We start from the raw sequence: 72,089 nt of genomic DNA, 5'->3' as shown, positions 1-72,089 counted from the left end.
CAAGGAGATTCCCTCTGTGTGAGGGAACTCACAAGCGTCAAGATTAAATATCACATGGTGCCAACTAATAGGGTCTCAGGTAAAGGGCCAAGCTGTGCTTGCTGTATGTATTTTGGTGTTTGTATAGTTCCCCTACCCCTGTTGTTTTACTAAGTTGTTTCCTCCCAGGACTCAGGAGGGAGAACACCAGCTTTATTTTTGGAACACAAACCTATCAGTCATGGAGCAGATACAAACAGGTGCTATAAATCATAGTTTCTGGTACATGCATAACCAAAAATATCACTCGTTACTAGTCCCTGTATGAAATGGCAAAAAAGTACAAACATCTATGCCTCTCCTGTTACCCTCAATTTACAAGACCAAATATGTACTTTATGAATGAGCCAAAGTTGTTAATTCTTGAAAGGTTAAGAATGTGAACACTTATTTTTATACAAAATATATTATCCAAATCTTTTTTTCCATATTGAATTCTCTGGGGAGTTCACAGAGCCTAGAGAAAACTCTATGTCTGTCATATCCCTATATAAATATAATTTCTTACTGAATGCTAAATGTGCATTCTTGTATTTACAGACAAGTATACTGGTCACCACTAATCAAAGAAGCTTCTTCATGTAACAGTGGAGACTATTATAGTATTATACAATTGGTCTCACATAGAGATAAATATCTATGAGATGCTCAGCCTGAAGTAAGATGTCTACAATAGAACCTCTACACCTAAGGCTCAGGAAACTGTAGAACAGGGTGTAGAGAGAACACAAATGCATCTCTCAACTTTCACAGACAAAAGTTCCTCATGCAACAGAGGGTGATGAACAAAAAAGACCACAACTTGTCAAAGTGTAGAAAATAAGAGCCTGTGGTATGCATGGCCCTAGATGGGACTCATATTAAACCTCACCCAACCAGGGATCAGGGACCATTGCAGAAGAGGGGCAGAAAGATTGTAACAGCCAGGAGTGGTGTATGATCATAAAGAAACAGAGGCTTAGAGGTCTCTGTGAATTTGTTCATATGAACTTACAGCAATGACATCAGCATGCACAAGACCCATGCAAACTCAATCAGACTTGTTAGCATAGAACTGGGGAAATGAGCAGGGGCCCCCGACCTTAGCCAAGGAGCTATTGGCAATGAATCAATGCTAAGTGAGGGAGAGTCGATATTTAAGGGAATTATACTGGGTAGTCTGAAGAGACTCCAGTAGATGAACTCATATCCTGGTGTATCTGGGTATATAAACTTGACTCAATACATCTTAATGTATATGTTAGGATGCATGAAATCCTGTGGGTGAGCTTTCATGAGTGCAACTAGAGGTGGGGATCTAAATATGATTAAGATATATTGTATAAAATGCACAAAAAGTCAATAAAAATTATACATTGAAAAAATACATTCACAATTAATTGAATGTGGGATGTATAGAAGACTCAGAATGAAATAACAAACAGGAACTGTGTGAAGAAAATCCTGCCTGTTATAAAGTTTACAGTGACCTAAGAATTCAAGGCAGAAGGGCCTTACTGAGTCCTGGAGATGGTGTAGGAGAGTGCACCAGTGTCTACATGGTTGTGGCAAAGGGGTGCAGTGACCAAGGAGGAATTTTAGCAGGTGTTTGAGGTGTGTCAACAGAAATGAAAACTTGTGTTGAGAATCTGGGACCCTAGCACTCTTCCCAAAGAATCCAGGTGCATCCAGGGAAAAGGAAGTTTTCTTTTCAAGGAAGTTTCCAGGAGAAAGATTCTAGAGCCTTGCTCCCCCTTTAGGGAGCTTTTAAGGTTATGTGGGTGTTTCTCACATAGAACATACATCAGTGGAAGATTGCAAAACAGAGTTTGAGGGTTCTTCTAGCCTATACTTACACAGAGGCAGACTTCAGTTTTACATCTGTTATTAACAGTTCTCTGACAGCTCTTGTTCTTGACAAGAACAAGATCTGACACTGTAGGCTGCATCATTAGATGAAGATATTCAGCACAAGCTGTGCTTATTCGAGGCCCGTTTCCTATGCTGCTTTCACATATAGGATCCAGTTCTGTTACTGTATAGTATTTGTGAGTCTGACGCAATTGTGAGCAAAGGACCAACCTTCCCCTTGACTATTTTCTGACCTCAAGCAATTCACTTGGCCTTTTCCTGTATCAGCTTCACCTGTCATAATTTCATCATCATGATCCCTGAAGTTCCCTAATTTTAAAATCCTATCACATTCTGATAAGCTAGTATGATAGTTTGGGTCTTCAATGCCCCCTAAAAGGCCCTTATAAAGGCTTTCTTCCGAGCCCATATTGCTAATGGGTGACAGTGTAACCTTAGGTGACAGACTAATGGAAGGAAGACAGCTCATTGTGGTGTGACTATGATGAGGATTTTTGGATGCTGGTCTCTACCTTCTCTCTCTCTGCTTTCCTGATAATGTGATATGAAGAGTTCTCTACCACATGCACCCACCATGATTTTCTGCAACACCATGGGTCCATATTGCCAAGGCCAAGTGACCCTAGCCTGATACTACCAAACTAATGTTCCTTCACGTAAGTAAACATATCTCAGATATAATATTCATGGCAAACAACACAGTTAGTGATGCATTTTCTGAATTTTGTTTCTGGTCCTCTATTATTTATAGGTTCTATTTTATTTTCCTTTCCATATCTCAGTGCTAGTGCATAATATAATGAAATTACTAACAACAGTACATGAAGCTAATCTCATAATCATGGAGCACATTGGAGACATGCGACACAAACAGTTTTACAATGGATGGGGAAAGACATCCTTGAAAATTGGCTACATGTGTTAATGCAAAAATATTATCTACATGATTGAAATGTATAATATGTATTTACTATTTGATGTTTCATTTTCTTTAGACTTGCAACTTTTATATCAATTAGTTTATTTAGAGTCAGTTAAAAGCATTAAACATCTAACAACTGTCATTGAGTAAACAGATGGCCTGTAAATGTCTCTTACTTGATATATTTGAAGATGAAATGAGAGAATACATCCGTAGAAGGAATTAATTAGAGAGGAAGTAAAAATAGACACAGCACAAAGAAAAGGGAAATTCAAAGACAGGGAATGGAATACATTTCAAGACTAAAATATTATTTTCTAAATGTTTGTGTCCTCCTATAATTTATAGATTGAAACCCAGTCCTCAATGAAATAGTATTAAGAGCTGTGACCTTGGGGGAGTTGCTTAGGTCATAAGTGTGGTGCCTTCATGAGTAGGATCAATACATTAACAAAAGAGACCTAACAGGGACTCAAGGCTTCATCTACCACTTGAAAACAAATATGCTTTGTATATGGAATCACCCCTTACCAGACACTGAATCTTCCTGAAATTTTATCTAGAATTTATAGACTCCAGAATGATGAGGAAAAAAAAATTACCCAGCTTATGGTATTTTGTGGTAGCAACCCAAAGGTTTAAATATGAAGGAACATTGTTTAATATGGAAGTTTGGGAGGCTAATTATCACCTCAGATGCTTGTTTTATTGAACCATAGAGAAGAAGAGATTGTTAGCTCTGACAAAAGCTTGCATGGTTCAGTATCTCTATTCGTTGTAGGCATTACCCAAATGAACAGTTGTACCGTAAAGCCATGGTTGGATCAACCCTCACGGAGAAACAACTTTTGCTTTGGTGTCAACGACTTAGGAACACATGGCTTATTTTAGCTGAGGTATTGATTTACCAGTACAACTGAAAATAATGGTGTTATTGATGGTCCTATTAATTGACTAAATGTTAGCGCACAATAGTTCTAGAACATCTGACTAGTCAGATACATCTGCTGACTTTGCTTTCTCTTGTAACTATAATGATTTCAGAATTTATTCGAAGGATAACTTGTTTTGTGAGGAAAAAAATCTTTGGCTTAAAAGTTCTCTTGAGATTTGTTTCACATAAACATAAACTATTAATATACATGTAAGATCAATGAAAAAGCTTACTTACCCAACTTATCCTTGTATTAGCAACACAAACATTATTTGAGTGAAAATAAATTTGAGTTAACATTGCAGTTTTCCGTATTCCATATTTGATGTTTAGCATGTTAAAGTTTGCAATAATTTCTTGAACATTATTATGGAAGTCATGAAATTTTTTCCACAGCATTTTTTATTGAATTTTTTGTGTATTTCATACAGAACAGCTCAAAAAATCTTAATCATTTTTATAGCCCCATCCCCACTGGCACCGTCCCATACCCCCCCCACACACACTGGAGCCCATAAGCTCATATACTCAGTCATGCCTGTTAAGGCTCACTGTATTGTCAATGTCCTCAACTGCTCCCCAGTGCAAGTCTGTCCACTGATTCTAGTCAGCCTATCTAGAGTCCCTTGTTTTGGGAAAATCAGCTCTTCGTCATCTAACAGCAATCAGTTGCCAACATTCCTTTAGATAAGATTGAGGTCTGCTAGTCATTTTCCAAGTTCTATGCTGGGTTATTGTCTGACTGAGTTTGCATGGGACTTGTGTATGCTGACCCCATTGCCACAGAATCATATGAGCAGGTTCTCAGGAGCTTTAGGACTCTGTTTCCATATGCTCACACACCTCCTCCCTGGCTCCTATAATCTTTCTGTCCCTCTTCCGTGATGGTCTCTGTTTCTGTCACTATTAATGATTTTTCAGAAATATGAAATTCTGCCTAAATGCAGAATTTCCAGATGATTGAAAATTATCATTAAGGAAGGGCTGGAACGTTTAGTATAGTGTATCAGACACACGTGACCATTTACCTCTTAATTTAATTGCAAAGCAAATGAAGGAGCAAAACAGACTCTCACCCATACTAACCGCAGGCCTTAGGCCGATGAACTTCATGTGGCTTTGTTATGTTTGACCACAAAGATATTAAAGAGGCTTCTAAGAATAACAGGACATCTTACTGGACAACTCTTAATGTATGCTTTAGAATTTTATGATGACAACTCCTTGAATCAATTTCAAATACTTGACTTTCTGATTTATATTCGTTCATCGTTTTCCATATAATTTACTAAATGGATACAGGAATGAACATATACATAGCAATTTTCATTAGCAACTTTCATGCTGTTTCTGGGATTTGTTTTTCATGAAAAATTATTTGGTATCAGTTAGAAGCTTTTGACTCCTATAATGATGAAAAATGGATCACATTGCATACTTTCAAAGAAAGTGAAATAGAGCATTTGAGAATGTCTTCTGACCTGTTTACTACTATTCCATAGTAAGCACATATTTATACACACACACACACACACACACACACAGAGAGAGAGAGAGAGAGAGAGAGAGAGAGAGAGATTGGATTCAATAGAATTGCTTAAAGATTGTTTCTAATGCCTACAATAGCAGTGATAACATATAAAAATGTAGGAGAAACAAATGTAACTCTTGCTATGAGTAGGTATAGATATGCACTACTTTCAGTCAACTTACTAGCTTTAATTAAGCATTAAGCATTTGATAAATGCAGGCACAGTGTTTGTTTTTCTCTCATCATCTCGTCCTTTCAGTGACCTATCTCAGAAATGTTATGTGATTTATTCAAATCACAGAATGAGTAAATTACTGAATCAAACCCAACTCTACTGCTCTCTTACTGAATGTGGGACCCCAACGAAGGTACCATGGAGGCCTGTTAAAAAAGGGAAAGAAAGGATATTTTGATGAACGTTATGGTAGGGCCAACTTTGGATATTTGCTATAGTAGTCTCTCTTATCCACAAAGGATATATTCCAAGACTTCCAACTGATGCCTAAGATCATAGGTGACATCAAAGCCTTACGTATATTATGTTTTATCTGTTACAACTATGATAAACTTATTGAAGATAGACATAGAGAGAGATTGATAATAACTAATTAGAAAATAAAATAATTACAAAAATTTACTTGGTTATTATAGTTTAAATAGTTCTGTGACTATTGCCCTCTCCTCCTCCACTTCCCCCTTCACATCTTACTGTTCTGTGTTCAGCTACCCTTTCTGTGATTACATGAGAATATGCAGTGCCTATTCTGAGTTGAGGTCCTGGTTTAGTTAGCTAGCTTACCAAATAAAGGTTATTTGAAGACAAGCTCTGTAATACTTCTAGAGTTGATCTCACACCCAAAATTGTCACTGTCTAGTGAGGTTTTACATATAGCATATGGTTATGTTGGACAAAGAAATGATTCATGTCACAGGCAGGACAGAACAGGTCCACTTGAGGTTTAATTCCACTACTCAGAAAAATATTACTTGTTAAACTTGTAAATAACTTACTTCTGAAATTTTTCATAAATGTTTGCATATTACAATTTATCTCAAGGGTCTGAAGCTATAGAAAGCAAAGTAATAAATAAGGAGGAACAACAGTATTTGCAACAAAAGTCAATAGTCAACACATGTGAGTGGGTATTACATGGCTTATGCTATGCTAGGTGGCTTGGAGCTTGCCTTGGGTTTCCATGGCGACTTTGTCATGGAAACAATACTATCCCCACTTGCAAATGATGACAATGATGTTTATGGTGACTAGGTGATAGGTCTAAGTTGAAATCACAAAATATTTGAACTCAGGCTTTCTCTTTCAGAATTTGAAATCTGACTGCTATATTTCAATTCTTGTTTAACCACAGTCAAAATAGTCATTTTCGTGCTTTCTATTTTTCCACTTGACAATAGGTAAAAACTGCACATGCAATTAAACATTTCTTCAGTTTGCTAATTGTGCGCCCAATCGCAGGCTCTGGCTGAAAGCACCTACAATTAGGCAGCACTGATTAGATGCTTATGCAATTTCCAAAAGAATAATGGGTAGTTTGCACAAAAGAGGCCAGCTCTGAAGAAGCTGGCCTTTACTGGTTTAAGTTTTGAAGGGTTTTAAGTAGAGGCAAAAAATAAAATAAAATAAAATGTCAGTTCAAATACAACATGAAGCATTTTCTATCTTGAATGTTTCCGATGATGACAGGGCTCTATGTAGATGTTTATCATATGAACGTGAAGAGTCTGACAGAAAAGTATTTCTACAAGACAACAGGGAATGTAGAAAACTAGATAAGCCTGCACACATGACAGGGGCTAGAGATGAACAACATAAATGTGCCCATTAGCTCAAGGAATTGAATATGGCACTCTTTATCCAATACTGCCATCTCCGACTAGTTTTAAGCATTTTAAAATCAGCCATTCTATAAGGATTCTCCACACATCATTAGATGCTTCAGCAGATTAGTAATGGGTTTTAGCACCTTAAACTTCTAGGTCACTGGTTTGAATCTAACCCATGTCATTGCCATTTAAAGGACACATATTCACTGTTCAAAGTCATTACCACAAAACTAATCTCCTCAAGAGATGCAGCTCTGAATGTTGAGTTTACACATTAGAGTCCTTCAGACATATCCAGTTGTCCATTGTATAACACATAGATCTGAGACGAAAGTGATAGAGAGGGTAAGGGTAGAATTCAGGCAACTAACTCTAACATATTAGCATTAAGGAAAGAAATACTGGCTATAACACAGCATCTTCCTCTACCTTCTACTCAAAATATACCAGAGTATAAGTCAGGCGTGGTGGCACACGCCTTCAATCCCAGCACTCGGGAGACAGAGGCAGGTGGATAATAAACTTGTGCCAGATATCAAAAAATATACACACACACACACACACACACACACATATATATATATATATATATATATATATGGAGTATACCCATTGAGTATATTGCTTAGAAAAAGAAACAAAAACCCTTTTAAAAACTTAAATTCACCCTCACTCAGCATTTTCTTAAAGGAGCTGGTTACTTAATAGAAATAGTAAGTGGAAAAATATGTCTTCTTAAAATGTTATGATTTGTATAAAATTGAGACCTAAATGTAGACACACACACATATATATCTATATATCTATCTACATATATATATATATATGTCATGAAGATATTAATTCATAAAGATCCCAAGGCATTAGAGTAAGGAGTGGATGCAGTTTCCAAATCAAAGCATCATTACAGGTTGTTGGATTTTGAGTCATTATTTTGGGAATGTTCCTGTGATAGTTTTTATGATTCCTAGAAACCCTCGTCTGTTTTCAGCCAGTAGAACTCTCAGCTTCAATTATTTTCTCCAAAAAAACAAGCTATTTTCTACTCTAAATGCAAAATACATTTTAAAAAGAAGCAAAATATTTTAAAATAATTCTTCTATCATGTCACTTCCAAATGTGTATACCTTAGCATATATTCATTAATAACCTGCCTGCACAGAATGAATTACTACAATTTCATAATTTTTAGCACATGCTGCCTCCTTTTTTCCTAGTAAAGATCAGTTTCCAACAACATTTATTCAAATGGCAGTAATAAAGAGCCCAGAAAATTTTTACTTATGCAAAACATTTATTTTGATGTTTAGTGAAATAGATTTCAAAACTCTGGAGAGGCCAAAACCTATCTATGAAGCATTGCGCTTTTCAAAGACTTATGGGCACTTAAGCAAATTTGGCTGAGACAAGTGGCATTCTACGTACTTCTACTAGCCGGAAAGTACCAAAGGGTTGGTGACATTCCACCAAAAGGTAAATTACCCCTGCACGTGAGCAATTGCTGAGGAGTGCGATATAATTACATTTTTGTTCCGTATACTGATGAAAATTTACTATTTACATAGCGTTTGTGGATTAAAGGACTGGCAACAATGTTTTTGCCTTGTGTAATGACAGCGGATTTTCCGTGGACTGAAATTTAAGTCAGGTGTTGAAAAACTGGTGTTGCTTAAACAGACGATGATCAAGGAAACATTTGACATTAAGGATCAAGTAAGAGAGGAGGATAATCTGTGTGTATGAGAAATGAACACAGAAAATTAACATCATATCCACTGTGACTATTTACAAAGGCTCAAATGCATGCACACAAACTATACATAGAATAAAATTTTGATTAAAACACTGTGTATGTTCCTATACTGGATCTTGTCATATTTGAAAAATCCAACACTTTGATAGTAGTAGACTGAGTGATTGTATGCTTCAAAAAAACCACAGTATTTCTGCATAATAAACTATACTGTATTTGCATAAAAGTCTCTAGAAAGATAATTTGTTATTTGAAATGATTTTGATTTTCTAAAGCCAAATATACTCTTCAGTTTCCTCCACAACTGCAGCTTTTATCAGATTTTTAAAATAATTCAATTTTTAAATTGAACTATGTTTCAACTTTTTATGTTTCAGCCAGGCCTTCATGGCAGTCAATACAAAGGACAAGATAGTCTTTAAAATGAACTGCTGAAATCTTCAGATAATAGAAAGAGAGTGACAGACATAATTTTAATGTAGCAACAGATAAATGAAAGACTCCCCAGGACACTGGCGGCTACCCTCTGGGACTGTGCAACAAATGCCTGAGTGTTTTCTGTCCTTCCTCACCTTTCTTTCTCTTGCTGTCTTTCTTTCTGGATGTGCAGAGGTCCCCTAACCTCAAGTGATCTGAGGTAGAAGGGATGGCCTATGTAATAATATGTACCTACACCAACACACCAAGTATAACAAAAATATACACAAGAATTGTTTCAAAATTCACTGCTGTATAACCCTATCCCATTTGGTTTAAGAAGACAGGGTGGGTGTTCAGACCACTATCCATAGAGAAAAAGCATTGGTCAGTTGAATGAAGTGATTTGCTCAATGTTATCTGCTCATATCAGGACAAATACAAACGCAGATGCTTATATTTATTCTTTAAATATTTAATTGAATTTATGTTGTGTGTGTTCAAACACGTGCTGAGGCACATGTGTGGAGCTCAGAGGCCCAGAGTCAGGTCCCTCCTTCTACTGTGTGGATCCTGGGGCTTGAACTCATGCTGTTTGACCTCGTGCTGTCAGACTTGGTGTCAAAGAATCAGGGGACCTCCTCAGTCTTCTTGTCAGTCCTGCATTTACCTTTTAAAACATTTTATTATTTTTACTCTACGTGTATGACTATTTTGCCTGCATGTATGTAAGTGCACCCGTGTCATGCAATGTCCATGGAGGGCAGAAGAGGGTGCCAGATTTCCCTGGAAATAGACTTACGACGGTTGTTAGCTGCCATGTGGGTGCTGGGAATTGATCCCAGGTCCTCTACAAGAGGACTTAACTGCTGAGCCATGTCTCCAGTCCCTGCACTTACAGTTTAAACTACAAAACTATTTCCAGCACACAATTGCACTTCTTAAATTTCAAAAGTATTTTTCAGTAAATTCATTCAAAAACATTTTCAAAATACCATTTACATTTGCTTTGATTTTAGAAAAAAACTCATATAAGCTACATACAAATATACAAGTGAGGGATATGGAAAGTTTAGTGGCTAAATGTCTTCTGCTGCATATTGTAATTTGCTTACCACACACTTTTATACATACTTGCACTAATCAGCTAATAAGAACGATTGGAACTGATGAAGAGCTTTGATTCCCTTCCTTGTGTAATTAGGATACTCATTAGTAGTGTCGTCCTTCTTCATCTCGATGTCATCTTATGGCAATATTTTCCGATTGGTTTGCAATAACTTGATGACACAGTAATTGTTATAGAATTCTAAGCAGAACTTGTAGAGGAACAGTTCTTATGACTATTGCTACATTATCATGTAAGTTCACTCTGATTAATGTCATTAAAGAAAATGGCATCAAAATTAACAATGATTAGAGTATTTTTTCAAATTAGTGCCAAACTGTAAATGAATCACTTCACTGCAAAGGTTGTGTCTCACACAACCTATTTAACACTGTAGGATTCCTCTCCATTAGTGGTCTGAACAAGCGCAGGGTACTGACAGTGTCTGTCGGGTAAATTCTTCAATTTAAGACATTTTAACCCACGTTTCTATTTCGTAATATCTGAAAAAGAAACTAACTGATGACTTGATCCTAAAACAAAATTCGTAACAGGGCCAGTAAGATGGCTTTGTGGGTTAAAGGCGCTTGCCGTCAAGTTAAGCAAGCTATAGTAAGTTTGATCCTATGGACCCATGCTTACAAGTTGTCCTCTGTGGTTCACAGGCACGCATGCGCGCACACACACACACCAAAAATAAATAAATAAATAAATAAATAAATAAAACTTAATTAAAAAGAAAATCCAAACCTTATGCAAAGCACAAAAGCCTGAATATGTCACAAGTTCACGTCCATGTGTCATGTGTATGAGACCTACCATAATAAGTTCAGATGTATAGCAGTGCTATGGTGACTCAAAGCAAAGATAAATAGTCCTTATGAGATGATGGTGACAACTCGAGCTCACCTATGTGTACACAACAAGATTTTGCTTGGATATCTTCTCAGCGAAGCTTTGCACTAACCAGGTGAAGCTGGTATATTTTTGTTATGTTTTACATATTAGAAAGTTGAAGCACACATTATTACCTTTCCCAGGATCACATATGCAGTAGTACATAGATGGTCCGAAATGCTACCCCAGGCAGTTAATAGTGCCTGTGTTTTGACTGCCAGTCAGGTACTTACACATCTTAAGGACTAGTCTTCCTTTGCAGTAGTCAAATGAACTCAGAGTATGACACAACCTGACAAGTACCTGACTGCTGAGCTCCATCTTAGCCCTGGTTTTTCAAAAAGTCTGTGGTTTTGGAAAACTAAGCATGACAAATACTGAGCTCTACAGATATTAACTCTTGAGAAAAGAGAAATTTCTCAGTGAAAAGTCTGTGATTAAATGACAATATTGATCTCTCAGTAAAACCAAGTGTCTCAGAGAAAGAGCATTAGTTTTTAAAACACCTAGAATTTTCTAGTCAGTTATATTAGCGACATAAAATAACCTAAGCTTAGAATGCAAGTTACATTATTGGTGTAAGATGTTTCATTTTATAGACAGAAAATTTGTTGAAAAATACTGTGTAATCTTTCATTTAACATATAATTTGTGCAATCTTTCACCTTTTCAGTGCAGTATTAGAATCATTAGCACACAACATTGCCAATAAAGAAATTTTGACATTTGTCCCATGTTGTGAAAAATATGCTGAGCAACTCTAACACACATTTCAGTTGGCTATGTCTTCAGGAAGTGTCTAGGAACATTGGTGTCATTATTAAACTCAGAATCAAAGTAGTCAAATAGTAATTCTCATTCCATAATCTTCCTGAGCATTGGTAAAAGATACCAGTGTTTTAACAGAATATATGCCAAAAGAAGCAGTCCTCTTAGAAGTCAGGGAATGAGGAATCTTTTTTCTTTCCTTCTGTTTTTTTTTTTTTTTTTTTTTTTTTGAGACAGGGTTTCCATGTAGTCCCAGCTGGCCTGGAACTCTATGTAGAGCAGGCTAGCCTTGATCTTACAGAGATGTGCCTCCTGATGGCTGGGATCAAAGTGCTCCAGTGAAATGAGAACTTATTAAAACTCACTCTCTGTTAAGTTTCTCTTAAATGTTGCCACCTGAATATTTAAGTCTTAAAAAACATTATATATTCTAACTACTTATCCTAGTTTGCTTCTTGTTACTGTGATAAAACTGATTAAAAGCAACCTGGACAGGAGAGGGTTTATTTTAGCTTACAACTTCCAGGTCATAATATAACACAAAGGGAAGTCAGGGCAGGAACTCAAGGTAGGAACATGGAGTCAGAAACAAGGAGAGACCCTTCAGGGGTCTTGATTTTCTGGCTGGTCCAGCTGCCTTTATTATAAAGCCCAGGCCCACTTTACCAGGGACAGAACCTTGGCAGTAGCCTAGGCTCTTGTACATCAGTTAGCCTCAAGGAGCTCAGCCTGGAGAAAACTGATTCTCCCTCACTCAGCCTGCATTGATTGCCTGTTTTCTTCATCAAATGATAGAACCCTCAGAAATTTTCCCCAACCACAAAGGCATGTCAACTGGTGTTGGTCAGGTCTTGGGGGACAGGGATATGGGAGGAGTTGGAGGAGTGGGAGGGGTGAAAATGCTGCAAATAAAATATCATGTATGAAATTCTCAAATAAAAAATTCTGTAAAAACAAACTACACCTCACAGGCATGTGACAGGACCATCGGATTCATACAGTTATTTGGTGCATGTATATATACCTGAATTAACAGCTAGATTTTTTTTTTTTAACAGCTAGGGTTTTATGGAAGCAAAGCTGTCAGGGAAGTGGGCCTCTGGACATGGAACCAGAACTCTTACATGAAAGACTCCAGAGGACTTTCTGTTTCTCTCCATCAGGTGAGGAAATGGTTAGAAGTTAGCCTTCACAGCCCAGAAACTACTGCTCAGCACGTCCAAAACATGCTGGCTTTCTGATCTCAGACTTCAGCCTCCAGAGCAGAGATGAATAAATTTCCATTATTTATAACCCAGTCCATTTATGGTCCTTTGTTATAGAAGCCCGCATGGACAGTCAGGTAACCGGTTAAGTGAGAAGTCACACTATGGGGCCAAAGGAGTGGAAAGAGATTTCCAAATGGATTAAATTATCTTGGAAAAAATCTTTAAATTTCATGGTCAGTATTTTTACGTTCTTGGCAAGTGATAAAAGATATTTCGTTTATGTGAAAATAATCTTTTCCACATCATTTTCAGACTCTCTGACTTTACAGTAAAGGGGAACTATTTTCTAACAGCAAAATGTTCATAATATGATTTCTTATTAGACTAAATATCAGGATTCCCCATATATTATGGGAATCATTAGATCCATGGATAAACATTAAATTGCAGAAGGTTGTCTATTCAAAGAAATCACAACAATGTTGGAATTCAAACACTCAGGGCTGAGGATAATTTGTGCCTTTGTTTTACAAGATGTAACTCCACAACTGAATGTAGACCCTTTGAGATCACAAGATACAAGCCTTGTACTCAACTTTCAGAACTACCCATGGAAATACGTTATTCTCTCCACATATAACACATAAGAAAATCCATATAAGTGCTTCTACTCCATTCTGACTTCACAGATGATTTGGAATTTTTTAAAACATACAATCAATATAATTTTGCTGTGAAATATTGCTTTACTTAAACTGAGAAGAGACAAGGGCACTTTAATCGCTAACATTACCTTTGACCAAGCATTAGATAGAATGGTATTCTTTCCATAAACACATTTTCAACTATGTGAATTACAAATGATTCTTTTCATTTGAAAGATAATTATTTCAAAGTTAGTATAAAGTGTATCAGTAGTGAAATAGATATATACATCTTTTAGATCTCAAAAACATTTTTCATATTTCGGGAAGGTTTTTAGAATTTTTTTTTACTTCATGACAGTATAATTACCTCTTCCCAGACATTTAGCTAAAACCTATATTTGGTTTTGATTCAAATGATCTTCACCTGATTTTTATTACAGGTAAAATGTTATTCTGTGGTAATAGATATCATAGTTTGCTTTTTATTGCAGTGATAAAACACTGACTAAAAATAACTTGGGGAGGAAAGGGTTGATTTTATCACATATTTCCAAGTGACAAACCTCAGAGAAGGGTCGGCAGGAACTCAGGGCAGGGACCTGGAGGCAAGAACTGAAGCAGAGACCATGGAGGGACACTGCTCATCTGCTTGCTTCCCCTGGCTTGCTCAAACTACATTTCTGATACAGCCCAGGCCTACCTGCCCAGGGATAGCACTGCCCACAGTGAGTTGGGACCTCCTACAACAACCAGAAATCAAGAAAATGCCCAAATGACTTAGCCAAGCCCAGTATGATGGAGGAAAGTCTTCAGATGAGAATTTTTCTCCCCAGGTTTGTCAAATTGACAATCAGTTTATCTATGACAGTTGACACGACATGAAGAAACACACCAGACATGGGTTTATTCTTCTGGATTTCAACAGAAGCTGCACTCAAAGGAGCAAGTAATTTTAGACTTCCTACCACGTTACCACAATTTGTCAACCAGACATCACCAGCAAGGTTTGAAAGCTCAGCTTCACATACAAAGATGCATAATGCTCATGTATGCTTACAGAATATAGAGTCTATTCAGCAATTCGAGATATATCTTTTTCACAGAAGCATTTATAACAATCATAAAACCATCTCTATGTGGACATGTTTCGTGTTTTTGTATCATTGGTAAAATACTATTAGATTGTTTTAAATTGTCATCACAAGGGTGGCAAATTGTGCTGAAAATTTCCTGCCTTTGAAAGTCAGCCCATTTGAGATTTTCAGAACTTGTTCTTCCTTTATCATCCTATGTGATCATGAATCACTGCTTCATCTTTACAAAAATAGGTGGAGTAACTATCCATTCTTATTGTATCTTTTTGAGGATAAAGCAGATAAGTTTAAATATTACTATATATAACAATTTAAAATCTACTCAATCCTTAGCTTATATTTCCTAATATCCATCCATCCAATTTCTAAAAAGCAGTTACTATTTACATATACAAGACTCCTCATTAACATGAATGTGGGTACCATTCATAGGCACCTCAAATTGCATGGCACCTCCTGAGTTGGGTAGTGAGATCCTTTGAAAATAGACCAAAGAGGTATTTATAACAATTTAAAATCTACTCAATCCTTAGCTTATATTTCCTAATATCCATCCATCCAATTTCTAAAAAGCAGTTACTATTTACATATACAAGACTCCTCATTAACATGAATGTGGGTACCATTCATAGGCACCTCAAATTGCATGGCACCTCCTGAGTTGGGTAGTGAGATCCTTTGAAAATAGACCAAAGAGGTATTGGGACATGAGCAGCCTTACATGGATGTCAATGACCATTTGCAACTATCAAATCAGTGAAACTTTTGTTTGTTGTTTGTTCATGTTCAGTGCTGGAGGCCAAACCCCAGTCCTTATGACAAGCATTCTTCAGTGAGCTTTACCTTCAGCCAACATGGGTAACTTTTTGGAATACTGTCACATGGTCAGTATCTAGAATTGCTGGGGAAATCCTTCAGATGTGGTGACTCCATTAATCAAACTCCTTTGGTGGCATTCCATCCTGTCGTGGTGATTTTGCCACAGTGTAAGCATCAAAAGTCATCATTTTTTCACTTCCTAATGGTACACAAAAGTTCACAGAGTATTGATCAGTTCTGATTTGCAGTGATTTAAATGGATGAAATGATTTTTAAATATTTTAATTTTATGTGTATGAGTGTAAAGTGTATTGCCCACATTTATGTAAGTGCACCCAGTCATATAGTACCCACAGAGTTCAAAAGAGGGTCTTAGATCCTTTGGAACTAGAGTTACAGATGGTTGTTAGCCACCAAATAGGTGTCAGGAACTGAATCCAGGTCCTATGCAAGAGTAAACAGTGCTCTAATCTGCTGAGATTCCAGTCCTTGGAAAATTTTTGTTATTTTTATTGTATAAATTTATTGAACATTGTATGATTTATTATACATAGTGTAAAGAGAAAGCCAGGGTATTTAAATTTTCCATCCCTTTACACTATAAAAATTAACAAAATAATTGAATGTATGTATGGAGATAAGTGTATTTAATATTTGTATATAACATATACCAATCAAATTAGAATTAACACATCAGTCCCTTGACTTCTTTATGTATGAAGCCCTCAAGTTCCTCTTTTCTAGTTTACCATATAATACATGATAGTTTATGGTCATCTACTGTCTCTGCTCAGCTGAACACTGGGAGAATACTGCCTTTAAACTGAAAGACATCCAGTTTTAGAGGATACAGATTTTGACCATTTTCTTTTATTGAAATACATTTGTAAAATTTGCTTACTGCATATCTGTTTATACATGTGCAGACACATTCTTGTGTATGTGGGAGAGGTATACTCTTCCTTTGCTGTCGATTAGTTTATTTAGAGCAATTATTAAGGTTGCTTTTGCTTTCAGATTTCCCATATAAGTTCTGCAATTGGATGTCAAAATATGTTCCCTATTTGTATTTAGAATGGTAGTTAACATGTTCACCCCTGTAAAGAAAAGTTTCAGGTCAAGTGAACCTGTGTGAGAATTCATTTGCATCATGAGGATTGTCTTACATCATGTGTCTGTCACTGTGACCATGATGTAAGCCTTACTGCATGTTGCTCTGTTCTCATAAGAGAAAGCAGACGCTCTAATGAGCAATCAGCTCGGAAACCCACCTTAAGAAAGCCTTACCTACATCCTAAATGCATGCAAGTTCTGTGACATGACAGAAGGCTTCATTAAGGCATTTTTTTCCTATAAAATGGGAAAAAGTTAAATACAAGAAAAAAAGATGCTGAGAACAGGGCTTAAGGGGAGGAGTCAGAGAAAATACACCTTCCTCTCTGTCCCAAGCTCTTTGGAATTGTTGCAAAGATTGCTCTCCGCCTAGGTGGCTAGTTAGATATTATCCAGCCTAAAGAACATTAGGGCTGCATCCTACTCGATAGCCTGGAACAGCAAGGACTGGAACTGCAAGACAGTCATTACTGGTCAGAAGAATGGGACCACAGTCATGTCTCTGAAGACTGAACAGTCTTGAAAGTTATTAGTTGATAATAACCTAAACCTGATTCCAGAAGCTCTCAACCTTTTAAGATAACTATAGAAAGGGAGTCTTTCTGACCGAGAACAAAGATTTACCATTGCTCCCTTCTATGAGAATCAAATAGGATGGTTAATTATATGGGCAGAAGAATGTCTTTCAGAACAGCTACCTATTCAAAGACTAGAGAAAAAGTATAAAACCTGTCTGTAACACAGATCCAGATAATGGTCTCTTTGTTCACTGCCCACTCTCTCCTGTTGAGAATACATTCTTACTTGACTGTCTGCTACACTCTGTGGGCCCTAAGAATTCTTTTAGGAGATCACAAATGTCCAGGAGCTAAGGAGAGACTATAGCAAATCTCACTGACACTGCTTCATGAGGTTAAAAGCAAGAAATATAAATGGCACTGGCCGTGTTGACTGAACATTCAGCTTTTCTTTCAATGCACATTTTTGGTTTCTTTGATTAGGTTTCTTTGCTTTGATTTACTTGAAAACTGATTACATTGCTCAAAAACCATTTTGCAAAACTTAATTTCATTATGTTCTATTTTCTCATCTATGCCCCTAATAAGATAATTTAACTCAAAGAAATCAGGTCTACTTAATGACTTAGTAGTGCAAATTAAGTGAGCTAATGGTGAGATGTACATCTTAGAACAGCCTCTGATATATGTCAGGTGCAAAATATTTGTTTGATAGGAGTCCATGAGACCAATAACTCAGTATTATTAGCAATTATAGGTGGTTAGGGAATGGGGAGCCATTTTGTTCTGTGTTGTGGGCACAGACATTTCACCTTTGCAATTTCCCAGTTGCATGCAATAACTCTCACTGAACTATGAGTCACATGCAAAAAGAAAGCCTGAGTGTAGGAAGGGATTTGTTGGGAAGAGAGGTTACAGCAGGAAAGGGAAGGTCAGGGGGAGAGTGGGTGAAATAAATAAGTCATAATATAAAATATGAAATGGTCAAACAACAGAAAATTAAAAAGCAATTTCATTTTAATTGTACACAGTCTACTGAGAATGTGGTAATGTTTTTCATTACAATGCCTACAAATAATTTATATAATTTTATAAACTCTGCTTGAAATGTTTTGTTTCTCTGGAAGCATTTGAAGTTTTCAAAGTGCATAAAGCAGTAATCTATATCTTTCTAATATTAAGTTACTGTAACTGAACCTCCTATGTTCTGTTGAGTATTTTGTAATTAACTTCTTACACAATTAATTGTGTAAATTTTCAACAGTGTAGATCAACCTAAGTTCAAGTTATATTACAAACAGAGGTAATTATTTTACAGGTGTTTTGTTACATTTGAATACTCCTTGCTTTTGCTTTAAAACAATACATTTTAAAATTGTAAATGTAATAATTATGAAAATAAATCATGTATTTTCAACTGCATGATACATCTCATACAAATAAAATGTAATTTAATATGTAAGTGTAATATATAAATATATGTCATACAAATATAATTTATGCAATATAATACACAAATGTAATATATGTAAACACATATTATGCAAATATTATATCTTACATTTAAAAGCATCTTTGGTAGTCAAATATCTGACTAATATCAGAAATAGTAGGACAAATTTCTTAAACTTTGTACAATAGTATCACAGGATAGTATTTAATAAACATTAAATTATTAAACATATGATATGATCATATACCAGCTGTTATAATGGATATGATTCTTATTTAGATAATACACATGAAATCTGTTGGGGGAATTATAGTGGGTGCAGATGGGGGACCCAAATATAATCAACAATCATTGTATGAAATGCACAAAAATTCAATAAAAACATGCGTTCCAGTAAATAAATAACAGAATGGCTCAGCCGTTAACTTCACTGATTATTCTTGCAAAGGACCCATGTTCGATTCCTAGTACTCACATGGTGAGTAGCAATCATCTGTAACTACAATTCCAGAGGTATCCAACACCCTCTTCTGACCTCTACAGGTATTGCAGTACACAGGCATACTCACATACATGCAGGCAATACACATAAAATAAAGATAAGTAAAATATTTAGATAAATAAAATATTTTGAAAAAAAAATTTTCATTAAAGTATACAGAATGAATTTAAACACCATTGTGGAAAATGTAGAAAATATTGCAGGGCATATGATATCAAAAGTGAATGTGCATCCATCTGCAAGAGACACTACATAATGGATGATTTTACTATAACCTGAAGTTACTGAACTAATTGAAACACTTAATCTCACTGTGAGCTTCCTAATGTCCAAACAAACAGAAATTGGGGTGGTTTGTTCAACTATGTTGACTTATAAAATGAAGCATGTATGTTACTATGGAAGGAAAACATTCCCATTGGCTAAATGCTCAGTGAAGCAAAGACATTATTTGACTGATGGGGGTGTGGGCTATAAAGCTTAGAGGTAGAACATGCATAACATTTGCCCTACAAGGGAAACACCAGGGTTACCGCCCACTGCCCATCACCTGGCTGGGGTCAGGAAGAAGATTTTCAACGTCAGGCATTCTTATGACTCCTTTACAGAAACAATAAATTACACCTAGAGAATGTTTGTGTGGAGTCACTTGCATGTACAACTTCACTCACTAATATGTAATCTGTATCAATCCACTTAAACTCCATGGCAACCAAAAAAAAAAAAAAAAAAGAAAAGAAAAAAGGTACTGGATATCACTCACTTATTCAATGGAGTATCAAGTATTTTTAGTACCTATTATGTTCTAGGAATTTAAGACTAATAAGTAAATAACTTACCATAACTTAAGGTGAAAGGATGTAGAGAATGAGACTTGCCAAGTACCACAGTCTCCTAGGAGAGCTAGGGCTTGACCTCATGGAGTTTCCTTAGTCTGCACTTCTATATTAACCAGAGGTGCTTCCTTATCTAAATATATGTTAGTATTATTTATAAATACATTCACCATATCTATTTCCCTGACCAAATGGGACTATAAATAGCCCACTGTGAAAAGAGATGATAAGAACAAAGGCAGTTAGGAGCGAAGTAACCTCCCGGAAACCAAACATGATTAATTTCACAATTTCTGTTTCTCTAACATCTGCCAAATGTTTCTTGTGCACTAGTGACCTTAGGGACAGGCTGAGGAATAAGATGTAGCTCTTCCCTTTGCTGGCTCAGACTAAGGACATCCTAGCAGGCCATGTCTAAATATGTCACTATGGCATCAGTAATATTTTGAGCTGACACAATTAAGAAACAACCAACTCAGAAGGTGTTTTCTGCTTTCACATCTACCTAAAATCAAGCCACAAGTGTCCTTTCTGAGGGAAATTTCCATCCGTGCAGGTTTTCTCTACAAGACCAGGAAGAAGACAGAGCTTGAGACTGCAGAGCCAAGCTAAATCTACATGCCGTCCATCTGCCACATAATTCCTAGTCATTGCAGTCACCTGCCCTTCCGCTGACCCACTTTCCGTCCTTTAGCCCCCTCAACATGTATAGTTACCATGCACTGAAAGGGTAAAACAGGTTCTAGTCTAATGCCTCTTTGGGATTTTTACTTCTTCTGGCTCTTTGGGCTCATTTTAAAGAAATATATATTTCCTTTGTTAATCTAAGTTTTGCTGGTATAACTCACAGGCACTATGGATAGAACATAAAGTAGAGACAGTTCCTTTTCCCCTTTGGGACATGGAGCTAGAGAGGAAGGTGAGACAAAAAATGGCAATTAATTGAAGAAAATACAATGATATCCAAATGCACCATGAAGAGGGGCCCTTCCTGAATTTGCAGACAATGCAGGAACCTCTAAAGCCAGAACCCATGTCTTACAATCTTTCTGCCTCCCATCTATGGTTGAATACTCCACATTTTTATGTCATTAAAATTCTGAGCTTATTTACAGTGATGTAATTTCATAGAGTATGAATCATAGAAATCTGGAAGAAATGTTGGTCTAATTTCCAGGAGGAAGGCAAGAAAGAAAATAATGACAGGCTATTATAAGATTCTGAAATTAGTGAGAAAGCTAAAGTATTCAGAGAAAAGAAGATACATTTTAAAGAGTGATGGCAATGAGTTATGAAGATGTGGACAGCAGCTAAAAGTTGAAGGGCCAAAGGGCAGCACCAGGTAATGAACTACTTGGCAACAACAGCAGGAACTTAGGGAACAAAACACATTCACTAAAATTTCAAGGCTAGAAACACCTAGAAAACAAGAAATTAGCATTTATGAGACCTAATCCAGAAATCACCTAGATGAAAACTATCCCAGCCATGTTGCGGGGCATATAAAACAAAAACCCTAGGAAATGTATCATAGAAATTATAACTCTCAAAGGTCATGGTCTGACACCCAGTGTCCAGCAACAGGTGTGATCTCCAACAGAGCTGGACACTGAATCACACCTTGCATCTATCTAAGGGGATTTGCAGAGACACCAGGCTAATGAGAAATGAGCCAATGATCGTTTTAAAGATGAATAAGGTACTCAGGATTGGATCCTGGAGGAAACAGAGGTTATCAGGAAAACAAAAAGAAATATAACAATATAACAATAGAGGAAATAGAATTCAATTTGGGAGTTTACTTGATGCCACTGAAAACAGTCTGAGAAGAAAAAGAAATTTTAAAGAAATATTTTCAGGTTAATATTGGATGACTTTTCTATAAGCTACAAGGCAGGATTTGGTTGCAACACATAATAGATTTATACTGTAAAGCAGCTCACATTAAAATTACTTTTATCTGTTTTACAAAAGAAACAAATTTCTATTTCATTTCTGGCAAAGCTATTATAGATTGTGAATGTCTCTCTTATGTATTCTAAACTTACCATTATATTTGATAGATTATGATTGAACCTTATAGTTAAAACCAAAATGAACACTGTGATGAGAAAAATTTACAGACAAGTGATTTTAGAAACAGAACGGATGACTTACAAATGATTGGAAATAAGACAAATCAGAAAAATTCAATGAAAGACACTATTGGATTCTCAACCAAATGCTATAAAAGTTTCAAACCAATGAGGGTCATCTGAATATCAAAGTGATTATGCATGAATGTACAATTGAGAATTAATGTAAGGGGGTGAAAACCTCTCTAAAATCTACATCATGTAATGGGGAAAAATTAAGAAGTAAATCAACCAAGAAGAATTTTGATAAGAAAAGAAATTGCTAAGTAACATACAGTTACAAAATCCATAATGGTAGTTTTAAGCGGAAAATCACATTTACTGACTTCACACATTCAGATTAAAAAATAAAGTAAAAGCCCATTAAGAATATTGCTCGTATTATAGGAGAGCAAGATATACATGCAAATGACTCTAGAAAAGTTATGGGATTGCAATCATAGCTAGAATTATGGGGCTAGATACCTTGATATTATCCACTATCAACAGGGTGACTGATTAGTGATTTTTATCTTTCAAAGTCTCTAATATTGTGGCACATTGTATGCATTTGGAAATTATTAAACACATGGCTCTTAGTCTTGGAATCTTGGAAATGCATATGAGTGTAGCCATAAGACTGATTATTAGTGATGTGGTTGTCTTCATCATTGAGTAGCCATATCTCATGGCCTTGGGGATATGACTTCCCATCCTAGGCATTTATCTTCCCATCCCAAACCACACATACTTATTTTCAACCTACAGAGCTCTGTGATTTCTCTTGGTCAGGAAATGCAGGAGGTGCTGATAAGGTGCTAAGAAAACTTCAGCCTGAGCCTTAGGAAACTGTATTTTCCATTCTCACTGCCTTGATGCTCTGGCATTGCTCACCATCAGTACAGCAGCTGTGATAAATATCTCAGAGTCAAACAAAAACTCCTGGACCTGCTAAAAGATGCATGTATAAGACACCTGGAAAATGAAAAAATGCCATGAAGATTGTTTTAGCGAGGAGCAGGGGGCATAGGATGATATAGAGTCCTGATCTCTGACCTGGAAGGGAACAGAAGAATCTGTTCTGGGTTTCACATGTGGTGGTAAGGAGAGAAATGAGACGAGAACACAGTGGAAAAGTAAAAATATAGTCACCAAAGTGGAGAGAGAGATTGCAGGGCGAAATTAAGCACAATATTTGCATTTTTGCTCTGGCTCAAGCATTTCCCTACAACAATTATTTTCCTCAACCATCATAAAGTCATGTGAATTTTTGGCTTTGAGAATTTAACTTTGTTGTTGGGGACACTAAGGTTTAGACAGTTGAGAACTTACAGTTCCATTTGGTTTTCATTAGTAGTAGTATAACCCTAGGTATGGTAGCTTTATTTACATAGTAGTTGAAATTTGAGCATTTTGAGTATTTACATGGTTGAGAAAAAGAGGCACAAGCATACCACGGGAGTTTGTGCCTTGGCTGGCTTTAAGGGAAGAGTGCAGTTGCAAAGGTAGAGTTTATAAATATTTGGATCCTCTTTGACCTCTCTTTTCAGCTGAGGAATCTTCTTGCTGAGGTATTTGATGGTCATGGACAAACTTCCATTCACTAAAATGGGCTCCAGATCACCCTCGCAGACTAAGGAGAGAATAATCAGATTATTTTAGGTTTTAGGAGAAACTACTTTATCCCAATGAGAACTGTGGGGAACAGAGCTGGAAAGAGTATTTTCTGTTTAGTCATTTACTGTGTTTTGGCCAAACATTCAAGGCAATGGAAATCATAGAACTGGGTCATATTTATGAACTGGGAATGAATGGGGAGATCCTGCTCTTGAAAAGCAAGGATGGACAGCTTCCAATGAAGTAAAGTGTTCAGGGAGTATAAGAGCCTCCTCTAAACCCTGGCCCTAATGGAATCTGTGTTTCCAGAGGGAATGACATGAACCACCAGACTGAGCAGGGCAGGAAGGCCACCAAGACCATAGAAGCCACACTGCTGGGGCTGGAGAGATGGCTCAGCAGTTAAGAACACTGGTTTTTCTTGCAGAAGACCCAGGTTTGAATCCCGCACCCACATGGTGGTTAACAACTGTCCTTAACTCTAGTTCCAGGGGATCCGACAGCCTCTTCTGTCTTCTGTGGGCAGTGCACAACATGGGTACACTTACCTACACACAGCAATACATGCATACACATAAAATAAAAATAGTGAAATTTTTTTTAAAAAAATAAGCCATGCTGCTCCTGTCCTTTTACCAACCGGGAAAGACAGGCTGCCCTGTCCTGGTCTGTGAACATTCTGGAGTTCTTGATAATGGGGTGTTGGGATCAAGATGGACATCTGGAATTTCCCTAAGTTAAGACATGTGAGAAAGAGTTATAAAGATGACACAGTTACTGATCTGCCTTGTCCACCTCAAGACAGATGCTTATATTCACATTTCAAGTTTTTAGAGCAGACTTTATCTGTTATCTTATGAAAAAAAGAAAGGAAAGCCCAGTCCTTCCATCCTCATGTGTTTCAAAGCCAGGGTTGTGTCCATGTGCCTGTAAGTAGGGCAGAAAATTTCAACATTTCCGTCGCTAGACTTCACACTTCTAGAAGTGAGAGCTTTGTTTTCTTTATGCTTCAGTTCCAGGAATATCTCTTGATAGTTTTATTACAGGCTGAGCAACATGTCCACAATGTAAGATGGTATGAGTCATAAACGGGCTTGCCAACATTGATCCTTAGCTTGACAGTTTCTTCTGCAGGTGACTGTTTCTAAAAATGATAATCATAATAGAAGATTTGATTTTTGTTTTTTGAGAGAGGGTCTCCCTGGGAACTCACCACGTAGACCAGGCTTTCCTTGATTTCACAGATAACCACCTGCCTGTCTTCTGTGTGCTGGATCAAAGGCATGCACCACCATGTCCATCTAATAGAAGATTTGAGAAACACCTCCTAAGTAACACAGAGGTAACTCTCTTGCTCTCAACAAACATGAAAAACATGTGAAAAGTGAAAGGCCTATAACATCTATATTCAGAAGGTATATTTTGGCCTAGTAGTATCTGATTCTTCCAAAAGTAATACAGGCGCTTTTAAATAAAGATAGAACTGCTGGGGCTGGGGCTGGGGCTCAGGGATACAGTCCTTACCTCCAATAAAGACAAAGCTATTCTGAACAAATACATGTACTAAAGAGTGAGAAGAAGAAGGCAGTGGGGCTTCATGTCAGCTCCTCCCACGGCTTGCTGCAGATGACACTGACATTCAATTAAGTATGAATACACAGTCCTTTAAAGAGATCAGAATTCAATTCTTCTACAGAGGGTTGAAAGAAAAGACCTACTAAAAAAGGCATGGTCATTGCTTTTTGTCCTCAGCATCGTCCAAATTTTAAAAAAATATATTAAAATATAGTTAAATAGAAAAGACATATAAAGTTACTTTGGAAAATGTTGCAATAGTATTAAACTTTACAGATGAACTAAAAGTAGGGCACCCAGTTTTTTGAACTCATTTTGGTATTCATTTCTAAGTTGTAGGGAGACAATATGACTTACACCACTCTCTAATAAATGCATTTTCATTTTTGATCTGCAAAGTACTTCTGCTCTGGCTAGGTTCATTAGCTATCCAGTTTGACCCCAAACCAACATTTGCAGGTATTAGATATATTTTAAATATTTCTTCATCAAAGAGGTTAAAATATTCATAAAACGCACAGGACTCTGAGTCTGGTTACCCATTACTGACGTTACAATATTACATTATGGTTTTTCTTCCATCCTCCACTTTCCTGAAAATTGCTCCATAACTTGTCTAATATCAAAGGAACTATTACAAGAGTAGATTAAGAGGTCTGAAATTTAATAGACTTTTTTAAGGTCAGTGTCAAAATAACTACTGAAATCTTCATGTAAGGGTGACTCAACAGTCGAGTGCCTATACAGGCCGATGAGGGGGCTGTACAGGTGCTGAGGCTCTGCTCACTGCCTCTTCTTCAACCTACACTAAGTAAATCGAAGTGTCATTCTATATACAGCAGTAAGTAACATATTTTTCCATCTGAAATGCAACTATTCAGGAGGGATTTTTGTATCTGGTAATACATAACTCAGTTGGTAAAATGCTCGTCTAGATGGGCCAGGACCTGGGCTTGAACCCCAACACACACAATCACACATGCCTGTAGTTCCAGCAGTTGGTAAGTGGAGACAGGAGGGTCAGAAGTTCAAAGCCATGTTTTGGTTCATAGGGACCTTGACTTAAAAAATTGAAAACATATTCTTTAAAATGTATCACTATGCCAGTTCATTTAGTATTTGTAGAATACTCAGGAGCAGAAAAATACACTCTTTCAGGTATCCAAGGATTATTCATCAATACAGGCCATATTCTGAGGCATTAGTACTTTTAAACAAAATTAAAAGAACAATATAGACCCAGAAGATTTCTAAATAGCAATGGAGGAAGGAGGTAAGGGAAGTACTTTTAACAAAAAAGGGGTGAAAACAGATTTTAAAATGGGGGTCTGGTTCTTTAAAATAGTAGTAACTGTGATCAGCCTCTAGGTACACTGAAGATAGAAATTAAAAATAATGGGAAGACGCTATCAATGTTAATAGTGAAAATGATGATGATTTTCTGGTATTAGAAAAAATAAAATGGGGGTGCTATGTAAAAATATTCTTCCAGCTGCCAAAGACTTCAACAACAAAATGTGTGCACATGTGGTATAAACTCTGGATATTTGCTCTAGCAGAAACAGAGAACCTAATTAAACTTGCATTGCTTAGAGAAATTGAATTATCAGTCCAAATTCTTTAGGATCAAATGACTTCACTGTTGAATGTCTTCAAACCTTAAAAAAATTAATAATTCTATGAAAGTCTTCTCTCAAATACTTAGAATTTTGAATATATTTTATAACCTAGAGCTACTCTATAGAAAGAAAAAGTACCTTGTGATAAAACTGCAATAAAGGCAGCTATCAATATACTTCAAGAATGTAGATGTAAAATTTGTTTCAAAAATTGAATCATTCAGTAATACATGAAGATCCTAATGAATCATACCAAGAAGTGTTTATTTCAAGAATATAGAGCTTATTTACTGTGCAAAACTTAATGTAATTCACAGTATCAGTAAAATAAAGTGAAGAAGGATTTAACCATCTCAATTCCTATAGAAAAATAATTTGAGAAAATTCAATATGCATTATCATGAATATCTTTAGCAAACTGGTAACAGAAAAGGTTCTTCCACATGCTAGAATAGTCTAGTATAAACCTGGTATGATATTCAATAGAAAGTCAAAATGATCTTCCCTGTGATCAAAAGAAATTCACTCTACCACTCTCTAGTTAGTGAGAAGAATGAAGGAACCTGTAGAAATGATGAAAACCAGAACCGGCAAAACAGACTTTATTCATACTAGATATGATGGTCCAGATAGAAAATAGTTCCTAAATTATTGAAAATATACCCCAACTGGTAACAATACAACAAGATCACAGAATATGAAGATCACTGTATTGTTTAAAACTAGAAGTGATCCATTGTAGCTAGAAATAAAGGGGGCAAAGATAGCATAAAACAGAAAAAAGCAATCAAACAAAGCTAGCAAAGTTGTACAAAGCATGGAAAAACTTTATCCACACATATAAACATGTGTGCTTAAAAATGCCATATGGCATGTGAACGGTCAGGAGACTCATCATTGGTAGAAACTTTTACCAAGGTGAAATGGAGATTTTATGACACTGTCAAAGAAATCCAGCAAAGTTTTTGATATAATTTCATGTGTTGATTATAAACTATATATGGAAGAACAAAAATGCTTAAAATGAACAAAACAATTTTGAGAGAAACCATAGACTTATAATCATAAAGATTCCCTTATTTTCAGCATTTCTTTCAATGTGAAAAATAAAGACGTCCTTTCTTTTGTTTTTGCTGTTGTTTCTTTTAAGATGGTATCTTCCTGTGGTCTCAGATGGCCTGGAACTTGCCAACTAGTCCAGGGTGACCTCTATCTCACAGAAGTCTGCCTACCTTCTCCTCCTGAATGCTGGAATTAAAAAATGTTTGCCACTATGCCCAGCTGTTGGCAATTTTATATTTATGAAAAAATGAAAGGACATAAATATAGCTAAATGAACTAGTCTGCATATTGGCAAAAGTATGGAAATTCATTTTTATTTTTTTTAGAAATTCACTAAGGCAACTCAAAGAAGAAAATATTTTGTAAAGAATTTTTGAGAATTTGTGACATAAATATTGTATCATTTAATGGTACTCATGTCTACATGTGTTTAGGGCTGCTAATTTGGGATTAGATAACCTCTCTCGGGGAGCTTGTCTTTCGAGGAAACTCTCCTTCCCTCAACATCCACTGATTGCCTGTAGCAATCATCTCGAGGTGGGATGCTGTGAAAATTTCCCCATCCTCATTGGCATGTCACTTGGTTTGCCCTGATGATGACTTTGTTAGACTCCACACTGTGGAGGATTCATGGGTGAAGATTCCCTATCATCTCTAGAAGGTACTGACTCATAGCAGGTGTCTTGTCCCTCTGGGAACTAATTTTTTTAAAAATCTAGAGCAATTGAATATAGACACACAAAAATAGAAGAAAATGTGCTAAGACCTTCAGCTAATTCAGAGTGTTAAAGACTTAGAATTTTAACATTTTAAAAAGATACCTAGGAGAAATCCTTTATCATTAATTTATTTTAAAAAATATTTAATTTTTAAATGGATTTTTATTCATTGAATAAAATATATTTTGATCATATTTATATGGCTTCCTGTATGACTTCCCTTATTTGAAATCATTTTTGATATAAGTTTATGTAGGGGTTCTTATGTAAGTCATAAGGAGATGAACCATTAAAGAACATAAGTGGTAAATAAAACAGATTCTGAAAAGTAACAGGTATATAATATACACATGGGGCAAAATATTCACAAAACCACATATATAGTTAATTATTGGTATAATTCACACACATATATTCATACCTACATATATGCATATAATGAATATTTTAAAGTTCTCACTTTTAAAAAGACATGAAAATTGAACTCTTTCCTAAAGAGACAAAGCGGAAAACTATTCAACATCTTTACCTATGAGAGAATTTCAAAATTACAATCACATTGAAAAGCTATTACTCCTATCAAAATGGATTCTTCCTCGCTTTCTCACACAAACACTTGCACATAAGTTATATAACTTATTATAATTGCACAACAATGTGAATTGGCAAGCATCTCAGGCAATTAGAAGCCATTTTTCTGTGGGAATGCAAAGTAGTTCAATCACGATTTGTCAGTTACTTGCAAATTAAAAAAAAATACAGAGTAATCTTACATATGACCCAGCAATCATACTCCTAGGCTGCCACCTAATATGAAAGAAATATCAAAGAAGACTTCTGTCTTCACAATATTCTATAGATGGGAATTTATAGAAATTATATTCAACATTGACAACATCAAGGAAAACCTGAACTGCTCCCCACCCAGTGTGCAGAAAAAAATTTCTACACAATTATGTCATGGTGCTAAAATTTTCAAGGAAAAGGAGGGGGCTATGGAGACCCAAAACAATGGTGACAATCATAATATTAGAATCACCAAATAGTTACGAACTACATGTCCACATTCTTATGATATTCCAGAAAAGACAAACTGTAGAGACAGAAATCAAGCTAGTGGTTACCAGGGCGAAATGAAGGAGGTATTCATAACAAGGGGCATGAGCCACCTTCCAGGAAAGTGCTAACCAAGTCAGACTTTTGGCAATGATTAAATGAATCAATATAATTGGCAATAAATGGTAGAACTGGACATCTATGAAGGATAAATTTTACTGCATTAAAGTACGGTTTAGCCTGGCATTTACAGTAAACACTGTAAAATCCTTGTACCTGGAGGATGAAGTGGGATCACCAGTTCAATCAAGGTCAGAGTGACTACACAGTATAACTCTGTATCCCCAAAATTGAATTAAAATAACTCTGCCTTCTAACAAAGCTGATTCAAACAAACAAACAAACAAAGAAACCAGAAATAACGGGAAGAAAAGAAAGTCTCTTGGTACAGATGTTTAAAATTAGCAAAAGTGTTTTGGTACAGGGGTACCTGTTGATATATGCCCTAAAATAATTCATAAGTAATCCATGATCTTCGGGAAGATGTCAAGAAAAGAGAGTGTGACTTCTTTTCAGGTAAACTTTGCTGAGGACCCTTGGCCACTAAGAGTAGAATGACAGCTCAGTGTCCCTGTGTAAATATGTGACTATCAACTAGCACATTAGAGCTGTTGGGTGGTTCTCCATCCAAAAATGAAAATTGGGTTAGTTCCACCCCCTCCATTTCCCTTCCAAGTCTCCGTGTTGGAACCACTGAATTACAATTGCTTCTCATTCCTAGCCTGAATCTCAGGATAGTGAGTGATCAAGATCCTTGGTACACAAGGAAAGCCCTGGGGATGCATGGTTGGCCTATAAAAGCAATGAGTAGTGTTGCCATTTCTCAATACATGAAAAATCAGATGACAAAGAAGAAACCGTCTTCTGATGCCTCCCACCCAGGCCTGCTAGGAGTTAGCAGGATTAATTTCTACTGAAATCGATTTTTTTACAATGAAGACAATGTCTCCAACTCTCAAAGGCATACAAAGATAGAATGGAAAAAAAAACCACCTGTCATTTATGATGGAATTATACACGTAGCTCCTTTAAGTTGATAATGTCAGTTGGAAGGACACATATACCATTTTAAAGACAATGCATTGGAATTTATCTAGATAGAAGAAAGAACTCAAGTTCATCCTGCTATTGGCCAGCACAGTAAAAATTTGCACAAGGTCTCCCCATCATCCCTGTCCCTTTTTATATTGATATGTATGTGTATGTATATGTGTGGGGGTGTGTGCATGTATGTATGTGCAGTAGCTTGTGGGAGTACATATGTGTACAGGTGTGCATGCACGTGTGTATGGAGTCCAGATGTTGATCTCATGATTCTTCCTTGGTGATCCTCTGTCTCTACTTCCAGTCCATGGCATTAAAGGTGGGATTCTGAGCCCAACCTGGGTTACAGTGGTCCTGGGGACCCAAACTCCTGTCTTCATGCTTGAGGTTTGAAGGACAAATGCTTAAAGCAGTGATCTGCTTCCCTAGGCCCAAACCATGGTCTTTCAGACTTAACTCTGCTGATGCTGTCACTTGAGAGATAGAATTTCCATCTGCATGGGCTTTCCATCATTGACTATATTTTAGTCCAGTGAGTTTAACTTGAATGGGGATATTTTATATGAGATTCAATATATGAGCTGAATATGACCTACTTACATGTCAGACATCAACAAACCATGACATATTTTGGGATACTTTATTATTATATCATGGTTGTTAGTAAATGAATATGCAGTATCATCTTTCATTCTTCTTAAATGTTACTGTCCAAGTCTTCATTTCACTTGTGTATCAACTGCCCTAGACTGGTAGTTCTCTTCTCAGATGAGAGAGACAGTTTCTGTCACCAGAACCACAGTGCACCCCTGCTTGTAAAGAACCATGATGGGATAGTGCACCCCCACAGGCAGAAGCTGCTCTTGGCTTGATTTCTTAACCTGGCCATACCTCAGCCCTATGCCACCTTTAGAAGGAAGATGGTACCTTCTCCAACTCACATCTTATAAAAAGAGCCGCAAAGGCTCACAGGGAATGCTGGTGGATATGTAAAGGAAGAGTTCATAACCCTGAAAAGGACTGAGGAGGAAAACTGTTTGTTTCCTCCTTCGGTGCTCATTTGTCTTTGAAGATTCTGGAATATGCCGAAGGCTCTTAATTCCTTTTGATATTTATATTTTATGGCTTGTTTATTATGAATTCATCTGCTTTTTCTTCTTTCATTTTATTTTTTGGTGCTGTTTTGGGAGCCATACAATTGTGAAATTTTAAACATTTTATGTATTATTTATTTTTTATTTTATGTGTATGGGTGTTATGCCTGCATGTAGGTAAACGCATGCGTGTCGTGCAATGCCGGCGGAGGACTGAAGAGGCTGTAAGATCTGGAACTAGATTTACGGACAGTTGCTAGCTGCCATGTGGGTGCTGGGATTTGAACCTGGGTCTTCTGCAAGAACAGTCAATGTTCTTAATCGCTGAGCCATCTCTCCAGCCCCAATTGTGAAAACTTAAACTTTGATACTTAAATGTTAACCCACCCATTTACTCTGTGCTATAAGAACTTCTATAAAAATGTCTGAAAAATGCTATTATATTCTATATTCTCCCTTAATAACAGAGCAGTGCATTCTGCTGTGAGCTTCGAACATGAGGGAATTGCTGTCCACAAGTTTCATTTCCTAATTCCTATCATCTACTGCTCTTGGAGCAACACAGAACATTTCCACTCCATATTTCCAAAGGCCTTCAGTGATCAGTAGATATGAAGACTTCCTTGGCCATCTGAGTGTTTTGTCTCCATATAGTATGTCCAAATCTCTGTTGCTATAGCACCTTGCCTTTCTATTCATGGCAGATGGTAGCTAACCTTCACACACCTCCCACAATGCTCCCTGTGCACTTCCCTAGACAGCTAAGAATTAAGAAACTGATATGTCTAAGGTCTCGTTGCCAACTGGTTTAAGCCAGGTTTGGAGGTAAAATGGAAAATCTGAGAAGAAAGCAGCTTTCTGGAAGCAGCTACATTAATTTTCAGTAGAAGGAGAAACAAGAGTTTGTGGGCTGACGTGAGATCAGTGGTATAGCATCTGTATGAGTGTCTGAGTTCTGCAACAGTCTCCTGTTCTGTGACTAATGGCACCTGTCCCTTTTCTCTTTCATCAAGTCTCTCTGGCTGTGATCTCTGGATTTAGTTTTTTTCAGTTTTCACATATGTGTGAATGATTATAATACTTTCCATATTCTGCAGCACAGTCTACATCTACGGCATATCACTAAGCCAGCCATAGAAATCCTATGTGGCCCTGGACTTATGCACATTTCTTTTTAGTTCTCATCCATCATTAAACTTTCTGTTTAAATTTTGTTTCTATGTTATGTGTATGTTTGTGGACTTGAGTATAAGCATGTGCATCTTGTCTTTAGGTGCCTGTGGAGGCCAGAAGAGGGTGCCAACTCCCCGATCACTAGAGTTACAGGCAGTTGTGAACTGTTGGATGTGAGTGCTGGAAATCCAACCTTGAGAGCAGCAAGTACTCTTGACCCTCAGTCATCTCCCCAGCCCCAGTCCATCTCCTCTTTTCTGTTTACCCAATGTTTCTTATAAAGGATCGATTTCCACTATTCCATTCTGTGATCACCTTATGTTCTTTCCTGCAATGTCAACGCTCTGGAAATGTCACCTGCAGTGTTGCAGAGATGGTGTAACAAGACTGTGAAGGAAAGGAAATCTAGTATTTCCTTTATCTGAACACTCCTCTTCTACCAATGCAACAATTTATTACATTCGTTCTTTGTAGACATTGCATACTATGTAAAAATCATGTTTAAATTCTGTTCAAGAACCAACCCTACAAATTCCAAATTCTCATTATTTCTTTTATTTTTAATATTCATAAGTCACATAAGCAGCCTTTTCATATCTTCACCCAACTCACTCAAGGGATTAACGGAATACTGAGTGTGAACTCCCATGGCAAGGAAAAGGTCATTCCATGTCTGTTTTGTCAAGGGGACATATTTTAACCATCGATTCATGGAAGAGATCTGGCAGAGAAGCTTTTGGCTGCCTACTTCCAACTTCTTGTTTAAGAGCTGTTTCTGTGCCTGCCTTATCATACTATACTTGTGATGCCACCACAGACCCTAACTCAGGAAATTATGAGTCACTGTACTTGAGAAACACAAGTTACCACTGGATGCTTAAAAGAGATCATTTAGTAAAATGTGGACGAAATTGCTTCTGTTTTGTTTCTTGAATTTGATGTGGATCAGTGACAGTTTTGAACAGTGAGCAGTTTTAGAGTCAAATCAATTCTTTCAAGTAAATCAGTTGACATGACTGCATTTTGTTATTTCTTTTCATAATACAGTGACTTTTAAGATACAATGAAAAGGAACGAGGGTAGAAGACAGCTTAGCTTAGTTCCTTTGGCAGGTAAAGCTGTTTGGAACACAGCAACGTGTGCATGCAATGATATCAATACACAGACTGTAAAGGCCAATCAGAAGTGATCTTTGGACTTCAGCCAGAAGACCTTAGCAGCTGAAACGTGTACATGGGACAGCATGATTGAAGGGTGTTTTGGTGTTTAATGGGGCTGTGATTTTATGCAGTGGTTTGTCTTTAGAGCAGGATGCTAAATTACATATGTTCTAACTCTGCCTGTTTGCCATCTGTTTTTGAGATATTATATCTAATAACAGATCATATAAAAGCATGACCTTGAGAAGCTTCAGTGGATACAACCCAAACAAAACCCATCACATTTTCCTCCTGTTTCTAGAGAAATACTAAGAGAAGTTAGGGAAGAAAGAATACAATTAAACGGTCTTCACATTAAATTTTCTTTTATGTAGTCAAGAGCAAATCACAGACTGTCAATCTCTTGAGGACTATGTTTTATAATTTTATAAGATATTTTCTATAAATATCCTTAAAATAGTTACTGCATAAAAGAAAATGTATCAGTGGCACATCTTCCGGTACCTGTTGGCCAGAAGCAGCTGCTGGATTATTGAAATCATTTGTGTTTGAATTATTTTAAGAATGTAATATACAGAATGATCAGTCATTTGCAACATTCATGATTACTGATTATAACTGGCATTTATAGTCCCAAATATGAAGCATGACATAGAATAGTTTGTTTTAACCTATGTGCATGTGGGGTGTGTGTGTATATACTTGTTTGCATATGTGTGGGTTTATTAGTCACTTTTCTGTTGCTGTGATAGAAACACTGACCTGAGCAGCTTGTAGAAGGGTTTATTTGAGCTTACAGTATCAGGGGAATTACAGTCCATCATAGCAGGGAGGCATGGTGGCTGGAGGTGGCTGGAGCAGGAACAATAGAAAGGAAGCTCTCACATCATCACATAGGAAGCAAGAGGGCAACTGGAGAACTGGCAAGGCTTAAGAACTCTCTAAGCCCATCCCTGGTGACATGCTTCCTCCAGGATAGCCATACCTTCTAAAACCTCCCAAAACAGTGCCACCATCTGGGGACAAAATGAACAAATACTTGGAGCCTATGGGGAACATTTTCATTCAAACCACCCAGTAGGCATATGTGGGTGGACGTGTATGTGCTTTATGAAAGACTAAGGTTGATATTGAATGCCACTTTCTACCTTGTATGTTGATGCAGGGTCTTTCACTTCAACCCAGAGCTCACCTATTTGGCTAATACAGGTAGGAACCTTGGTTTATATCTGCCACCTCGACTTGGGGAATACAGGCAGGCTATCCTGCCTGTCAAGTATTTGCCTGGGTTCTGGGGATAGGAAATCCTACAGTCTTTATGTTTACATAGCAAATGCTTTTACCCACAGATGCGTCTTCCTAGACTCTGGAAAATATTCTTATTTGTAAGATTCCATCTGCATATGTCCAAATATTTTATCTGAGGGCTGGAGAGATGGTTCACAAGTTCAGAGCGCTTTCTCCTTCCAGAGGACTGTATTCGTTTCTAGTATCCACATTGTGCAGCTAACAACCACCTGAAACTTCAACTCTACTGTCTCATGGCCTACCCTGGAACCAGCACTCATGTGTGTATACACACAATCACATACACACACACACACACACACAAGCGTATTTTAAAAAATAATCTTCAAAACATTCATGGTTTGTCTTAGCAATGACAGTGATATTCCATAAATGTAATTTGGATCTTCATCAAAGTTCCTTGTATTCACATAATTTCACACCAAATGCCTTTAGAATTTGAAAGTAGCATAGAATTGAAACTCTTAGATAAGTGCAAAAGTGCCCTAAAAATATGTTCCTATTATGAAGCAAAGTTATTATTTCCTATAATTTCATGCCACAATCATTTCATTCAGGCAAATGGTCCGTTAAAAAGCCACAATATAAATATCGAATTACAACTACATCAATATATTAGATTCTATTCAGTAAGGATATCAATTACAAAGTATACAAATCTTCAGTTTTTTTAGTAATTCTATCTATTCATAATAAAAGTCATATTCTTAATATTCATAGGTAATTTTATTAAGCAGCAAATGACTTTTTTGTGTATCTTCTCATTTAATTCTGGGAAGCCTAGCTATTATTGTATTTGTCTCTCAATAAAAAGAAACAATCAACTATGAGTTAAGTGATTCAAAACCCACACAACTCAATGTAATGACTCAGACCAGGGAAGCCACACGCATTCATCAGGATAAATACAGGTGACCCTTACATGCCAGGCCATCTATCTGCTATGAGATGCCATCCTGCTGAGCCTGGCCTGGCTTCCCGACAGTAAATCTTTATACCATTATTTTGTCCCCTGTGCTGACAAGACATCTCATGCTGTGAGGAGCCTAATGTTTCTGTGCAAGGACATCGCGTCCATTATTGTCATTAGAGCTCTGTCTCCATGCATGAGCAAGGAGCATTAAAGGCCACATGGGTGAGAAGGAGAGTTCCCCAGCTTTTCTAACTGAGCCTGGTTTCTGCCAAATATGGGAAAAGATTTATCTCTTTAAAATATACAAAGAACTGTCCTGAGACTGTAATTCATATTATCAGTCACTGAAAATAGTCTCAGGCAAGTGCAATAAAGGAGAGAGCCTGGGCAGAGTCAGGAGATGTGATCTCCGCTCCCACAGTTAACAGGTCATGGGATGCTCATCTGATTCCCCACTGTGCTTCATCTGTCTTGGCTGCAGTTTTCCATGGGGGCCAACCCTGCCTTCTATATAAGGATTAAAAACTCAGGCACACCCTGCCCCTCTCTCTCATTTTATACATATTCTCTATTTTTACTCTATGAGTCCTAAAGTAATTTCTCAAGATCTATGTGATAAAAACATATTGCTGAAAATTTCTCACTTAAAAAAAAATTAGGCATTTTGGGTTGGTGAGATGGTTCATTGGTTAAAAGCACCAACTGCTTTTGCAGTGGACCAGGGTTCAATTCCGAACACTCACATGGTGGCTAACAACAGTCCTAACTCCAGTTCCAGGAGATTTGAGGGCCCCTTCTGCGGGCATTGTACATCATGGGTGCACTTACATACATGTAGGCAATACACATAGAATAAAATTTTAAAAATGTAAAAAAGGTATTTTTATTTTATTTGTAAAAATCCTTTGCATGCATATATGTAAGTGTACCTTGTGCATGTCTATTTTTCATGGAGTCTGGAAGAGGGCATCAGATGCCCTGAAACTGGAGCAACAGATGATTTTGAGGCAAAGAAAGGGCTGGGAACCAAACCCAGCTATTCTTCAAGAATTTCAACTGGTTTCAACTGCCAATCCACTCTCCAGCCCCCAATCTCTTAATTTAAGTTGTATTTTTCCCAGTAATTTTCCATTGCATTAGAAATTAGATATTTAATACTCCAATCTATTTTTTAACGTATACTATTCCTTTCTGGAAGACACTGTGAGAGTTAATACATTTTTTCAAATGGTAGCTAGTATGTATTGGTCAATACTAGTAAAATGTGCTATTTATAGTATGCAAAGGCATATACTATCTACTTAAAAGTTACACTGAATCTAAATGTAAGATCCACCCAAATATGACCATGTTTTCTTTAATATTATATTTTCAGGGGCTGGAGAGATAGATGACTTTGTGGTTAAGAGGACTGGCTTCTTTTGCAGAGGACCAAGGATTGGTTCTCAGCACCCACATGGCAGTTAACAATGGTAATTCCAGTTCCAGGGAATCTGACACTTTCTTCTGACCTTCATGAGCAGTGCACAACATGGATGCACTTACATACAGATAGGCAATACATTCATACACATAAAAATATATTTTTAGAGAAAATATTTAATACAATGTACTATAGCTATTGAAAATGGGTAATATAGTTAAATTATCATAATTGTAAATGCAGACTATAGATTTTAATTATAGGCACAGATTAAAAACCAAGGAGAGAGCTCTGTTACCCTACCTAGAATTAAAAGCAGAAACCTCAAAAGAATAACCAGCTCCTCAGGTACTCGGGGAGTTAAAGAAACTTGAACCTCCATGGATCCCAAAGAGTAACAGATTCTTAATAAGTGAGAAAAATTCAGGATCTTTGCTGCTTTTCCAGCTTAGCCTTCCTGTCAATAGTAAGCTCTTCCTTGGTATTTTGATATTTCTAAGCTTAGAGCATTTTCTAATAAAGTAGTTTTTATTAGGTTCAAGAAAACAACCTAGTGGTTGCTTCCAGAATGGAGTCCTCAGTCTGTAAATGAGGATGGCTGAATAGTAAAAGGGAGGTCTCTGCCCTTCCTAATCAGAGTATCTGTCTCAAATTCTAATTATCTATCTATCTATCAATCATCTATCTACCATCTATCTATCTATCATCTATCTATCATTTATCTATCATCTATCTATCTATCTAATGACTATATATAGGCATATGTATATAAGTATATGCTTATGCACTTACACACTTGCTTTGTTTTTGTGTCTATCAAATTACATTATTCACTAAAAATAACTGAAAAAAGGCAATTACTTTTTTCTTTTAATTCTACACTTTTACTTATCATGATCTGTTTGTCCTGAAGTTTTTCATAGCTTCAAATACACTTTTCTATAACTACTTCAAGTATAAGATGACTTTCAGTGGACAACCTTTATATGAAATAATTATATAATATCTTTCTATTTCTCTTCTTTATAAAATAAACTAGCAATTTGCAATAAGCCAGCCATGGTTTCCAATAGTATGAGAACTGGACAGGCATATTCAGAAATAAACATCTTTAAAGTGGTCATGAGAGCAACAGGTTTCAGTGAAGACAAAAGCTGTGAAACCTCATTTACTAATATTTTCAAACTTTTTTCTTTCCATGATCTCACAGGAATTCACATACTAATTAATTGTGACAACAAGCTGGGAATTTGCTCATCTCACACAGAAAGGGTGGAAAGGGAAACAGCAGGGTAAGCTAATGACAGGCCCTAGAGGTTTAGGTCTGTTTCCCCAAAGCTCCAGCCCCACGTTGCCTGTCTTCTCTCCATCCATGAGATCACATTTTGCCTCAGGAAGACATTTTCCAGGACTGAATAAACACAAATCAAATCAGGTGGATTTAAAGCTGGGGTTATCCTTTGTAAACAGTTTCACATATTTTTCTTTCTTGCTTTTCTATAGGTAGCAACTCAGGAATTCCCTTCTTCAGATGGTTTAATTCATCCTAAATTCTAAATTGTGTACCTGTGTCACTCCTTCTGCACTCTCCACATATATTTCAATTTTCCCTACTTTTCATCCCCTCCTTTTTCCTTTCCTTATATCTGATTTGCAAACACTTTATCAGAACATCAAATACATCACAGAAAATGTCTTTCTATTGTGGACAGGGCTTCAAAATGTGAGTGATTTTGTTGGTCACTTCCTATATAATAGCCCTGAAAGATGCTTTATTTTTACCATCTTTGCATAATGGCACATGTGGAAACTACAAATCTGCTATCTACTGCTGGTGACACACCATCTTGCCAGGAAAAATGATGATTTTTTTACTGGTGAATTAGTTCGCTGATCTTTGTATCTGGTTTCTAGGGGAGAGGAGGTTATGACTTGGCTTTAACAAGGCTCTTTAACATATTACCTCAGTGTATGAGTTTCACAGCATATCTGTACTTGGAATAACTACTTAAATAGTGGTATTTCTGCATGGAGTAAGTCCATGTTCAAGTTGTGAGACACAGCTGAATCATTTTCCAAAATACCCATGCTTGTTTAGAGGCTCTAAAGCAGAATATAAATTGTGTTCAAGTCCCCAACATCCTCCTCCAGTCTCTCCTGTGATGTGAAGTGACACCCTGTTATTTATGGTGATAAATCCCTAATTATTAAGTGGAATATCCTTCACATTTTCATGGGCCATTCTTGTTTCCTCTCCTGAAAAATGTATGTTAAATTTTGTTTATGCTCTTGTTTTCTTACTTGAATATATTGTTTATAAAATATGAAAAATAAAGTCATTGTTATTCCTAATCCACTATTACATTACAAAAGATTATATCTTATTTTAAATTATGTGCATCTGTGTGTGTCTGTGGGTGGATATGTGCATGTAGGTGCAGTGTCTGTGGAGGCTAGAAGAGGATATCAGATACCCGGGAGCAGGAGTTACAGGTGATTGTATGTCACTCGATGTAAGTGCAGGGACTCACACAGGTTCTCTGCAAGATCAGTAAATACTCTTAATCCCTGAGCTGTTTTTCCAGTCCCCATTCTATTTTTCACTTTTAAAATATTTCCCTCTAAGATATTTCCTCCTAAAGAGTTCAAATTTTCTCTTTCCTACTCAGAAGATTTCTGAGAATGATTTCCAAGGCCCTGAAGTTCTCCTTATATCCTGTAAATTCTGTTATGCATAATCTAAACAAATCTGATCAACAGTTTCACAGATACTCTAGGTATTATGTAATGTTAGGTGCTTTCAGAGTAGCTAATATCTATGCTGCCCAAAGGCATGATTTTACATTTCTTCTTGGAACTATGATTTTTGTTTTTTCATCAGATAAAAATATGTGCCTTGCCATGTACATCTGTGATCACATTGTTGAGCGGGCAATGTTCAGATTCTGTATATTTAAGATACTCAAGAATAAATTAGACATTGACAAGACACAGAAAGAAGGAAAAAATTTCAAAACATTAATATAGTCTAAAATTAAGACTATGGAAGTTTAGATAAAAATTACATTAGTATGCAAGGTAAGGAATTGGCTGTATTGAATAAAGCATCTTTCCTCCCAAGAAAAGGCATTATTTTATTTATTATTTATTTATTTATACTTATGTGTCTGAATGTTTTGCCTGCATGTATTTAAGTACACCTCTCTGCAATGTTCATGGAGGCCAAAAGAGCCTCCTCTAGAACTGTCACATCCTCTAAAACTGTAGTTACAGATGGTTGTTAGATTCCATGTGGGTGCTGGGAACCAAAACCTCATCTTCTGTAAGAGAAGTCAGTGTTTTTAATCACTGATCTATTTCTCAAGCACCATGATAAATTACTTTAAAGTTCTATTCAGAAGAATGTGACTGAGAGAGCTCATGCCCTCTCTGCTAGCTGGAAAGAACCAGCCCTTCTTGTTCACACTGGCCCACTTTGTGGGAGTGTCTGATTAGCTGGCTCAGTTACCAAGATCTCACTGCCTGTTCCCCTGCTCGGAGACCAGCTCCAATCCTGCTGTTCCAGGGCTCATTTTTCTTTGATAGCTAGTCAGAACCAGTCCATCCATTCCCAGTTTCCCTTCTTGGGCTGTGGTCCATTCCTTCTTAGGATGCCAGAGAGCACCTGACTAGCTGGGTGAGTTAGCTGGAACCTGCCATATTGGGTCTCCATCACCCTGCTTTGGGACCAGTGCAAGTGGCTTGGCTCCAGGGCGCACACCTTCTCTGTTTAGCTAGTTGGGGACCATCCATACTGGTTCTATCCCCCTAACTTGGACCTAGGCTCCTTTGCCATCCTAGAGAGCTCCTAGCTAGCCTACCTGGATTCAACTGGTCCCAGCTATAAAAAAAAAAAAAAAATCAACCAACTAGCTACTCATACTTGATCATAAAGAAACCAATCCACATTAACAATATAAAAAGTGAAGCTCGGCTCACCAAAGGCAGGCTTGAATCTCAGATCAAACACTAAATCAACAAAAAAAATCCATAGCTGAGACCACAATTAAGAAAAAGATAATACTTAAAAACAAATATACTATGTCCCCACCAAACACAATCTGTCCTGTAGAAGCATTCTAAAATGAGGGCTACCTAGATGAGCCACAGCATACGTAACTGAAAATAACAACCATAAACATGATCAAAATTTCAGTGACTTAAAGAACACACAAAAAACTCAAAGAACTCAAAAAGGATAGGGATCAATTCCTGACTGAAGCTAAAGAAAATACAAAAGCGAAATACAAATACAAATATAAAGATGAATGAGAGGACTAAAGCAATTCAGGTTGAAAAGTGAATTCATGAAACAGAAATATCAAAGAAAACTCAGGATGAAATGAAGATGCAACTGAAAAATTCAGTAAGCTCATTTGCAATGAAAGGAGAAAGCCTCACAAATACGACGAATGAAGTAAAAGCAGAACATAAAGAGTGGACAATAAAGTTGAAGAATTGGATCACTGAAGTAAAGAACACTGGACCTGGAGAAGATGCTTAGCAGTTAAGAGTACTGGCTGCTCTTGCAGAAGACCTGCGTTCAATTTCCAGCACCCATATGTAGGCTAACAATCATCCATAACTCCAGTTCCAGGGGATCAGACACCTTTTTCTGACCTATGAGTCTTGCATGCGTGTGGTGCCTTTACATACATGAAGGCATAACACTCATACACAGAAATAAAGAAAGGAAGAAAGGAAGAAAGGAAGAAAGGAAGGAAGGAAGGAAGGAAAAAATGAATGAACGAACAAAGAAATAAAATAAAGACAGCCCATACAGATGCAAGGAGCACATAGAACACCAAAAAGTCAGAATCAGAACAGAAACACCCCAATGTGCATCACAGTAAAATCAAAAAATGTACAGAGAAAAGGAAGCATGATGAAAGCTGGGAAAAATAAACTACATATGAAGAAAACCCATCAGAATTGCAGCTGACAATGCAAACTATAAAAATCAGAAGAGTCTATAGCAAAGGATTTCAAGTTCTGAATGATCATAGATGCAAACCCAGAAAACTACCAAACAAACTGTTTATCATAGTCAAGCTGCAAAGTAAAACATTCCATGATACAAACAGGCTGAGAGAATTCCTATCCTCCAAACCAGCACTACAGAGAATACTTGACGCAGTACAGAGGAGTGAATAAAGGAATGATTGTACTCAAGAGACTATAGAAAGAAAACAAACCTACATTATAATTATGGAAATGCAAAATAGGACAAAGAACACAAACAGAAATTAAAATGACAGTAACCATCACACATCTTTCAGAATAACTCTAAATATCAATGGCTTCAACACCCCAGTCAAAAGATAGAGGCTAGTGGGATGGATTAAGAAACAAAATTCATCTTTTGGTACTCTATAGGAAACTCATCTTCAAATATAGGCATTATCTTAGGGTGAAAGGATGAAAAAAAGTTCTAATGGCACTAGGCACTAGGAAACAAGCAGGCATTGTGACTCTAATATCTGACAAAATATACTTCAAATAATACTAATCTGAAGACTTAAAGAAGGCCACTTCATACTGATTAAAGGAACAATTGACCAAGAAGACATTATAATCATGAACATATATGCACCACACTCTGCTGCACCAAAATTCATAAAAATAGTACTACAAGACTACAAGACACAGATAAATTTCAACTTGGTTATAATTGGTGACTTCAATACTCCACTATCTCCAAAACACAAGTCAAGTCAACTAGACAAAGACTGAACAGACAGATATCTGAATCAAATGATACCATACGTCAAATGGGCCAAACAGACATTTACAAAATATTACACCCAAGCACCAAATAAAACACATTCTAGTTAAGCAACCCATGGAAGTTTCTCTAAAACAGACCACATACTGGGGCACAAAACTAAACTAAAAAATACAAAAACAATAAAATAATTCCATGAATTCTATCAGACCACAGCAAAATTAAGCTTAAAATCAACAGCAAAAAGAAAATCTAGTAACTACACAAACTCAAGAAGATTAAACAACTCTCTCCTAAATGATGAATGGAAAAAGAAATCAAGAAAAAAATAAAAGTTTTCTGGGAAGTAAATGAAAATAACACAACACAACAAAACTTCTGTAGCACATTAAAAAAAGCCTGACAAGTGAAGTTTGAAGTCCTAACATCTACACATTAAAATATCAGAAAGAGAAACAAGTAATAAACCTAAGGGTACAACTTAAGAATCTGGAAAAACAAGTTCTATTTTGCCAAATTTACTCTAATACCAAATTTAGGAAAAAGAAACAACCAAAAGAAAGCCATAGGTCCATAACCCTAATGAATATAGAGGCAAAAATTCTCAACAAAATGCTTGCAACTTTCATTCAGACACACATTAAAAAAGTGATTGACCATCATCAAGTAGGCTTTTTTCCAGAGATGCAGGAATGGTTCAATATATGTAAGCCAATAAACATAATTAATCATATACATAGGCTTGAAGACAAAAGTTACAATGTCATCTCAATAGATGCGTTCATGATAAAAGTCCTAGAGGGAATTGGACTGGAGGAAATATATGTTAACACAACCAACATTCTTCTCAATGGAGAAATACTGGAAGCATTCCCATGAAAATCAGGAACCAGCAAGACTGTCAGCTGTCCCCACTCCTTTTCAACATAATGCTTGAAACTCTAGCTAGAGCAATAGGACAAGAAAAGAAAATTAAAAGGGTACTACTTGGAAAAGAAGAGGCCAAATTATCCTTATTTACAGATGATGATATTATATATAAGAGATCCCCAAAATGGCACCAGAAACCTAGAACTCAACACTTTCAGCAAAGTGGCAGGTTACAAAATTAAGTACCTTTTCTATAAATAAATAACAAGTAATCAGAGAATGTTCAGGTCAACACTGGATCTGTACATGTAGAAGAATGAAATTAGATCCATATCTGTCACCCTGCCCAACTCCAAATATATTAACATCCTCAATGTAAAGTCTAAAATGCTGAAACTGTTTCAAGAACATAGACAGTACCCTACAAAATATAGATGTAGGAAAGGACTTCTACATTGGACATCTGTTGCCCTGAATTAAGGTCAACAAAGAACTAAAAAAAAAATAAAAAGAAAAAAGAAGCAAGAAAGCAAATGACCTAATTAAAACATGCATATGGATCTGAGCAGAGAGCTTCCAAAAGGAGAAGCACCAATGGATAAAAAAATCGTAAAAGTTGTTCAACATACTTAGTAGTTAGTGAAACAAAAATCAAACAACTTCAATGTTTCATCTAACCTCAGTCAGAATGACTAAGATCAAGAAGACAAATAACACCAAAACTGGCATGGATGTGGGGAAATTTGACCCCTCATCCACTCTTAGTGGTATGGCAACCTGGTGAAACCACTATGGAAATCAATGTGGAGAACTTTTAAAATTGTTAAAATGAATCTACTATAATTTAGTTATACCACTCTTTGACATGTATTTAACAGATTTTGCCTAGTACAGAGATACTGCCACAGCCATGTTGCTGCTTTTTTCCCAATAGTGGAGAAATTGAAACAACCAAAGGCTCCCTCATCTGGTGAATGGATGAGAATGTGGTACATTTAAACAATGGAGCTTTAGTCACTGGTAAAGAACAATGAAATTATGAAATCTTCAGGTGAATGGATGGAACTAGAAATTATTACACTAAGTGAAGTAACAGACTCAGAAAAACAAGTGATGTATGTTCTCTCTCATTTGTTGAAATTAGCTTCAAATCCTTAGATCTGAGTACATATCCTACTATAACTGCTGGAGCCAGAAAAATGGAAAGGAACCATGGGGGTAAAGGGGAGGGAGGGGCTTGAGAGAGGTGGAAGGTAGCAGACAAGTGTTATCAAGGGGGAATGAGGAAAGGTGGTTCTTTAACTGGTAAGGGACTAGGGAGGGTTATACAGATATGAGATGAGAGATAAATACTTAACTGCTGTGAAAAACAGAGGGAAATGTATTAATTCAAAGTCCTACTGAATAATATACCTAATATTTATATATGAATACATATGAACAGATGAAGGCTATGTAACAAATTCCAACCCAACCTAAGGAACTTTAGACAACTGATTTTTTTCTGGGAGGGGGAATGACAGACCCCTAAAAGGATGGAATTCTTGGTAGGTTAAGCAGTCTCCAGTGGATGGACCCATACTGAAGGACATTTGGGAACACAAATCAGACTCTATAGACCACAATACCATATAGAGTAGAGTACATTACATTGCGGTGTGGAGTAAGGGGAGGTGCAGATAGGAGGAGGATCTAAATACCATCAAATTAAATTGCATGAAAATTGAAAACTTCAAAATTGAAGAAAAGAGAATAGGTTCTGATACTAAAAATGTATGATATTTAGTCTCATTCCTATTTTAGCTTATTTTGGATTTGCTTCCTAAAAAAAAAATCACATTTTAAAATCAACTCCTTTCTTTTGTTTCTGTTTTTTTCTTTTGTTTCGGTTTTTCTTTTGTTTCGGTTTTTGTTGCTGTTTTGCACTGAGGTTTGAATTACAGAATTTTGTGTCTATGTGAAATGAATTCTCCAGGTTGGATCACTCACATAGACACAGCATAAATTCTATTCTTTCACACACTTACCAACCTCAAGAAAAATATGTGAAGGTCTACACCCAACATCGTTCATTACCATTTTAATAAGGATTGATTAATAATGTGAGCTCTGCCTCAGGTCCACAAAACTTCTCAGCTTAATTCGAGCATAAATTCAGGAAAGTAGCAACCACCCAATATGTATTTATTGGTTTAAATATAGACTTCTTTCATGATACAATCAGTTCTCCAAAACCATAGAATATTCATTGAACTAAATCCTTCGTGATTGCCAAGTCAGAAATGATTCAGTAAGAAATCAATTTGATTTCCATTATTATTATTATTATTATTATTATTATTATTATTATGTGTATTGCCTGCATGTGTGTTAAGTGCACCTGTGTCATGGAATGTCTGTGGAGGTCAGAAGGAGGCATAGGATCCCATGGAAATGGAGTTATGGATGGTTGTTAGCTGCCATGTGCGTTCTGGGAATGGAAGTCGGGTCCTCTGCAAGAACAGTGAGTGCACTTAACCACTGAGCCATCTCTCCAGCCCCTAATTTATTCTTTATATAGCAATAGACAGTTTTTTATTCTTTACTATTTTCTTTCTTCCTCTTTCTGTCATAAAGCAAGGGTAGAATTCCTCTTCCTCTGTCCACTAATCATTAGATTTAATCTGATTAAACTAGGAATTAGCCCATGAAAGGCAGTAATCAGCCACTTCTCCCTCTGTTCATTTGAGTTATACTTTTTCTTCTGTTTCCATTTTAATAATTATTTTATCATTTCACATTAATTTGCTTCTTATAAATTAAATTAAATACATGAAAGAGCCTCAAAGCAAATTAGCTTTTTTACTCTGTCAGCTCTTTAAGATTCAAAATATGATTTTGTTTTCCCCCTGTAGACTCTAAATAAGCATTACACATTTTGAAATTGAATTTTCAAATTAATTTTGTATTGCTTCCAAAATATCTCAGCCTTCCTTCTATGCATGTAAACAGTTCTATCTCAAATCTATGTCATATAAATTTATTAGCTTAGTAAGTTTATAAAATATTACTTTTTAATTTAAAAGAACTTTGAGTGATAAAACAGCACTCAGATTAAAGATACTTTTTACCATTTCTTTCCTTTTGAGTAAGAAAATATCTTCATTAAAAACTTTTTGTCAGGCGTGGTGGCACATGCCTGTAGTTCTAGCACTTGGGAGGCAGAGACAGGTAGATCTCTGAGAGTTCAAGGCTAGCCTGGTCTACGTAGTGAGTTCCACGCTAACTGGGGCTATAGGGAAACCCTGTTTCAAAAAGACCAAAAAAACATTTCTAGCTACTACTTTGAGAATTTTTTTTCTCCTAATTGTAGGTTTAATGAGAAGAGTCACTTCCTATCAATGCTAAAAATAATTCGTTCTTTCCCAATGGAAATCCATCTCTCCATTCCCTCTATTTTGGGACTTAGAGAGGTGCATATCCACTCTCTTTCAATGCTCCCATGAAGACATTTATTTAATACTCAAAATCTTCCTTCTAAAATAAAGTGTTCTGTATAAATCCCACTATGTTCCTGAAGTGGAGAAAAGGGTTAATAGTTTATGAGGAAGGTTTACCCACTGTCTTAGTTACTTTCTATTGCTGTGATAAAAAGTTACCAAAACCAACTTGGGGAAGGAAGGGTTTGTTTTATCTTACAACTCCCAATCACAGTTCATCACTGAAGGAAGTCAGGGCAGGAACCTGGAGGCAGGAATTGAATCATTGACAACTGAGGAGAGCTGTTTAGAGGCTTGCTCCCTGACCTATGCTCAGCCTGCTTTCTTATAAAATACAGGACCACCTTTCCAGTGGTGGAACTATGCAGTGGGCTGGGCCCTCCCATATCACTCAACAGTCAAGAAAATGACCCACAGAATAATACAAGGTAATACAAAGAAGGTACTTCCTCAGTCGAGGTTCCCTCTACCCAGGTATGTCATGTTGACAACTAAAGTTATTTGGTACACCCAACATGTGGTACCAGTTTTGCTTCAGTGATTAGTGTCAGAGATGCTGGCTCTGGGACACCTGTGGAAGTATCTGTAGCTGAGCTCCGGTTGCTGGAACTGAGAGATGAGTCATGAGCAGGAAAGGTGATCAACTGAGAAATGAAAGAACCCAGCCATACCCAGGAGTTCCTGGAGTCATCATCTCCTGAGTACCTGTAGCAGCCTTCCTGTTCTTCCCTGCTACCATATAATCCTGCACATTGACATTTTTACATGAGCGTCATGCTCAAGAAATGTTGGTATTGGCCAGTATTGTATGAATGTCCATGGGCTCCCTGGTCAACAGTAATACTGGCCATTGGCCCTGCTCTTGGGATCAGAAAAGGCCAACATGGAGATCACACACTTAGATTTGAGACTGATTTGTTTCCCAGCTCAGTCCTGTCTTTCCATATCCACAAGGTCAACCACTCTCCAAATACTTGCTTCTACAACTTCCTATTCATTGTTAATGGGGGTATACGGGGAAGTTTTCATCTTTTTGTCTACAGTTATCTCAAAATAAAGCAATTTATATTTTTCATGGTTTTATTTAATTGCATAGAAGCAAACAAGAACTATGCAAGAAGGACAAATTCATGCTATTTCTAAGTTTTAAATTTATTTTTAAATCTAACCCTGCCAAGGTAAGAGCCCTGTTCTTCCACTTCTTCCCCCGTCTGCTAAAGAAGTCTGCCCTGCTCATACTTTCTAGGAATGTCTCAGCAGGAATGGTGGGCAGGTAGTGCACCGAGGTTACTGTCCAGAATACAGTCCTTTAAGAGCTGCTGTAAATAGGCAACTCACTGAATTTGGCCTGCGGCTGCAGGCACACAGCCTTCCCGAGCTCCGTTGTAAGCAGCAGCTGCCAAGATGCGCCTGCCTCTTGTTATCCTGTCCCTCATTGACCTGCAGACTCTGCCCTCAGCCAGGCCTCTGATAAGATGTGGACATATGTCAGAGAGTCCCCATCCTCCAAGGCCACTGATACTGTGCCCTGCCTCGGAGCCTTTCTGGCTGAAGAATAATTGCACATCATTTATCTCCAGTGCACTCCAGGATTCTCTAGTGGATTTGCCCAGTGGCAGGCTGACATATATTCTCTTTATTTTGTTCTTCCTCCATAGTCACCAACGCTTTCCCACCATCATTGAACTTTGCTCTTTGGTGCCCTGACGGCAGCTCTCAGAGGACCAGGTACACTTCCTTGTGAAAGCCATAGTCAGGTTGCATAGCTTCAGTTAAACAGGGACTCAGGACTCTGGAGCAGCGAGCCTGAGCAGACAAGTGCATTTAATATGTCCAACAGGAATGGCTTTAACCTATAGCCACAACATTATGTATGCCAGAAAATTTAAGAAAATGTCCAAAAATAGGAGAACTTTAAAAAATACTTCAGAATGAATTAGCATACTTTATTTTAATTAAAAATATATTGCATAATTACTCATATAGGCTAACATTCCACATTTAAATATATGTAATAACATTACGTGGCATATTATGTGTTTATTTATAATTTATAAATTACCATTACCATATATCATACTAATTATACTAGTTCCTTTCTGATCCCTCTAAAGAACTTACTATAAATAATTAAGTATAATAGTAACTATAAATAATTAATAGCTCACTCACATGTGTGCACACATAGTTTTATACAGCTATGACATTTGAGCAGAAAGGTAGACAGGGAAAATATTTGTGCTTCCTAATGGAATGCATCAGTGAGTTACATTACATGCTTTTCTCTTATAAAATCTATTTTTATTTGTTTTAAATTGTTTGTGTGGAGGTATGTGTTCATGAGTGTAGGTGCCTCTGGATCCCAGAAGAGGAGACCTGATGCTCTGCAGCAGGAGTTACAGGCTGTTGTCCTGGCAATCATACCTGGGTTGTTTGCAACAGCAGCATGTTCTCTTAATTGCTGAGCCATCTCTACAGCCCCAAATCATACTCTTTTCTAAAATGAAAGCTTCTCTTGGTCTCATTCTCCCAGGCTTTTAAAGAATCTATGACTTCACTTTTACAAGATCAGAGGAGGCTTGCTTGCTTAAGCAAGTCTTTTGTAAGTTGTGAACAGATGCACTAAAGTCGTGAATGTGAACTTAATACTGGGAACCTTCTTACTAAGCTTTTATATTGTTATTCATTGTTACCTGTAGCCATGACATATGTAACTTTCTGAATAGCTTAATGTGAAATTTCAGTCAGTATATTTATAGAAAATATATTTGAGAACACTCAAAGGAAAAATTGACATTTTATTTATTTTAAAAATATTTTATTATTTTTTTTCATCTGTGTGAGTATACTGCTTGCATATATGTGAGTGCGCCCGTGTCGTGCAATGCCATGAAGGTCAAAAGAGGGCTTTGGATTCCCCTGCAACTGGAGTTAAGGACGGTTCGTAGCTGCCATGTGGGTGCCGGGAATTGAACCCAGGTCCTCTGCCAGAGCAGTCAGTGCTCTTAACCGCTGAGCCATTTCTCCAGCCACCAAACTGACATTTATAAGGCTTCTCCTAGGTTAATTTCTCTGTTGCAGTGATACACAACACAACCAGAAGAAACTTGGTGAGGAAAGGATTTCTTTTACTTACAGCTCACAGTCCATCATCAAAGCAGCTAAGGCAAGAGCTCAAGACAGGAAAGTGGAAGTAGGAACTGATGCACAGACCAGGGAGGAACGTTGCTTGCTGACAGGCTCCTCCAGGTATGGTCAGGCTTAGTCTGCTTTCTTATATAACCCAGGAAAATCTGCCTTGGGGTGGTACCATCCACAGTGGCTAGGCCCTCCCACATCACTCAACAATCCAGAAAACACCTCCCATAGACATGTCTGAAGGCCAGTGTGACAGAGGAAATCCCCCAGTTGACATTGCCTATTCCCAGCTATGTCAAAAGTTGACAACTGAAGCTATTTATCACAAGACTGACCTTGCCAATTTGATACAGAGACACACCATTATATCCTAAACTTCCCATTTCTTGTCTTTAAGACCTCACATTAATAGCAATATTACAATATAAAACACAGCACAGTATTAAAAGTACCACAGTCTTTTAAATTTCAAACAGTTTAAAAGTCCGATCTCTTTTTAAAAAGTCTTTAACTGTGGGCTCCTGAAAATTCAAAACAAGTCACACGCTCTTATTTCAAGAGGGAAGAACCAGGACACAAAAGCAAAACCAGGTTCAGCAACGTAGACATCTTGGATTCACTCATGATAGTTTGGGCTGCAAATGGCTTGGACAACTTCACTTCTCTGGCTTTTGGCTCCACAGCACACACAGCTTATCTCATAGGCTTAGGTCAGCTCCACTACACACCTGCCACTGTCCTTGGTGGTCATTCCACAGTCCTGGCATCTCAACTATATTGTGGGGTTTTCACTGCGACTGAGGCTGAACCTTCACTAGTGGTTTCTCCTTGCCTCGCCTTCACACAGTGCCAAAATTGGGATGCTTTTCTGAACATTTCATGCATTCAAAACCAGCACCATGTGGGACATTCTTATACATTATCAAGTTTGGTTACCAGCTTGAGATGGAACCTCAGCTACCAACCAGAATATAGTTTCTGTGTGCTGACCCTGAGGCAATACTTCCCAGAAGAGTTTGTCTTGATGATTCTGGTGTCTTCTTGTTACAGCTGATTTATCAACCTCAGCTAACCAGCATCAATTTTCCCAGTAAAGCAAAGGTTTCATTCCCATGGTTCTGATCTCTTAATAACCACAGATGATTCTTCACCTCCAGCTGACCAGAAACTATAGAATCTCAATGAAAAATATCACACAAAGTATCCTGTTAGAGTCTTTGACTGACTCTTCTCACACATTCATGCACACAGATTCACACACATGTATGCATATATACACATATCCATATAACCTGGGTGGATGAACTGAAAGTTCCCTCTACAAGTTTAACAGGGCTTAAGTATATACAGCTGGAACGGTACGATAGCTCAGTGAGTAAAATCTTTTCAGCAGGCCTAATGGCCTGATTTCAACCCTTGCTAGTGGTTGAAGGATAGAACAGACTTCCAAAACTTGTCCTCTGAACTTCATATGTATTTGTGCCATACATATCCACACTCATACATGCACATCATACTCACATGTTTAATAATAACAAATAAAGCATTTTAAATACATACAACTTTGTGAATAACAATAGAAACATTGACTGATTCAGTGGAAAAGGATAGCTGAATGGCACCTTAGTTTATCTAGTTTTTCCATGGGTTGTGTAGTTAATTTGCTTCAGAGTGAATGAAGGAAGGCCCAACACACCTACCTCCTCCTTTGTCAGCCAACGAGCTTCACTCTTCAGTAATGACATGGACTTTCACAGCCCTCACTGTAAAGATGCAGAGCACTGTAGAGCTGGAGAGAGTTCTCTACTGGAACTGTGATCAAGGGGCTGCAGACTCCCTGTGCCTGGCAAACAGTGAGGAATTGGCCCTGCAAGAACTCCACTGTTTCGTTCTTGGTGAGCTCCCTGTTTCCCAGTGCTGTGATTCATCCTCATACCTGCTCTGTCACCAATAGTGATGCATCTCTCTGACATAACTCAATGTAATTGTAACTAGGAGATTTTTCCTAGGATACATATCTTCCTGCATTGATTTCTTCGTTCATTCCAGAAAATGTAAATGCAAAGACAGGGAGTGAAACACAGACAAGTTCCCATCATGCTCTTTGGAGATGAGGCTACTAGGACATATTACTTCTGGTACCCTAATCACCGATTTCTAATGAGCTTGCCGATTTTAGTAATTGGTATTTGGAAGTTTGTACATTTATATAAGTTTCTGTGTAATTTCCTTTTTCTTATAAAATACATATCTATGTATGTAAATAATATGCATAGAAGCAGAAGGTTCTAATTAATTATGCATATTTAACTCCTGCTGTCATTCATGTTTTATTGCATGATCTCTTTTTTTCAAATGTCCTCATTTACCAAACAAAGCCAATAAAATGACAAATATCCATGGGCCTGCTACGTTTAAACATACAAACAAACCCACAAAAGAGCAAAGCAGGTCTCCCTTTGTGCACTATTTTAGGTAAAGATCCACATATTCTGAATCTTTACCATCCTTGTGACATTGTGGTTCTCTCTACAATTCTAAAATCATCAGGAAAAAACAACATTTTGCACCATCTCATCCCAAACACCTGTGCAGAACTCCTGATTCAAAGAGACTCAAAATATCAGAGTGTGATAAGCAACAGGCCACATCATCCTAGCACCTGCCATCCATTTCCCCCAGCCACAGTGTGGAGAGCAGAGAGGTGTGGAGATGGAAACGGGGAGAAACGACCATAGAGATGGAAGGACAAATGGGAAGAGGAAAAAGCTAAAATGGTTTCCCTGTTTTTCCTTACTTGATTTGTATGTTACTTAACAGATAATATGATCTTCCTTTAAGTTACTCATACTGGAAAAGGCCTGTTGTTCCTCTCTAAGGCTGAAGTCTCAGAAGCTTGGCTTTATTCATTGTGAGGTCTACTTGCACACATTTTAGGCATTTTCCCCCTCACACAAACATTAGGTTGGCCTGTTCTCCAGCTGTCGTGTCCCACATGCTTCCTTATTATTCTTTTCACATTACCTCAAACACCGAGATTTAGTTCCTTTTCCTCTCTCGAAGCTTATCTATTATTTTCCTTTGCAGAAAATCAACATCAATTCATTCTTCAAACAGGAGAGCTTAAAATTTTCCCAGTTAAGATGCTTTATATTAAAGGAGAGCAAAGTCTACCAAACGAGAACAAATTGGTGCAACGGCAAGAAAACTGGCCGCTTTTCAGGAAGCAATTACTGTAGATGCTGTGGGTGACTTCAGTGGACAATGATGGTGCATGGGGAAAAAACCCTCTTTATCCAGCACAAGTCTCCAAGTAAGCACAATAGTCTCCATTAGTCTAATTTGCTAAATTTTCATTCTTATGAATACTTTACCACTCCACTTAGAGAACATGAGTTATACAATATGATGGAAAACAAGAGGAATTGGTACATATTCAATGAGCTGTCAGACTAATTCACCAGAGATGACCTTCTGGCCCTGAAGAAGCCTCAGATAATTGGTCTTCAATGTTGACATCATCCAGCAGTAGTGCAAATAAAATGAATCATCAGTGATGCTCATGCTGCAACTGATTTCCTGACATTTCAGAGAATTAGAAGTGAGGCATAATTTTTCTTTGGGATTCATGTCAGTGTCTGGTAAATTTATTTGCAAACTTCAGATAGAAATACCCCACAATCAATAAAATAACCAAAAAGAGCCTTAACTATAACTAACAGTTTGTGGTTTTATATATAAAAATATTTTCCAAAGATGTTGCCTGAGAAGTTGAGGTTTCTATGTTCTTGATTTCTCTATCAATAGCCCTGAGAATCAGGTAGGGTATAGCAGGCATACACCTGTTATGGGACTACTGGAGTCCCAGGGTGACTCGCTTGAACTTTGTTCCTACCCTAAGAAATATACCTGTTTAATGATGAAAGTTCATAAAGCACAAGAGCTTGGTTGGTATTGCTCATCTCAATATTCTAGAGCACAGTTGGCCATCAGTTTGCCCTGGTGCTGTGCTTTCTTAGCTATAGTGATCTTGACCTTCATAAGTGTGATGACAGCATCACCTTGTCTTGGGTACCACACAAGGTGATGCCTTAAAATATCAACCCCAATGCCTGGCACACGAAAGTGTTTAGTCATCACTAACCACAGTTATTGTTATTTGCAATTACTCAGATCACTACCCCTCCCCACAGGAAGAGAGTGGAAACTTGGTATCACGGAGCTTTTGTGTAGAGGACAATATTGACAACACTTTTTGAATGGCTTGTGAAAAGTGGTGGTGAAGGCTATGAAAAGCATCTTGTATATTCAAAGAAATTTTCTATAGCCTTCCGAAGCAGTGTCCTGGATGATTCTTGTGGGGATTGCATGAGATAATGTTTCTAAAGCTGGTAGCCTGCACAGGATGCGGCACCCAGAAAGTTCTCATTGAAAATAGCAGTTATAGGCATTTTCTTCTTAAGAGATACTGATGTCATACTCGAGTTTTTTCCAGTAAGCATTTTATCCTTTTAAGCAGTTGACATAAAAATGGAACTCTTCACTAGTTTCTTTTTTATTCTATTGAATTCTTATCCATTAAGTTTTAACACTGCAAATTTATATGTTACAAAATGAAAATTTGATATATATATACATAGCATGTAGTAGTCAAATCAGGGCAGTGTACAATGAACTACTTAATGTTTTATGAATAGCTAGAAGAGAGGATTTGAAGGCTCAAACGCAAAGGGATGATGACTAGATGAAAAAGTTAATGACACTGATTTGCACAGTGTACCTTGTATATTCCAAAGACAGATAGATACACATGGAAGATAGATAAGTAGATGACAGATGGTAGAGAGATGGTGGAGAGATGATAGATGATAGATTTTAATATCACACTGCATGTTCTGTACACATGCAGTTATTGTGTTGACTATGTTTTAGATGTCTATGGGTTTGGAAGCATTGGTTTGAACTGTCCAGATGGAAGGGTTTCTCTATCTATCTATCTATCTATCTATCTATCTATCTATCTATCTATCTATCTATCTATCAATCATCATCATCCAAGAAAGATGCACCACACAATTGCTGGCTGGCTGTGTATCTCCTCGCTTCACACAAAGACCAAGGGAAAAGTCTCGATTAGAAATCAGCATACTTAAAGTCGGGGAAGAATCAGTAAGAAGGAACCAGGAAGTTTCCAGGCTGGGGGAGAGACCCAGGCTTACACCAAAGCAAACAGTGCCAAGTAAAAATGAAGGGATAGAACGCAGGACAGGACAGTACCAGCCAGTCATGGGAAAGTGAATCCTCAGGCGCAGAAAGAGGTTCTAAAAGGCTTGCCGTTTCCCTGGAGCACTGTGTTCGGGTCTGTGACATACCTAGGCCTGAAGGGATAAGTGGCTTGCTTGTCACTGAGTCTACACAAAAATATAAACTCAAGCGTATAGGTCCTAATGCTTCTATATGACATTTTAAACTGGCTCCTTGAACATAGCGTTTTCTGCAAATTTCTAGAACTCTTGGCTAATCCCATTTGTTTGACAAGAAAATAAGTTCAATACTTAAATAGCACCATGACCCTCTGTTTGTTATAACAGTATTCTGCCTCTAACAATAACTGATGATGTCAACTGCTCTACATTTTTGAATCTCAAGTTTTACACTGGCAAAATAAAGGATATTGGTTGAAGAAATAATTACTATCTGCCTGTTGACAGTATATCAATAGACTTCTTCTCTAGAGAGGGTTTTATGAACATAGTGAGAATAAACACCATTTTAGAGGTAAAATGGCAAGATTCCTAAAATTATATACAAAATAAAGCACTGGCATGTTGGTCTTTTAACTGTAATGTATAAAAGTCATGTATATACCTTCACTACCAAATGGAATCAGATGATTTTTCACCTGAGGCATGATGAACCTTTGGAAAAATATCATTGTCTGATCTGCAATGATTTGTGTGGTTTTTGATAGGCTACCAAGTAAGATTTCAAGTGAAAATTATCCTTGCCAAAGTAGAATGTATATTTCAGGGCTGACTTCCCATCCCACCCACCTTGCCCAATAAAGTGGAGGTCATCTGTCAAAACTTCAGGAACTGAACACAGTGGGGACTCAGGGATTGCTTGTAAGGCTTAATGGTTTCAGTCACTGTCAATTCTTCCTTCTGGATATGCTGCCATCTGGGAATTGTCATAAACTCCCCTTTAGTTCAGTCAGATTCTTTTAACTTTGATACGAGCTTATGAGCAGGAATATAATGACGTTCTATACAAGAAGCCAATTGGAAGAGAATGTCACACAGCCTGTCTACCCAGCATGAGTTAGCCAGCTAACACGCATGTGACTGAGTGCAATGAATCTCTAGCCTTCCTGTATGTCCTATGAGCTATGAACAGACACTGTATAGATGATTGATTAAAGAGTGAATTGCTACAGTTGGACTCATTTAAATGTAGGTTTGGGATTTCAAAAAAAAAAATCAGTAGAATAGATGTCATTAACACAGTCTTCAAAATATAAACCGATATTTTACTGAGGGGTCAGAACAAGCCAAGCCACATTCAACTGCATTTCTAAACCAGTCTGAATTACACGGAGGAAAGGCATAAAAATCACTTCTTGATCTGTGCAAATGGAGGCACACTGGTCTGGGATGTTACGTGTGTGTGTGTGTGTGTGTGTGTGTGTGTGTGTGTGTGTGTTCACTTTATAAAACAATTGTGGTCCTGAGAAAACAGAAATAGAGTGGATCAAGTCAAAGATTGTTTTCAACTGTGATTATGTAATTCAGGTAATAATGAATAATTTACTTGTTTGGTAATTTCTGAATCACTCTTACTCATCAGTAAAACATGCAGAGCTTCCTATATAAAAAGAAAGAAAATACTGGTAAAAACAAAAAGAATGAAAAGCAGAATGTGACATGCTATAAACAGAGTTCAAAAGTAATTCAGGAGATAAATTCTCAGCTAGTGGATAAAAAACTAAACCAAGTATCTCCGTGTCTCTCTCTCTCTAAATATATACATATATGACTTTCAAATAGCTTTCATGTATAAAATACATCTTGAGAAAAAGGAAATTAAACTCAAGTGTGGCTTTATGTTTCTGCAATTTAACTACTCAACACTGTGTCCTGATTAATGTGTCAGGGAATGTCTGGGTCATAATGACTTATGACGGTACTGCTAGAGTTTATGAAGCATTTCTTTGATCATTGAGAGTGAGCCACTCAGCAAAATTCCAATATTTGGTTTTCAGAAATAAACTACCATTTCTTCTGTGGCTTGTATTCAATTAAATTTGTTGCTGACATTATTCATGAATTTTAGACACTGTATTATATTTTTTTAAATTCAGAAATGTGCAATTTATATGCATGGGTTCAGTAATCTTCTGGCGGTACAGTGTCCTCTGTGTGTGCCTCTGGCGATGACTTAGGGTCAATTTCAGCTTTGTATTTGGAATATAGTTGAGTTGCGAGGTTATGAGAGGATTTAGAAATCACAGCTTAGGTTTGGCAAAGAGAGTCCTAACATTTTCTATACAAACAAACGAAATGCCAGAGTGGAGCCTTGGTGACAGAGCTTTGGGGAAAAAAAATCTGCTTTGGCTCAAAAAGAGTTAGCTCTGTGTGCTGAGAGACAATTTGACCCAGAAACAAAATTCTCACCACAAACAATCAGGGAAGCTGAAGAGAAATTAAAATGATTTTAGTGGTCGACCTTTGTTGCATTCTAGACAATGAGATAATTATTATTATTAAAGCGTAGGCTATGCAATAAAGACTACTGCTAGTATGAAATCCCTAAGTGACTTCAGATTTATTTAGTTATTTAAACACAGAATCATAAGAGGAAAGCCCTGGAAATATAGTGATAAGCATAGTTTGGTTTTTTGTTTTTGGGTTTTTTTTTTTTTTTATAGAAATTTCTAGATGAGTAGAAACTCAGGATTGTCTCTATTAACACTTTTTGAATATATTTGAATCTTTAGAGTCATAACACTTTTTTTTTAAATGTTAAAGAATGTTAGAAATGTTAGAACTTGCTAGAAAATTCATCCTCTTTACTCCTCTTTGGCTTTGTCAGATCCTGCAGGTGGAAAATCCCCAGTTCATTCGAGATACACAACAGCTCCATTTCCCTCAACTTTCCTTTGGGCATGTTGGTAGTCATCCCTGCGCTACTGTTGTGTTCTGGGGATGCCTATTCTAATTCTCATCTCCCTCACTTTGTCTTTCAATCCTACATTTAAATAGCAGTAACAAGGCACTTATTTTTCAAGATGATAGAGAAAATCCTTGCGTGAAATACAGGTTGTATGTTACATATAAGGCCGAATGTGAACAGCTTAATACCTAAGCCTGCTCCATTCATTCCCTGCTGATTGTCGGTCTTTTCGATCCAGGGTTGAAGTTCAACTGGGGGCTGTTAGTAGAGTTCTGTGCCTCTTCAAACTGGTGCTTCAAATACTTAACATTGGGGAGAGGAAGGACCCACCTTGTTGAGGGCAAAGAGGGAAAGGAAGGACTCCAAAAGGCAGCGTTATTGTTTGTTTCCTAATCCTGAGCCTCAGCAGCACCCAGTAACTGACTAACGCACTATGATGTGAGAGGGACCAACTGCGGCTTCTTTCTGTCCACTCCCGACAGCCCAATTTAGGATCTCTTTTGATATACTCAATATTCTATTACGAGACAGATTTTAGGGGTGGGAAGATAGCTCAGTTTCTAAAGTTTCCCATGCAAGTCTAAAGACTTGAGATAAATCCCCAGAACTCACATAAACAGTCAGGCCTGGTGGCATGCATTTGTAAGCCCAGTGCTGGGGAGGCAGAGACAAGCAGATCCTTGAGGCTCACTTTCCAGCCCACCTTGCCTCCTTAGCCAATGAGAGACCTTGTCTCAATATGCCAGGTGCTGGATACTCATCCACAGTATCTGCCATTGTCCTCCGGTCTCCCTAAGTGCATATGTATCCGTAAACACCAGGGCCACCCCCCACAAAAAGAATTTTGATAAATATAATTTTCTCCTCTTTGCCTTCACTGAGAATGTTTAAGTTTCCCACAGGAAAGCCCATCTCACCTTCTATTATCTGTCACTTGTCATTAAAGGAAATCATTGAAAAAAACACACTGCCCCAATCTTTAAGAATCTCACATGTTCACTCTAACTCCCTTAGTATCCTCGATACACACACACACACACACACACACACACACACACACACACAGTGTGTGTATGTGCGCGCGTGCGCACATGTGTGCACGTGAGTGTTGGGAGAGGCTTGAGATATCAGTCACCACTGACTACTAGGGGAAAGGGTGGGAAGATGGCTGGTGTGACTCTCAGAGCATGAAATGCCTCTCCAATTAAGCCTCAATATAGAAACAGCATAAACTGTGAATATAATACTATATTCTAACAGCATAATACGTTGGCATATTTTTTTTTTATTTCTTCCTTCTATTTATTAGTATTGACTGAAGACACACCATTTGAAGTCCTGTGCTGGCCTCTGGATCACTTCTTTACCTTTAGAGATCCCAGGTTAAATGAAAATAAGTTACCCTCCACTATTTCATTGAGATACTACAACTTTTAATTTTTCATAAAAACTATACTAGTTTACGTTCCAAACAGATTTCCACATAAACATTGGTTATCTCTAAACTACTTATCAGTTTGTAGTTATTTGCATATTTGAAATGAACAATTAGTCCTATGGAAATCATCAGTGTACCTCATTTCTCTGAAAATAAAATATTGCTTCAGTTGAAGGGAGGTTTGTAAAAGCTGGTTCATGTTGCTGAGTGTTGGGTTTAAAACACGGTCTTTCCCCTTGTACAGCTACATACAAACAAGGTTAACCAAAAGGAACAAAGCACCATGAATACACTCAGCTTATTTTCTTCCTCTTTTTCCACAAATTGGAAATAGATGCTTGCCATCAATCCTGCCTGATTGGTTGCATTTTAATAATCTGTGTCTGATGGCGTCATGTGATAAATCCATCTTTAAAATATTCATGAACAATCAAATTAAATGTCAGATCTCCAAAGAAGATCATCTGATCGTGGGTAACATCAGTTAAGTTTTTTGTTTGTAGAGCACTATTAAAGTGGAAGCAATCAGTATGAAAAAGCTCTTGGCTGGTGTGTGAATTACATATAAATTATGTGTTCCCCTGCATTTAAAATTGAGAAGAATCAAAAAATATTTCTTAAAGTTTTAAGAAAAACAAACCAAATCAGCTCCCATGAGTGTTCCGTTCATTCTGTTCCAGTTCATGTCCTCTATACTGTCAGCATTCCCCTGAAGAGTAAATAGAAGGTGCTCTTGATTTTTAGGATGCGGACAATGGAAGTTTTATTTGGCATACCCAAGAATACTCTTGTAATGAACTGAAAGGCTGATTTCACTGAAAGTCTGTACATAACTCAGTATACATATAGTAATGTACGATGAGAGAAAACGCAACAAAACCAATGTAGGCTTGTGGTGTGAAGCTAACACTGACATCTTGACAAAGAGCAGGTACCATTATGTCAAAGGGAGTTAACATTGTCTAGGTATTCATCCACACACCACTTTAGATACAGGGTCAAAATCATTGCAGGCATGCTACCAGTCCATTATTCCTTTTGAGGAGAGTCCATCATTATTACTATGGACCCCACCATTCAGATATACAGTTGCCTCTCAATATCCAAGGGAAATTGATTCCAGGACCACACCCCACCCCCCCGGCAGCAAGCTTCCCAGATATGAAAATCTTTTGTACAAGGCAATGTAGTATTTGCATATGACCCATGCATAACCTCCAGTAAACTAATAGGACAGAATATAAGGTAAATACGATGGAAATAGTGATTATCCTGTATTATTAGTGGAATAATGGAAAATAGGTCTGTATATATTCAGTTTAGATTCAAAATAGTCTACTGGACAGAATATGAATATGGCATGATGCAAAGAATACTCAGGTGAGGAATACTGGGAACACTAGGACTTCTAAATGAAGGGGTCTGCAGCAAGTGGTTCCCACGCGTACCACTTCATTTGCAGGTTAAACCCACATGTCATTGACTTCACACAGAGTCAGCATAGCACTTAATGCATAACAATTTTTAAGTTTTACTCTTTGATTGTTTTTAATTAATGAATAGTTTATCAGTAGTTGGAATCTACTGAGGAAATTCCAAGGATACAAAGAGCTGACTGTACCTTTCTGAGGCACCTTATTCATAAAAATGCTTTATCAAGATTTTATATTTATTTTTCCCTAAAGGTTATTGTTAGCAAATTCACATGCTGTGCAGATAACAGCAGCATTAATACATACAATTTATTATGCAGTTATAAGATGACTTATCATGTAGTTGGTGATTAATTTCACACAATCATCAAAGCCATATGGTGACTGCCCATTTTTTTGAACAAAGCCATCTCCTTAATGTCATTTTTTGTAGGTTAATTTGTGATTTGGTAGAAATTCTGTGGAACAGTATTTCTAAGATATAGAATTTATTAACAGAAATACATTAAACTGCCAGGTTTTATGCTCCTTCCATTTAATCCAGAGGGTGACTTGCTCTAGGCCCCAAACTTGTTACATTAATTAGAGTTGTAGAGGAATGGGGTGGACCTGGACTTTCAGAAATGCAGCTATTTTTCTATTATTTACAAAATGTTCATTTTAAAATTATCTTAAAATATTCATGAAATAGTTACTGTGAATTAATGCCAGTAACTTGTACAACATCAATTTTTAGAAAACATGACCAAGATTACTGAGGACTGAATCTATTTTAAATTCTCATTTCTCATGATTTTGACATCATTAGATATTAACATATAAAGACATTTTATATTTCATTCCAGATTCACATGGTAAAAGTTGCTCAATATATTTTATGACACAAAGCTAAAAACTAAAGTTATTTTGTTGTTTGTTTTTTTGACAGGGTCTCCCATAACCTCAGCCCCCCTGCAACTCAGTATATAGATATGACTGGCCTTGATCTTGCAGAGATCTGCTTGCCTCTGCCTCCAGAATGCTGGGTTTAAAGGTGTGCCTGGTATTCGGAATTAAAATTCTATTCCTTTTGTTACTTAAGCCATTATCCAAATTTTTTAAATATTCAGAATTAAAATTCTATTCCTTCTGTTACTTAAGCCATTATCCAAATTTTTAAATAATTTTTTAAAGAATATTATGAACAGGTAATCATTAAAATTTATCTCCCAGTTTGGGTTTGAAAAAATTCTTTCACTCATGGTTTTAATCTTTAATGAAAATAATTTTCTAGTTACGGTACAAATTTGTTTTACTTGACATAGTCAGATTTTGTGCGATCTATTATGTTGTTATATGAAGTGATATTTGTTCATTTTGTACCAAATATCAAGAATTCAATTAATGGAATAAAGGAAAGCAAGTCTCAAATTTTCCAGAAGTAGCAGCAGAGTCTATAGAGACAGGTATGAGCTGAAGATGTGGTCTTTGGAATGACCTCTATTTTTAGCCTCTATATTGTAATGCAGTATGAAGAGACAAACATTCATACACAGGGCTTGACACATAGGCAGCAAGGTGGATGAGCTCGTCGACAGCCCTAATATGATTTTAATGAAGATGAAAGCATTATTTGATCTAGTTTTCCATGTGTATTTTTATTTATTGATTTTAGATAAAGGAATTTTCTTTCATGCTTTTTAGCTTTTAAATTATTTGAGAATTTCATACATGAGTATTGTCTTTGAAGTATTCATTCCCTCCCAATTCCCCACCAACTCCTCCGACCCCCAACTCCCTCTCAATTTCTTGCTCTTTTGGTTACCTTTGATTTTATACATATATACATACACATACATATATATGCATATATATATATACATACACACAGATATGTATGCATATATATGTATATATAAAATGCATTGGGCTTATGTATGCCTGTTTAGGGATTTCCATTTTTATTTTTGTATGTACTAAAAATTATGAAACTATCTCTACTGTCCAACCTTAAACAGGAATACATTTATAATTCACTAAACAATTAGTTTTTGTCTAGTTCAGTGTCTAATTTAACTATATATTACACTGGAAAATTTCATCTCACTCTGGTGTTGTTTTGTTTCACAGGATTTTATTTCCAGTTTTCATAGCTGTTCTGAGTTCCAGTTTACATATTTGAGGGAAGACTCTTTTTATTTTCCCCAACACAATCTTCTTTGACTTTTCTGGGTTTTTGAGTGTTAGGAGCATTTGAGGTTCTTTATTTTTCTCTGAAAATCTCAGTTGAGACTTTCATTTGAATTGAAATCAGTCACTGAACTAAAGATCAGCATTAACATACATGATACAGACAACATACAAGTTCTCACGGTTGAGTAATATACGGAACATGTGCATGTTGAGTAATGCTTGTACTTTCTTCCAATTCAGTGTAAAGTCACTTTGCATAAAGCTCTAGAATGTGTTTAATTGGGCCTCATTTTGAACGTTGACACCTAGATCAGGGCACTGAATAGGAGCTCTGACCCTGTAGTGGATTGACAGCACTGACAGTAGTCCTCCTTTCCCCGCAGCTGTCCACTTGCTATTTACTCAATTCCCAGATAGTCTCATTAGAGAGAGATGCCAAGAAGCATTCTTTACTCTAGGAATTCATAGTTCCCCCTGATTCACACTGCAGTACAGTATTCAGATGGGAACATCTCTTCATGCTGCAATGGAAACCGTGTCTTTTGTCAACATTTTATTCAATAATGCGAAGTTTGAGTGCCGCAGTCGAAATCACTGAAAAATTTCCTAGCAAAATGTAGATGTCCTTTAGATGTATTCATAGGTCTGGTAAGAAAAAAGTGTAACTATAATAAAAATAGTTTTTAATCCCTTAAGTGTTATGAAAGGGACAGTTTTAGACATGTCACTTAACAAATATAAATCTTTGGGTGTGACTTAGTAGTCTTGATTTATATCCATAAAGTTATTTGTAGACCAAAATTTCACCAAAATTAATAAAGGATGTCTTAGAAAAATAGTCCTTAATGCATTTTCTAAAAGTGACCCTCAAAGTTTGCAAAAATGGTGGTTTTATTTTTAAGGTGTAATTTGTATTTGGATATACGTATGACTACATATGGGATTATGTGCCATGCTGAGGAGAATATCTATAAAAGATATAGTTTCTCAAAGGCATTTATAATTCCCCAATTTAAATAACACATTTTTCTAGAACTGTTCATGGGTTTCTTAGTCCACAGTGCTTACTAACCTCTCACAAATCTTAGATCTTGATAATACTTAACATTGGTATGCTTACTTTCAAAGAACTCCTTGATTTTTCATGAATGTCAATGACAATTAAATTGTTTGAAAGGATAGGGAGTAAATGATTAATATTAATCATGAAATCAGACCATGTTCCACACTATTTGTATTCCTCATTGGTATCTTAAAATATTGATGGAGAATTTAAAACTGAATGCATTGAGGGTTCATTGTCAATGTTAATTTTATATGTAGGCACATGTATTATTTCTTACTACAAACAATGTAGACCTTACACAATTTCTTTTAGTCATCAGGCATAAAACTTGTAATTCTGTGGATAGAGTTAATAATGGTATGTGTCTGAATGTGTACAGGACAGCAGTCACTAAATATTTTAACTTGTGATTTATTATTTATAGGCACACATAAATCAGCTGTATCCAAGTTGAATACAGGCATAGGGATAAAGAGTTTATTTTCAAATCAGCCATTTTTTAATTTTTAAATTCAACATCATTAATTAAGATTTTGTATGTCCTAAGAATGAAATTTTTGCTCTATAAATAGCAGACAATGTTGCTTTCATGAATAACTGCTCATTTTTAGAAAAGGGAAAATTAATGACTGCCAACATGTTTCAATGTTAGTACCTTTTGCTTTTAGATCTGGCAGTTCATTTGTCTGGGATTTGTGTGTATGCAAATGTGCCTGCTACTGCTTTAATTAGATAAAGCACCACAAGTTTGACTCTCCAAAGTTGGAACTGGAATTTGTAGAGAAATACAATGATATCTTTCAGAAGAAATGAGAAATGACTCATCCCTTCCATATCTAGTATACAAAAGATAAATAACCTCTCATTATTTAACGTGTAGCTCATAAGTATGCATTGTGTGTGTGGCCTTGTCACTAATAAGATAGGGTTCTTCTGTACCCTCGATTTCCCACAAGCACGTCAGCTCTTTTGTGAGTGCTCTGGGAATAAATTATTTCCTTGTAGGAGAATTCATTACCAGCAGTTGATGGTTCATGGCTGAGTTACTTATGGGAATTGCAGAAACCATATTTTTCTGAAATTAAAAAATATGATCTTTTCAAAACCAACCTTTTGTCGGCATGTTAACAAGCAAATAATTGTTTTGGAATAGTTACTGCCTCATGTATCTTTGCCAGTTTTCTCATTCAGTCATAATTTGGAATTTTTAAAAACACCTTTCAGTTGGAAAAAATGTTTCTCGAATGCTGAACGGAACAGGACCAAATCTAGAAAATTTTCATTTCACAGACTAATACAAAGCCATTAATATGATAATTACTAGAATTCAAATGCTAAGACTATCTCTTAGTTTGAAACATTCTAACATGTCTAGAGCATTTTGGGGTACTTTCTAGATCATCCTATTCTAACTCCCAAACTTGAAATTCTTATCTTTCAAAAATTATCTTTAAACATCCCAGATCCTTCATACATCCCTGTCTTCCCCAAATTAGCTTATCTCCTTACAAGTGCATGTCCTTTGATCTGATCTCCCTCATCTTCTAGTTTAATATAATATTGCTCCCGAAACTGCATTTTTCTCATGCAACATATAGTCATCATGTGAGTTTTGAATTTCAATTTTTTCATCTGTATCATATTGAAAGTAGACTCATAATTAGCACAAATTCCAAATGTTTTCTGAGAATTTCTTATAAAATATAGCTGAAAACCAAATTTCCCAGACTCAGATTGTTGAATGTCCATTCAGTCTTGATGGATATCATTTGTTTTGATTGACACATATTTTCTCTTTTCTACTTCTCAGGCTCCTTGTGTTATCTGATGTACAGAATGAAAGACAAACACATGTGTTGCTAAAGAATGGAATAAAATGTTTTTATTATTTTGAAAGAAAAAAGCTGTCACAAATTTACTCCTTGTTCATGGGTAGATTGGAAAACCAAATCCTGTTAAATGTCAATCATTTCCATAATATTTTACAGATTTAACAGAGTTGCTGTCCAAATTTGAGTAAGTTCGCCAGTAAACCCCATTCAAAATTTTAATGATCATAAAGCAAGACACAGAATGACGAATAACAAACAGAAGTAAAGAAAAAAAGTTTAGGAAATTCCATTATCACATTTCAACACATAATGTGAAGCTGCAATAATCTGGTCTGTGCATTATTGTCACAGAAACAGACACTGGATTTAATGAAGGAGAACAGGTCGGGTGCTCCAGAGTAATTTCCCTTAACACATCAATCTGTCTTTGTCAAAGGCCATTGAATGGAGGAAGCATTAACTTCCTTGTTTGGTGAACATTTACTAAAGGGTGCTACTGGAGTTCATGTCTTTTTAAAAAATATTTTATTGTTTTTTATTTTATGTGTATGAGTGTATTGCCTGCATGTATGTGAGTGCACCCGTGTCATGCAATGCCATATAGGTCAGAAGAGGGCTTTGGCTATCTCTGGAACTCTAGTTAAGGACAGTTCATAGCTGCCATGTGGGTGCTGGGAATCAAACCTGGGTCCTCTGTAAGAGAAGTCAGTGCTCTTAACCACTGAACCATCTCTCCAGCTCCTGGAGTTCATATCTTTAAAACAAGTTTTCTAGCATGGTCACACATTCCAGCAATCCTAGTGCTTTGGATGGAGAAGGAGGAGGATCATGAGTTCAAGGTCATCTTTTGGACATAGCAAGAAATTTAAAGCTATCTTGGGATACTTGAAATGCTTTCTCAAAGACAAGACAAAATAAAACAGAAGGGGAAAGAAGAGAAGCATGAGGAGGAGTGGAGTGTTACAGACCACATGGTTCACATAATAAATTACCTCAGGAAGGAACACAGAGCTGAGTAGCAAATGAAAGGTTATATGTACCTCACTTAACATCAGTAAATAATGGCACATCATCTATAAATTCCTGGATTTGGAGGCAAGCTTTTAAAGACATGGAAAACTGTTATCCATGAAAAGTTTGATGAATTGTGTGTTATTACAATTTAAAATTTCTGATAACTGACATCTTCTTTTCATTTGGTTTGTGTGTGGCTATGTGTGTAGGTATGCATGTAGAGGTCAGAGGACAACTTCCAGGAGTTGGTTTTCTCCTACCAAGTGGGTTTTGGGGACTCAGCTCATCAGGCTTATATCCACTAAGGCATATCCCTGGAACAAAATTTCTGATTTTAAACTAAAACATTAAAGTTAATTAAGAGGCGAAGTGTGACAGGGACATATCCCGCCTAACAAAGAAAAAGTAATGTAGTATGACCTGTGCCTGAGTGTGCTTACATAGCTCTTCCTATAGCACAGAGCACCCCACCAGGATATGTGTGTTACCATGTATGAGAAGCCAAGAATCTAAACTATTAAGAGAAACTAACAGAGCCTAGAGTGCTGGACATTTCTTGTTTAAGGCTCTGTCTTTGGGGTCCAAACCTACAAAGCCAGTTGCTATCACAATAATCTGCTTCCTGGTACCTTATCTCTCTGCACACAGCAGCTGCAACAAAAGCACAGGTGAGAAGAAAATATTTGCAAGACATATCCTATATCTGAGTTAATGAAATAACTCTTAAAATTGAGCAGAAAGAAAGCCAAGGATCTGAATACTACCTGACAGCATATCTGAAAGGAGCATCCGTGAATAAAAACAGATGGTAAGCAAACATGGTAAACGCCCAACATCATTTGTTGACAAGCTACTGAGTACTGAAAGAACTATGAGATGCTACTACACTGCAATTTAAATGGCTAGCATTTGAAAGCCTGCATATATCCTAGGAAGGATGGAAACAAGAGCTTCCATTTTGTTGCTAGTGGGAACTCAAAATGCCAGCCATTTCACAATACAATTCAACTGCTACTTACAAGGCTAAACACAGTCTCATCCTTCACCTGTGCTCTCACATTCTCCTTATTTACACAATTGAATCAAAATCACATTCATAGATGCAACACCTCCCCACACACCTGCCACTAATGAATATCAATAATACACTTGACAAGAAACTTAAAATCACTAAGCTGTCCTTCATAGGTAAAGAGATAAATAGGTGTAACTGCTAGGAAGATAGAAGAACAAATACTGTGACACTATGTAACAATACAAGTGCATTAAAAGTCAAATATTATATATAACAAGTCAATCTGAGAAAACTGCATAATGTAGAATAGTGTTAGATCACTAAGCCTTCGGGAATTACGACTTTCATTATTATTGTGACTAAATACCGAAACAGGCTGAGGAAAGATTTATATCGGCTCAGATCTTCAGAAGTTTCAGTTCATTGAGGGAAAGGTGTGGCAGAATAGAGCAGCTCATATCATGGTGGCCAGGAAGCAGACAAAGCGATACAGGAAGGATCGCATCAAGATTCAGTCCCCAAGCACATGGCTCCAGTTTCCCAATTCCTCCAAGCATGCCCCACATTTGACCTTTAATTGTCTCCTAATAACAAATTCCTCAAAGATTAATCTATTGATTAGGTCACACATCCCCTAGGTATTAACTTTAACCATATTTATTATAATTATATTATTAATCAAGATAAACAAGTGGACAATCATGGTTAATGATCACACTCTTCAACGACATAAAGCTGAGTATATGAAACAATGTAATTGTTTAAACTCATGAAATTTTACAGAAAAAAATGATAACCTTAATATGTGAAAAGTATGTAAGAAGTCAAAAAAATCATGGGATGACATGGAGAGTGTGAAAAACTAATCTAACGCTATGGAAATACAAGACTCAATGCAACAGTTATAATGGTTGGAAAGGAGGAGAAATGCTATTACCAGGAACTTTGGGGGTAGAGACTGTGGACCTGAATTTAAGGGGAACTAACCATGAATATTTAGTTGACAAATGTACTTCTCTTGTTGCTATCACTTACAGTTGGGAAACTGCACACATCCTGGAAAGGGACATTTGGTTAAATGCATAGTGGATGGATGGATCCATGTAGTTCACTTGGGGGTTACAATTTATAGGTAAGTTAAAAAGCGACTTCTATAATGATTAGCATGTCAATGGAATAAAGTTGGAAATATCTGTATGTATCTTATATCTAGTTTAACATCTAGATATATGAATACGTGTAGAAATTCATGTACATGTTTATATGCAGAGGCTAGTGTTCACATATGTGCTCCTTTGCTCTGTAAACTAACAAGGTCTAGAGGTAAAGACTTTGAAGTAGGGTGAGCTACTGAGCACCCTGATCAGGGGTTTTGTTACTATATTTTTATTTGTTTTGTTTTTGGAGATAAGGTCTCACTATAGGCCCAGATGGCATGGAATTTGCAATGTAGAGCAGCTTTCTACACTCTCATTGAGATTATTTTGTCTCTGTTTCCCAACTGCTAGGATTATAGGTGTGTACCATCAAACCCACTTTTCTTACTATTTGTAAAAAACAGATACTAGATTTCCCTGGAGAAATATCATAGATTTTGAGATAGCACTAGGAAATCTCTAAGATAAGCCTAATACACTGTATACTGCTAAAAATAGACAAATGTTTTAAAAAAATTCTACTGTAACAGGCTCTTGTCAAAAGGACATAAGCCCTGGACATGGTGGTATACTTTTGTAATCCTGGCATTTTGAACCTGAGGCAGAAAGATCACAAGTTCAGGCTGCATGGTCAGTTTGAGGCCAGCCTACATAAGAAAACCCTGTCTCAAAACTAGCAAATAAACTGACACCAACTGCACAGGATTCAGGATTACTAAAGAAGCCTCCATTTGCAAAAGAGGGAACAATCTATTCAAGAGGACAGATAAGTCTCTTATTATCTAGACCTTGCCAGTTGAGCCTTCTGTGTGCATCACAGTCTCTTGCATAAGAGACCTTCTCTAGTTCTCATCAGTTGAGACATGCATTACTAGTCTCTGTACCCCCTGTTCTTCTATACTCCATGAACCCTAAATTAGAGATTCCACTGTAGATGTGTCACTCAGGGCTGGGCATCTCTCAGACACATTATTTTCTGTGTGACCTGTTGTGGAACTCTGTAATAGCCTCTATCCACTGTAAAAGGAAACTTTTTTGATGAGTGGTTAATGGTATCCTTGTTTGTGCTTTAAGGATCTATATTTAACATACAGTAAGAAATTACCTTTGTTTAGAGATATGACAGAGATAGGCTTTTTTTGTAGGATCTATGACCTCTTCAGTCATGTGTATTTGGCTGTTTACAGTGCCATCCATGAGTTCCCTCCAATTGAGAGGGTTTTAATTCCAATTAGATAGCTTTTGATTATTCCCAATATAAAAGTACCATTCACTACTATACTGCTGTAGTTTGTTGTGCTAATCACTGTTGTAGTTACTAGGCTTTAAAGCTGGGGTTTGTCCATTGAT

This window comes from Nannospalax galili, unplaced genomic scaffold, assembly GCF_000622305.1.
Source record: "Nannospalax galili isolate Female #2095 unplaced genomic scaffold, S.galili_v1.0 scaffold234, whole genome shotgun sequence".
Taxonomy (NCBI): Eukaryota; Metazoa; Chordata; class Mammalia; order Rodentia; family Spalacidae; genus Nannospalax; species Nannospalax galili.
Note: the sequence above shows the minus strand (reverse complement) of the source record.